This window comes from Dendrobates tinctorius, unplaced genomic scaffold (genome assembly GCF_039654945.1).
Source record: "Dendrobates tinctorius isolate UK_male_01 unplaced genomic scaffold, ASM3965494v1 ptg000003l, whole genome shotgun sequence".
Classification (NCBI taxonomy): domain Eukaryota; kingdom Metazoa; phylum Chordata; class Amphibia; order Anura; family Dendrobatidae; genus Dendrobates; species Dendrobates tinctorius.
In genome coordinates, this window is record NW_027361671.1 from 33308196 (window position 1) to 33380284 (window position 72089).

Here is a 72089-nt window from a genome sequence, read left to right on the forward strand (position 1 = left end):
GGATATGGTTCCAGACATTTTTTTTTGTGAATTGCAATTCCAACATCAACTATGAGCTTCAGAAAATTCAACTTGAACTCGATCCTCCGTGAATCGACCCGTTCATCTCTAGTGAAGATACATTGGTATGAGAGTAGTTTCCAATTTATTTATCTATGATGATAAACCATTTAAGCATGGCTATCACATTCTCCTGCAGCAACAAAAAATCCTACATAGTTTAAAGGGGTAGTCCAGCCCTGGAGGAATATTTCATATCATATAGAGGCTTCAGCTCTGCTTGCCAGTTCTAACGGTCATCACTTGAGTGAAATTTTGCAGCTTTCATACTTGAAGGCATGTGCTGACTAGATTCTTATCAGCTTAACTAAATTTTCTGCTAGATAAGTGCAGGAGAATGTAGTCAGCAAGTTACCATAAGTATTGGACATCTCATACTTAAGGTCTTGTGATGACCACTGGAATCAACAAGTGGAGCTGAATCCTAACAATATGTATACTACATATCTTTGAAGAAAGGCATCACTCTTAAGTTATGCAGGCAGTCGGGTAGGGTGCCACTTAATTAATCAAAATTTAGAATGATTCCGGAAATCTTTAGATAGTAAATATTTATTGGTATCATCCAAAATATAGAATATTGCAGAGCAATGGCCAGTGCCCCTGTATGATGTTCCCTTCTCCCTCCATGCAGGGACACCGGCTTATTCGCCTCCCCGGCCCCAAGGTGTAGTTCCCCAGCATGCTCCTGCCTCTTACTGATGAGCGTGCTTCAGTTCCCAGTGATGTTCCTAGTGTACAAGTGCACATGCTCCCCAGCTCTTAAAAGGGCAGAGCGTGCATATAGTAAATGCCCTCTGTTGCTGAGAGGCATTTAGTCTAATTACTACACCTGCAAGATGGCTTCCAGCCAATTGCTGGTAGTCATTCTGTATATGACTCCTCCTTTAGGGAGTTGACAAATAATGAGTTGAGTCATTAGGTAGTTGGTGTTCTACCAGTGCAGTTGTGAAGTCCCCTGGTCCTGGTGCGGCCAGTGTCCTGAGTTCACATTCCTGGTCCTGGTATGGCCAGTGTACTTAACCCGAATCCCTGGGCCCAGTGCAGCCAGTGTCCTGAACATTGTCCCTTCATTCTGGTGCTGATAGACTTGAATCCAAATTTCCCTGATCCTGATGTGGCCAGTGCCTGAATGTTGTCCCTTGGCACTAGTGCAGCCAGTGCTTGAACATTGTCCAGCAGTCTATGTGTGGTGAGTCCCTGATCCAGCACCCTAGACCGGTGTGTCTGAATATAGCCATAGTCTCTGTCAGTGAACCTGACCCCTGGGGTCAGCAGCTGCAGTACGGGGATCTGTCTATGAGTGAAACCTGGTAGCTACCTGCAGTCCAGTCTGTATCCATCATCAAGAACTCGAATGATCACCTAGTAGCCACTTAGCTATGCCCCATCCTGGGCAGGCCCAGTCCTGAGGCACAGTGAGTCCATAAAACCACTTGCGCCACAATTGGGCATAACAGATACTGTATAATGTACAAGAAGACCATACTCCTATACTCTGGATGATATCAATAAATATTCCTTTTCTGAAGATTGCCGGATTCATTCTATAATATATACATTACACAGTCCTTTCACAACAGGAAAAAGAAACTTGTGAAAAGTGTTGTTGCAAAACTGGGAAAAGGGTTAAGTATAAAATGAGTCTTAAAAAAACACCATTGATTTTTAAAGGGAATCTCAGTAGGATCAATTCTCGCAAGCCATCAATATGAGCATGCAGGTAGTTATAATAGGAATAATATGAATAAAATAATAACTTGATGTTTATTATTTGATATCTTATTATAGAGAAATACATTTTTCCTAATATGTAAATTAGCTGTTAAGATCTATGGGCAGCACATAGATCTCTCTTAGAATCTGCCTCCTAAGCATATTTTAAATGAAAGGGGTTATTACCAGCGTGAGTCTTGTAATGACTGACAGTCTGCTCTCATGATTTACATGGCTCACAGTGTTAGCTCTCCTTTCATTTAAAATAACCTCTGAATGCAAATTCACAGGGAGATCTATGTCCGGCACATAAATCTTAACAGCTCATTTACATATTAGGAAAAATGAGTTTTCTGAAATAAGACATTGGATCGCAGACATCAAGGTAACACTTTTATTCATTTTCCAATGACCTACATGACCATATAGACGACTGAGGAGGGTAGAACCTGCTGACAGATTTCCTTTAAAAGAAAATATTATTAGCAGAGAGAGAGTTAACTAATAGTTTTTTTTAATGATACACTACCTTTAAATCTCTGCTTATACTTAATTAGGAAATCTACAGTATACCCTAGTTAACAGCTCCATAAAAGCGATTGTTTTTACATTCACTCAGTATATCAGTGGTTAAAGGATGGCATTTATACAACAAAACATGTTTTTGTTTTTCCATTTTGATTAGTTTTGTTCCCTGACTGTAGTTCTCTCTTTATTATTTGGCTACAGTTTATGTTTTGCCAATTTACATAATGAAAGTTTATCTAATTACAAGTTCACATTTCATAAGATGTAAAAGTTGAAAAAGTAAAATTGTCTCCATAGCAGCAAAATCATTTTGAACGTTTTCTCTTTTGAACGATTTTTTTTCTTTAAAATGATTGAGAAGTAATAAAAAAAAGGCAAAAAAATAAAATACATTTTTTAAATAAAAATATCTAATTAGCAGAAATGATTGAACCTTTTTAGGTTCAGTTCGGATTGGTGAATGTCCCGATGATCACCGAACAGTTCGTTGAACATATCCGAACCACATTGAATTCAATGGGAGGCAGAACCAAAGCACAGACAACACCTTCAGGGGGGCCAAAAAGCTGCCAAAACAGCTGAAATTAGAGGGAGACACCAAGAAAAGTGGCATCAATTGATCCAGAGTACAAATAATATAATTGCGCAGCATGGATTTATGGTACAGGGTTTGAGACAAGGTTTGGACCAGCATTTCTAGATTAAACATTGATCAGTAACAGGTAGATCAGTGACAGGTGTAGGCCTGGTGTTCTGAAAATCCTGCCGAATTCAGCAAACACACAAAAAGGAGACCCAACTTGGAGTCCAAACATTTCCAAAAATTAAGGGCAGACACCAAGAAAAACAACATCAATTGACCCACAGTAGAAATTTGATAATGGCATGGCAACAGTTAGCCATGCATAAGGTATTAGGGTCTGGGTTAGCATTTAGAGTTTTAAATTAACATGAGGTGGGTGAGAGACTGCTGTAAACCTGCTGTAATGGGAGCCCTGATACCTCATGCAACAGCTCAAACTACTTTTCTGCTCAGACACACTCAGGTGTCACAAATATCAAATGGATAGCCCCCACGTGAAATGCGCATTGGGGCTGCGTGGTCTGAAGGCGCACGAAGACTTATATGGGTGTGACCTTTCGTTTTGAATTCTAGTATTGATTTATTAATATTGATGTTTTTACTTACTTGTAGCAACAACGGTTATTTGTTTGGATGATGTATTGATGAGCACAGGTTTGCTACAGTATTTATTTGTATACATCATACTAGTATAGTGCACTTTAGTAGGATAATTGTGGTCAAAATTTCCCGGTCTGCACGTTTTGTACGGCTCAGATTTTTTACTGTTTGTGTCCTTCAATCTTTGTCCATATAATATTTTATAACCATTTGATATTTTTTTATGGTATAATAAATAAAGTATTACTTTAATTGATTTTAAATGGGTTTTTGTACTCCCTTTCTCTCTGTGTATATAAATATCAGCTTTGTAGACTACTATTGATAGAAATATGTAAGGATGGTAACACAGATCGTTGACTGAAAGTAAGTGCAGGCCTGCCAGACTGGGAGCACTGCTGGTACAGGCAACACTCATGAAGGAGACCCAACTTGGAATCAACACTAAAGTGCCATCAATTTCCCCAGAGTAGAAATAGTATAATGGGTCTTTGATACCCATTCCACTACAGGCAATTCACCAGATGGAGACCCCACTTGAAGTCTCCACATTTCAAAAAAATATTGCCACACACCCCTAAAGTGGCATCAGTTTCTCCAGAGTAGAAATTGTATTATGGGGCTCTGACACTCCTCACACTACAGGCAACCCACGAGATGGAGACCAATTAGAGTCTCCACTTTTCAAAAAATTATTGCCACACACCACTAAAGTGGCATCAATTTCCTCAGAGTAGAAATAGTATAATGGGGCTCTGACACCCCTTCAAATTCATGCAACCCCCCAGATAGAGACCCAACTTGGAGTCTCCACATTTCAAAAAATTGTTTGTAACATCAGCAGCAGTAACAACAGCAGGCACAGAAGCCACAACAAAGGCGTCACAGACTGCAATAAAGGGAGATCAATGCAGAACACTAAAAACTACACAATTGCCTTGCGACTGGGGTGCAAAAGTCAATGGAGATCCATGACATGTTCATCTTGATGAAAGTTAGGTGATGTACACATTTAGGGGACTGCCAGGGGCCCTTATCTATCAGGACACCACCAGCAGTGCAGAAGACATGTTCTGAGAGAATGCTGGCTGCCGGGCATGACAAAACCTCCAAGGCATGACAGGTGTGCTCAGTCTACTCTTCCATTTTTGAAGACCAAAGTGCAAAAGAGTTTAAAACCCTCTGATGGCATTGATATTGACTTCGAGATACTCCTGCACCATGTTCTCCAGACATTCACAACATGTCAGACATATATTGCTGGTGCACAGGCTGGTCTAAAAAATGTGTGAAATGACTCAAAGAAATTGCTTCTGCCACTTACTTTGCTCCTGCTAATGTTTTTTTGCATTGACGACTCAATGTTCCTGGGGTTAGAAGTCTATAACTGCGATACACGCTGTGTGCCTCACTGTTGTCTTGGGAAAAACACCCTTATGATTGTCTACAAGTATGTTTCAATACTCTAGCGTGTGCTTCCTTTTTTAGGGGTGAAGGCATCAGGCAAAATTTACTCTTGTACCATGGATCTAACAGAGTGGCAACCCAGTAGTCAGCACTTTTTCTAGCCCTAAGAATATGAGCATCATGGTACAGATAGTTTAGCAAGAAGACCCTCATGTCTTGGGCGCATCCATGAGGTCCAAGTCCATGGTGTGTTGGCGTTGAGGTAACACTCAAGCTTGCTTCCTCCCTCCCCTCTTGCCAACCACGGACAACAGAGGGTGGATTATTGTCCTCTTCAACTCCTGACTGTTGCACGCCCATCACCTTTTTCTTCTTATCCTCCTCCATTTGTTTCTCTGCTCCTGCACCTTCACTTACAGTTTGCCTGTTACCATGAGCCCCCTTGTTCTCTATAATCCACCCTCCCATGGCACTCGCCTGTGCGATGACAGTCCAGAGCTTATTGATATTGTTATCCCTGCCACATCCTCTTCAGCTTCTGTAGAGGTGGGAGGGCCGGACTAGGGGGGTGATCCCTCGTTATGCCATGCAGAGACGTACAGAGACAATTGGAGGCAACATTCGGGTACAACAGGTCTAGGTTTATTCGCTTGCCGTCCGCCTGATGGCCTCTGAAGTACACCGCACTTCACTTCAATTCACTTCACTTTCCTGAGCCTCCGTTTCTAGGCCCGCTTTACACACCGTACCTTAGCACCAGGGACGTACATGCGCGTACCGTCCCTACTTCACTTGATGACGCTGCTGACAGGTCCGTCACTGTGGCCGCCTTAGGCCCGTACACCAACAGTAATTTTACTGGTCAGACGTCTTCTTCCACACGCTATGTTTCGCCTCTGTCCTGTCCTTTTTGCAGTACTTTCCTGTCAGGACCACCCCCCTGACGTTCTCTCTCCTCAGTCCCCCTGGTCTGGATTCACCTCACAGCACACAGACTGTAGCAGTCCTCCTGTCACTGGAGCTCCCCCTGGGGACTGGAACCTTCTGGAACCCTCCCTCAGTATTTATAGCTAACCCGGTTCCTTGAAACTGCTAACCCGGTTCCTTGCTAACCCGGTTCCTTGAAACTGTCACTCCGCCCCCCATGACCAACGGTTTCTAAAGCCCTAAGCTGATGTCAAGTCCTTTGCTCACACTTCTCCCTGCCATAAACCAGGGGAAGAGTCTTGAGGAGATCATTTGCATATTCCCAGTGCCTTCTGGGATAAGTGAAGAGTCTCCGCGAGCTCAACGATCACTGGGTTTTGGCCGTTGCAGCTGAAAAGAGGAAATCGGAAAACCAGGGGAAGAGTCTTGAGGAGATCATTTGCATATTCCCAGTGCCTTCTGGGATAAGTGAAGAGTCTCCGCGAGCTCAACGATCACTGGGTTTTGGCCATTGCAGCTGAAAAGAGGAAATCGGAAAACCGCGTGCCGAATTTTGGCTCATCTTTCATCGTTTTTAAGAAATCTCAATATGGAAGAGGCCAGGAGCCATTTGGTGAGCTGCATTTCATGCTACATGTTCACAGACTTACCAGTGGAAAAGCCAAACTTCACATGCCACAAATGCAAGCTTGTGTCCCTGTTGGAGGAAAAGTTGCAAAATCTCGAAGAGAGGTTAGCTACGTTGAAGATCATTAAGGAAGGTGAACAGTTCTTGGACAGAGCAGAATTATCTCTTCATGTTACAGAAAGAGAAGAAATTCGAAGTGCACCTGAAGAAACAGAGGAATGGAGACATGTCACCCAGAGAAGCAGGAGGATCAGGAGGCAGTCAGCACCCATACTTCTCAGGAACCAGTACCAGGCTCTCACGCAGAAAAACGATGAAGAAATACATCAGGATAAGACTTTGCCAACAAACAGCAACCTTGTACGCCTTCAGAGTCCTCCTGGATGGAGAAAGAAAAATGTTGTGAAGAAGAAACGGAGAGTGGTGGTCATGGGGAATTCCCTGTTGAGAGGAACAGAGGCCGCTATCTGCAGACCGGATATAACTTCAAGAGAAATGTGCTGTCTTCCAGGTGCAAGAATTAAAGATGTGTTTGACAGGATATCAGGACTCTTCAGACCTACAGATGAATACCCATTCCTGTTACTACATGTGGGGACAAATGACACCGCAAGAAATGACCTGGAAACCATCTGCAGAGACTTTGAAGACTTAGGCAAGAAAGTGAAAGAACTGGGAGCGCAGGTGGTCTTCTCTTCCATCCTCCCAGTGGATGGCCATGGAACAAGGAGGTGGAATAAGATTCTGCAGGTGAACAACTGGCTACGTCGATGGTGCCATCAGCAAAGATTTGGATTTCTGGATCACGGAGTGAATTACTTATACGATGGACTACTTGCTAGAGATGGGGTGCACCTTACGAAGACTGGAAAGCATGTATTTGGAAGTCGCCTTGCTACACTTGTAAGGAGAGCTTTAAACTAGAACAACATGGGAAGGGAAGCAAAAGACCAGAAAAAGCAATACACCTGACAAATGCTATTGAGCACTCTGCTATTAGAAGTGGAAAGGAAGAACAAAGACAAAAGAATCTAAATAATAAAAATATTGGAGAAAGAGAAACCTATCACAAACTAAAATGTTTCTATACTAATGCACAAAGCATGGGCAACAAACAAGGAGAATTGGAACTACTAACACAGGAAAAAAATATGATGTCATTGGAATCACTGAAACTTGGTGGGACGCTACACATGATTGGAATACAAGACTAGAAGGATACAACTTATTTGCAAGAAACAGACTTGATAAACGAGGAGGAGGTGTCGCATTGTATGTTAGAAACGCGTATATCTGCACAGAGATTGAAGCTTCAGAGACTGGGAGTTCTGTGGAAACTGTTTGGGTAAGAATACAAGGACAGAACAATGGAAAGGACACCATTGTAGGCATTTACTACAGGCCGCCTGTGCAATCTGAAGATATGGATGAACTCTTTATGCATCAAATGGCCAAGTTCTCCAAAAAATATGACATAGTTGTCATGGGAGATTTCAACTATCCAGACATTTGTTGGGAATCTCTCTCAGGCAAAACTAACAGGTCAAGGAAATTCTTATCCTCTCTTGCTGACAACTTTATCTTCCAAAAGGTAGGGGAGAAAACAAGGGGAACTGCTACCTTGGATCTAATCCTTATAAACAGGGAGGAAATGGTTGAGGAGGTAAAAGTGGCTGGGACCCTAGGAGGTAGCGACCATGCTATTTTAGAATTTTGGATAACTAGAGGCGGAAGACCTGTGAAGACTCAGACGTCAAGGTTAGATTTCAGAAAGGCAGATTTTAAGGGATTCAGAAAGAGAATTGGAGGGATCCAATGGCTGGATATCCTTAAAGACAAAAATGTCCAGGAAGGATGGGAAATCTTGAAAAATGAAATTCTCAAAGCACAGTTGTTAACAATTCCGAAAAGAGGGAAGAATAGGAAGCATTTAAGGAAACCAGTATGGATCAACACAGAACTTAAGCACATGCTAAAAAGGAAGAAAAAAATGTTTATAAAATGGAAAGAGGGAGGCATATCTAAAGAAGAATATAATGCTGTCTGCAGAACCTGCAGGGCACAAATCTGATTATCTAAAGCTGAAAATGAATTGAGGCTTGCAAGAGAAGTCAAAAGCAATAATAAAGGATTTTGGGGATATGAAAAAAAAAGTAAAAGAAAAGTCAAAGATGCTATATGATTTTTACAGGATGAAAATAATGAAATGGTAAGACAGGATGTTGAGAAGGCTGAACTTTTAAATTCCTATTTTGCATCTGTTTTCTCTCAGAAAGGAAATGTAACATCAACTGTTCTTCACTGTCCTATTAAGGGAATAGAAGAATCCAGGATATCTATAAACAGAAAGATAGTGAGGAAACACTTAGCTAACCTAAATGAATTCAAGTCTCCAGGTCCAGATGAATTACACCCCAGAGTACTGAAGGAGATAGCAGAAGAAATTTTTGAACCCCTCTCCATAATCTTTGAAAATTCTTGGAGAACAGGAGAAGTGCCAGAAGACTGGAGAAGAGCAAATGTTGTTCCTATCTTCAAAAAGGGGAAGAAGGTGGACCCAGGCAACTATAGGCCAGTGAGTCTGACTTCTATACCAGGAAAGATCTTTGAACAAATTATTAAACAACATGTATGTCAGTACCTGGATAAGAATGAAGTGATTAAACAGAGTCAGCATGGGTTTGTAACTAATAAGTCATGTCAGACTAACTTAATTTCCTTCTATGACGGAATCACTGATTGGGTGGATCAAGGAAATGCTGTGGATATAGTATATCTTGACTTCAGCAAAGCATTTGACAAAGTCTCTCATACAATCCTTATTGAAAAATGACTAAGTATGGAATGGACAAGGTAACTGTTAGATGGATTCAAAACTGGCTTAGTGATCGGACCCAAAGAGTGGTTGTAAATGGCTGCACATCCAGTTGGAAGAATGTCTCAAGTGGAGTACCACAGGGCTCTGTCCTGGGCCCTGTATTGTTCAACATCTTTATCAACGATTTAGATGAAGGAATTGAGGGTAAACTGATTAAATTTGCTGATGACACAAAGCTAGGAGGGATAGCTAATACTAGAGAAGAGAGCGAGAGGATTCAAAAAGATATAAATAAACTGGAGAAGTGGGCAGCAACTAACAGAATGGTTTTTAACAGGGAGAAATGCAAAGTACTACATCTGGGCAATAAAAATGAAAAAAGCATATACAGAATGGGAGGAATAGGGCTAAGCAACAGCACATGTGAAAAAGACTTGGGTATACTAATAGATCACAGACTGAATATGAGTCAACAGTGTGATGCAGCAGCAAAAAAGGCAAATGCAATTCTAGGATGTATTAACAGAAGCATACAGTCTAGATCACGTGAAGTCATTATTTCCCTCTACTCCTCTTTGGTCAGACCTCATCTGGAATATTGTGTCCAGTTTTGGGCACCACATTTTTAAAAAGACATCAACAAACTGGAGCAAGTTCAGAAAAGAGCGACCAGAATGGTGACCGGTCTGCAAACCCTGTCTTATGAGGAAAGGTTGCAGGATTTGGGAATGTTAAAGTTTGCAAAAGAGAAGACTGAGAGGAGACTTAATAGCTGTCTACAAATATCTAAAGGGCTGTCACATTGTAGAAGGATCAACTTTATTCTCATTTGCACAAGGAAAGACTAGAAGCAATGGGATGAAACTGAATGGGAGGAGAAACAGATTAGATATTAGAAAAAACTTTTTGACAGTTAGAGTGATCAATGAGTGGAACAGGCTGCCACGAGAAGTGGTGAGTTCTCCTTCAATGGAAGTCTTCAAACAGAGGCTGGACAGACATCTGACTGGGATGATTTAGCGAATCCTGCTTTGAGCAGGGGGTTGGACCAGATGGCCCAGGAGGTCCCTTCCAACTCTACGATTCTATGATTCTATCTAATGGTCAACCCAAGGTACTGCACGTCCACTACACTTTCCTAGCTGTTTTCCCACTGTAATACCTGACACCTACCCACACTGTGCAAACCTTTCCTTCTTTACTCTGACTAGTCCGTCCGTCCATCAGGTCACCTTCCCTACACTCTCCCTTCCTTTGTCCATTGTCATCCTCGACAATCGTCATCCCTGCCTTCGTCGTTCTGAAGCTACACCTACATTCTGTTGTCGGACCAGCTGTTGAGCCAAACCCACTATCTGCGGGGGGCCGAACCATACTGGGAGCTCTATGCTCTGAGCAGCCTACTGCTACTCACCAGCGTGCACGCCACATGACAACGTCTTTCAAATTGGGCTAGGTACACCCATATTCTCTCGATGGCGTGTACCTTCCCCTACTCTCCCCTACTGTCACCTTCCACTATTCGGTACGCCATGATCGAGGTCTCTTACCTTCCAGATCATTACCAGCGCCCGCCTTCCTCCTTCAGGGGTGTCCGTGGTGTTGGGGACCTGAACTAGGACGGCTGTCTCTCTCACGTCTTCCAACTCATTTTCCTTTCTTTCAATAACATGTCATGGTCGGCGTTCCCGGTCTCCCAGACCTCCTCAACTCTTAGATCCCTACCGGATCTCACACTTTCCTTTGGTCCCGCAGACCTTCCCTTACCCGGACCTGTTGCATTTTACTTTGGCATATTATACATTAAACAACTTTATAATAGCACAAGTACCCATTTTTATATTTTTTTTCATTTTCTTTTGCTTATAAAACCAACATATAACAGAAAAAAAACATTGCAAGTCTTCTTTCTCCTCCCCCTTCCTTGGACATATGCACTCCCTCGCTTCTTGACACCCCACTCTGTCAGGTTTTATGCAACCAACAACTTTAACTTCTTATAATTTACATATACATCAACTGTCACAACGGTGCAACGAAATTTCGAGAGTTCAAACCACTCCCAGACGGCTGGCAGCGAGGGGCCCCACAGCCGTGGAGCGCCCGGGGTATAGGGAGTGTCCTAGGAGTTCTTACTACGGGGGTTCACGGTCCTCTGGCTTAGCAACCACAGCTACCACGTAGTAGCCACGGGGGCAGTACTCCTTGTACTACGACACCCAGTCCCCTTCATGTAGAGCCCGGCCGTGACGAATACATGCCACATTAATATAAACCTTTTGTCCAGTCTCATCCCGGATAAAACCGTATCCTTTATCAATGTTGGTGTATACCAGCCGTCCCCGGGATCTTTCCACCGCCATGCCAGCCTCCCCCTTTGAGTGGAGCAGGCTCCATACCTCCTGCTCCCGAACTTTCTTTTGTTTGATCACCTCCGTGACCCAAACGGAGGGTGCCGTGCCAGTCCCAGAGTCCGGTGGGCGGGACTTCGCTGTAGAAGCGCGTGGGGCAGAGGCGGCTGATGAAATCTGCAGCCCAGCAGCCGCTGCGGCCGGGTGGCGGGTGAGGACAGCCGGGTCCTTGAGGGCTGGAGTAACAGGGCCTGTCAAACAGGCCGCAGCCGGTTCTAACACTGGCAATACCGCGGCCGCAGGATAGGCCGCATCCAAAACTTCTAACGGAGCCGAAGTAACGGCCGGTTCCAGCAAGGCAGCTCTTGACAAGGGGAGCGCAGCAGCGTCTTCGGCTGAATGCCGCACTGGTAGCTCCGGGCAGGGTATCTCAGGGACCTGAGCGGGGGCCTCGCTCAGTTCCGTATACGCCACGGGGCCCGTGGTGACTAGGCCTTCCGGTGCGCAGGGGGCCGCGTGCTGCAGCAGAATGGTGGGGGCCGCCTGCGGAGGCACTGATAGGGCCGGGGGTTCTCTCACCTTCCCCAGCGCTGCAGCCTCCGTCCCATCATCACGCGGTGGCCCCCGCAGCCTCCGTTCCTTGCTCCACTGTCCGGCGGGCCGTTCCTCCGGACTCGGGAGCTCCGCTGTGAAGTCCTCTGCTGGTATTTGTGGCGGCCGCTCTCAATGACTCCGCTCAGGCTCCGATCCCCAGCTCAGTATTCTGCGGTTCACCCATGGCTCTGAGGGCAATTTCTGCTCCATCTCTCGCCTCCATTGCCACTCCAGGCGGCCGATGCCCCGGCACCCGCAGCGTCTCATACCGTCCGTTGGGCAGCATTCGAATGGCGCCAGACAGCTACAGCCAAGCTTTTCTTCTGTGCCACTCCTCCTGCTGGGTGGGGCATTGGCAGACCTTTCCACCCATCTGCTAGGGTCCAGTACATGGGAGCGTCGGCCTCCGGGCACATACTGCTGTCCACGGGGGTACGTTGGAGGGGGTCCCAGTCCATTCAACACGACTGCAAACACCCGGACCTCTCCCCTGCGCTGTAGTAATGCCGCCATCTTGCGCAGCTCCTGATACCGCCCCGGATCTTCAGTCAGCACCACGGAGTCACCACAGTGCTCCCAATTTGTAATCCACAGGTAAGCCAATTGTAATCCACAGGTATTTATAATCCAAGCAGCACAGTCCAAGTCCTTTTCCATTCTTTAAGGCAGGCCTGCCGCAGAAGATGATGTATTAGCGGCGGCGATCCTGCCGACTACGCCAAATGTAGAGGCGGGAGGGCCGGACTAGGGGGTGATCCCTCGTTATACCGTGCAGAGACGTACAGAGACAATTGGAGGCAACATTCGGGTACAACAGGTCCAGGTTTATTCGCTTGCCGTCCGCCTGACGGCCTCTGAAGTACACCGCACTTCACTTCAATTCACTTCACTTTCCTGAGCCTCCGTTTCTAGGCCCGCTTTACACACCGTACCTTAGCACCAGGGACGTACATGCACGTACCGTCCCTACTTCACTTGATGACGCTGCTGACAGGTCCGTCACTGTGGCCGCCTTAGGCCCGTACACCAACAGTAATTTTACTGGTCAGACATCTTCTTCCACACGGTATGTTTCGCCTCTGTCTCATCCTTTTTGCGGTACTTTCCTGTCAGGACCACCCCCCTGACGTTCTCTCTCCTCAGTCCCCCTGGTCTGGATTCACCTCACAGCGCACAGACTGTAGCAGTCCTCCTGTCACTGGAGCTCCCCCTGGGGACTGGAACCTTCTGGAACCCTCCCTCAGTATTTATAGCTAACCCGGTTCCTTGAAACTGTCACTCTGCCCCCCATGACCAACGGTTTCTAAAGCCTTAAGCTGATGTCAAGTCCTTTGCTCACACTCCTCCCTGCCATCTAATGGTCAACCCAAGGTGCTGCACGTCCACTACACTTTCCTAGCTGTTTTCCCACTGTAATACCTGACACCTACCCACACTGTGCAAACCTTTCCTTCTTTACTCTGACTAGTCCGTCCGTCCGTCAGGTCACCTTCCCTACACTTCCACATCTTCCTCTGGGACAACCACCTCATCCCGCAGACTTTTCAAAGTGTGCTCCAACATGTAGATGGCCAGAATAGTGATTCTGATGACAGCATCATCAGTGTTAACTATCTTAGTAGCCATTTCAAAACTGCAGAAGGGTGCAGAAGTCCTGCATCTGTGCCCACTCCACAAATGTGATTTGCACCATGTCTTTACTAATTTGGACTGGGCTATGCAAAAGGACATGTTGTACCAGGGCTTGTTGCTTCTGTCACAGTAGCTTCAACATGTGCAGAGTGGAATTCCACTGAGTCAGCACATTGCATATATATGTACATATAACCTCTGTAGCGATGCAAGTTGATGACCAGCAGGGTGCCAACAGTAGAAATAAGCACACAGGGACCATACTTTCTGCAGTAGCACATCCAGGCAGAATAATGTCAGAGAAACTGTTGTACCACCAGGTTGATAATGTGAGCCATGCAAGGCACTAGTGTGAGGTTGCCCTGGCATACGGCCGCCAGCAGGCTTTCCCTGCTCCAGGTTCAGTGGAGACAGCCATTGCTCAAACTCGGCCTGGATATCTGTCCACAACTCTTGAGCTGTGTGATTGTAATCTCCAAGGCATATTAATTTAAACACTGTCTGATTACAGTAACCTCTGGCTGCATGATACAAAAGTGGGGGGATTCTCTCTGCACTCCTGAAAAACATGTCTCATTAAGGGAGAGGTTGAGGGCACAGCTGGAGGTTCTAGAGGAGATGGAGGATATAGAAGCAGTGGAGGAAGTGTTAGATTCAGAGTTTTGTCTCACAATGCTTGGAGATTCCAAGACTTATGGAGAAGCCCCATGCCCGCCTGCCCCCACATTCACCAGAGTCACTCAGTGCTCAGTCAGTGAGATGTAATGTCCCTGGCCATGTTTGCTTGCTCAGGTGTCATTGGTGAAATGCACACTGGCAGACATAGATTTTTTCAAGGAACAGGTGATGTTGCCTGAGACATGCTAGTGTACTGCAGGCACAACTTTCTTAGTGAAGTAATGGCGACTGAGCAACTGGTGCTGGAGAACTGCGAAGACCATCAGCTTGAAACAATCTGTATTCAACAGGTGGAAATGCATCATTTCCATGGCCATCAGATTGGAAATGGGGAATTTCAAACTCGTAGCTGTAGCATATGTAGAAGGAAACATTCTTTGCTGAGATAGTGTGTCTGGACCACACGATTAGCAGAAAGTATTTAGATTCTGAAATGTGGCTTGGTCTCTGGCCACACGATTAGCACAATCTATTTATATTATGAAATGTGGACTGGAATCTGGCCAATCCTATTAGCAAAAACAATTTAAATTCTGAAATGTGGCCTGTTCTCTGGCCCACAATATTACCACAAATGATTTAGATTATGAAATGTGGCCTGGTGTATGGTTCACATTATTAGCACAAAGGATTAAGATTCTGCATACTCAGTATGTGGAGATGTGTAGACACATAATCTTCCACAATGTTGCTGAAACAAACATGCTCGTGGATTTTATCCCTTTAGCTTGTGTTTTGTGTTTGGCTTCTCTTTCTGCTGAGCCACAAGAGACACACCTTTTATCTGGGTCTTTGAGTTCTGTTTTTTGGCTGCAGTCTGTCTAGTTTAACACAGGTGTTTTCAATGGTCCACCTATATCTTTTTTAGTTTCTTACCTATTAATCCGGAGTGAGTTGCTACCCAAGCATAGCCTAAACACTACCTCCTGTTAATATGGACTGTATCAGATGGTGGTGCTGGATGTTGCAACATGCTGAGTAAGGTTTTCCGCATTTCTGCCATGCAAACCCTCCCTTCCCGTTTGCCCCAGCTGCTTGGGGGACTTCTCTGCCTTGTGCTTCCTCTGAGCTGTTATGTGAGGATGCTGTCTGTAATGCATCTACCAATGTGCGCTTGTATTTCCGCATGATCCAATCATGCTCTAGTGACAGAAGTAAGGATGGTACATTTTGCTTATAATGGGGATCCAGCAGGGTTGCCACACAGTAATCAGCACTTGTAACAACCCAGGCAATTTGGTGGTCATTGTGCTGGCTCAGAAGCATGTCTTACCTCATGTGGGCCAGGCTGCCAGAGGCAATGACAAGCTGCCCTCGGTTTGAGGTGTATTGGCTGGGTCCTCTGTGTCGTCTGTATACTCCAGCTATACTCCAGTGATGCTCATGAGCTTCTTTCAGTGCCACCCTGCTGTGAACACAGTCATTCTTCATTCCCCTCCTCCAAAACTGTCCCATGGCTGGACATTTGTGTACCAGGCGGCTTTTGGTACAGAAACCCAATCTCCAAGATATGTGTGGATGCTTGGCCTGATAATGGTGTGAGTGTTCCCTCTTTCTCCTCCTATTCTCCAGGAGGCATAATAATAATAATAATCTTTATTTATATAGTGCCAACATATTCCGCAGAGCTTTACAGTTTAACAGTTTCAAACACAACAGTCATAAATAACAACGTTAACAATAAAACAATAATTAAAGCAAAATAAAACAACCCTGCTCGTGAGAGCTTACAATCTACAATGAGGTGGGGGAGATACAAAGTACAAGTGTGTATTTACAATGATAGGAAAGAGAAGTATGGCTGATTAGGGCGCTCAGACCAAGACAGACACTTGTTTTGGATTGAAAAGAAACTTTATTATGTCCTCACAAAGCTTTTCGGTGGTGAATCCGTCTTTATCAGGTCATGAAGGCGGATTCCCCGCTGAAAAGCTTTGTGAGGCCATAATGACCAAGTAAAGAAGTTTCTTTTGAGTCCAAAATAAGTGTCTGTCTTGGTCTGAGCGCCCTAATCAAGCCATACTTCTCTTTCCTTGCATTTTACACCCTTCTGGGTGAGCGGCTTGTTGCAGCACGGACCCAGCAGACTTCCAACCATCCTGCAAGACCTGAAAGACGGAGGACCTGTGGTGACATCTGGGTCGCCCTCCCAGGGCTGTGGGGTACTCGGTACCGGGCCGGTATCAGAGGGATGTGTCACAGCAGTGGTGACCCGGTCAGTGGCCCTGGGTGCCCAAGTAAAAGGGGAATTGCAATGGTGGAATGTAATGGATTAAATGAATAGTTTGTGACGCCACCTGTGGTGTTCGGCAAGTGAGATGTTAATCCGACGCTGCATGCAGATCCTCTTGGACTGGTGGTGTGTTGCAGCCAAGATGGTGAAGCTCCCCACAGGTGGAGCTGTAGTCCCAGGGCAGTATAGATGTAGGGGTAGAGGAGAGGCGCAGGCAGTGTAGAAGCTGGTACCCAGATGTAGCGGTACCAGGTGTGTTGGCGCAGAAATGAATGGAGGACACCAGGGCTTGTAGTTCCAAAGCTTTACTCACAGTCTGTAGCGCACACAGGTGCCTGCCTCCATGCTGTGTCCTCCGGGTCCGGGACTCAGTCAACCTCCAGGCAAGATAGGATGCTCCCTTCCAACACTCCGCCAACATGTGCCTTTCTGAACGTCTCCTCTATAGCACCTTTAAGTGTGAAGTATTCCTAGTACTGAGTTTCACTGGAGTTCCTCCTGACAAACATTCTTATGAACTTTCCTTGTACGGCAGACAGCTGTAGCCTGCTTCGGGGACTCCTTGCTCCTAAGTCCCGGCTCACTATCAATGTTGCTGTTGTGCCCCCAAGTCTGAGATGGGAGTAGTGCATTTACAGCCCACTACTCCACCGGTGTCTGCTGCACAACCATTAGTGTCCATACAACCTCGGGGACCGGGCCCCGGCCTTGCACTTAGAACTTCTTGGCAGGGTTCTCTCCTAACCCACGTCCTCTGTTCCCTTTTTCTCCTACATTCCGTACTAGTCTTTCCTTCTTATGGAAGATCAGGTTTTTGTTCAATGTCTTTCTCATTCTTTCCTTTCCCGTGCCAGCAGACCCAGGTCACTGAGATCTGCTGCAGCACCTCCTTCCTCCATCCCTCTCCCAGGGATCTTCTGTCCCTCACTCTCCACTGACTGACTGACTGACTGACTGTCTGAAATTCGAAACCTTCCCACTGTTTTATGTATTCTAACTCCACCCGCCTCCCAGCATGCCTCGTGTTCCAAGCAGGTAACCACCAAAGGTGCTCTGCTACACTCCAAGCAGGGAGCCGCAATGTGGCTTTGCTGAACTACTGTGTTGTGTGGGATGCGAGTGTGGGAGCGTGGTTAGGAGCCTCCAACTTACCTGGAAGGTGGGGTACCACACCTCAGGAGGAGGTGCAGTACCTCTGTGGCAACTGAACCCTCAGGGGCGCCACACATCAGCATCATGTGACGCCCCTTGTGACCGGCTAACCTCTGAACCTGGAAGCCAGGACAACGAATGGTGCACGATAAGCACAGCAGGCTCTGCAAACGTGGTTATGCCGGCAGCATAACCATGGCAGGTTAGTGTACTTTGTTCCAAACCTCCTCTAGCTGACCCCCGGGTATCACACCAGGAGCGCCCCCTGCTCTCTCCTATTTTGTTTCTATTTACAATGATAGTCCAGCCATCTTGAGGGAGTAGGGGATAGATAGAAATAGTGAATGGACTACACACACACACTTACACATAAAATGACTTTGATTAGGGAACGTGATAGGCTGCTCTGAGCAAATGTGGTTTGAGGGAGCACCTAAAACTGTGCAAGTTATGACTGGTCCTAATTTCTTGGGGTAGAGCATTCCAGAGGATTGGCGCAACGCGGGAGAAGTCTTGGAGTCGGGAGTGGGAGGTACGGAATAGTGCAGAGATTAGTCGAAAGTCGTTTGCACAGCGCAGCGATTGGCTAGGCCAACAGACAGAAATGAGGGAGGAGATGTAAGGGGGTGCTGCGCTGTGGAGAGCTTTGTGAGTGAATTGAATTGGATCCTATAATGAATGGGCAGCCAGTGTAATGACTGGCGAAGAGCAGACCTGTCCGAGTACTGATTAGCCAGATGGACAGCCCTGGAGTTAGGGGGCGGCCAATTAATAGAGTGTTATAGTAGTCCAGTAGGGAGTGGATCAGGGTGACAGTGAGGGGCTTTGTTGTCTCCACGGTGAGAAAAGGGCAGATCCTAGAGATGTTCTTTAGGTGTAAGCGGCAAGAGCGAGCAAGAGATTGTATATGAGATGTGAAGGAGAGATTGGTGTCAAACTTAACACCCAGACAGCGGGCCTGCTGCTGGGGTGTAATTATGGTGCCCCCCATGGAGAGGGAAGTGTCAGATTTAGGGAGGTTAGTAGATGGCAAGAACAGAAGAAGTTCAGTTATGGAAAGGTTGAGTTTCAGAGAGCGGACATGATGTAGACTGCGGACATTCACTTGCGTTCTGGAGTACAGCGGGGGTAAGGTCAGGGGGTGATGTGTATAGTTGTGTGTCATTAGCATAAAGATGGTACTGATACCCAAATCTGCTGATGATCTGTTCAATTGGGACCGTGTAGAGAGAGAAGAGAAGTGTGTCAAGGACTGAGCCTTGAGGTACCCCAACAGTGAGAGGAAAAGGAGTTGAAGTAGAGCCAGGTATCAAAACACTAAAGGAGCAGTAAAAAAGATAGGAAGAGAACCAGGAGAAAGCAGTGTCCTCAATGCCTAGTTATTGGAGCCTAGAGAGTAGGAGATGGTGGAAAACAGTTTTGAAAGCTGCAGAAAGGTCGAGAATAATGAGCAGAGAGTGGTTACCATTACATTTTGCTGTCAGAAGGTCATTGGTCACTTTGATGAGTGCAGTTTCTGCTGAATGTAGGGGGTGGATGCCTGACTGTGAAGGGTCTAGGAGGGAGGGAGTGAGTGGAGAGGTAATGGGTAAAGCGGGAGTAGACCAGGCACTCCCAGAGTTTAGAGAAGAAGGGGAGACTGGAGAATGGTCTGAAGTTGTTTGTGCAGGATAGGTTGAGAGCGGGCTTCTTTAATAATGGATTTATGATAGAGTATTTGAAGGAGGAGGGGAAAATGCCTGAGTAGAGGGAGAGATTAAAGATTGTAGTTAGGCGAGTTGTGATGACTGGTGAGAGAGACTGGAGATGTGAGGGAATGCGGTCAGTAGTGCATGTAGTCGGATGAGAAGAGAGGATCCTGAAGACTTCTTCTTCTGTGATGGGATCAAATGTGGAGAGTGAGCCAGGCGAAATGCAGGGAGGGATGGGAGTCATGACAACTGGTGGCTGGGAGCAGATTTCCTGATGGATATTATCTATTTTCTCTAGAAAATGGGAGGCCAGATTATCAGCACAAATGTCTGTGATAGGGGCTTGTGCTTTTGGCCTGAGGAGGGAGTGAAAAGTATCAAAAAGTTTCTTGGAGTTATTGGATAGTGAGGAGATCAGGGTGGTGAAGTAGGTCTGTTTGGCAAGGTGAAGGGCAGAGTTATAGTTTCTTAACAAATATTTGAAGTAGATGAAGTCTTCTGGTGCACGAGTTTTCCTCCATAAGCGTTTGTGATGTGAGCCAGGGTTGTTTTACTCTGTGCTTGGAGGTTCTGAGGGTGAAGGGAGCTATTTGGTCAAGGGTGCTTCTAAGAGTGTCATTGTATGATGTACAGCCAGCTCAGGACTGGAAAAAGAGGAGACTGGGAACAGTGATGAGTGTAGGGAGTCTGAAAGTGTATGAGGGTCAATGGTTTGTACATTTCTAAATGTGTGGTAGGTAGGAGTGTGCTGGGGTGGGCAAGGATTTTTGAGCATGAAGGAGAAAATATTGTTTTCAGAGAGGGGAGGCGGTGAGATATCTTGGTAGGAGATTAAACAGAGCCAGACAAGACCATGTCAAGGGTGTTAGCGTCTTTGTGTGTTTTGGACATTGAAAGCTGCAAGAGGCCGAGAGAAGTGGTTAGTGATGGAAGCTGGGATGCAGATGTGGAAGTGGGGCTGAAGTGGTATAGTAATGCTGATGATGGCATCCTCATCACTGCCTATGTTCATGAAGTACTCGAAGCAGAACAACATGGCACACATGTCCCACAAGGAGGCCGACTCAGTCGTGAATTGACATTGTTCTGCTGCTCACACAGTCTTTCCAGCATGTGCAAGGTGGAGTTCCACCTTGTGGGTATGTTACATATGAGGCAGTGAACAGTATAACAGAAGTGAAGCTGCAGCTTAGATAGATGAGCAGCATCAGGTGGAGAAGACCCGCCTTGAAAAGTAGTGGTGGCTGGGAACTATGTATGGCCCTTTAGAAATCACTTATCAGGCCATATGTAGAATATGGGATCCAGTGTTTGGGGATATACAGCTAAACGCTTCACTGGTATGTTGAGGACATACTCAGTGAAAACTGCTGGTGGTGGTGCTGTCATATCCTCTCTTTGTGGAGAGCCAGGTGGGACTGTTGTTTAGGAGGTATACGAAGAGGCCGAGACCACAGTGTTAGGCGTCGGATTCCTGTCGCTGCACAGCAGAAATCCCGAGCCTTGCATTCGACAGTCTCCCATTCCTCTCCGGCCGCAGAGGAGGCTGCTCAGCAGACTCGTCGATCCCGGCACTCTGCTCAGACCAGCTCTGTGGGTTTGGTTGCTGTTGCCACCTCTGGTCCAGCTATAGCAACGCATGCTGGTCAGCAGCGAGCTACTCCAGGGACTAAGTCCTCCTTTCGGTCCACTGAGCATGCCTGTGGGAATATCTCTCTTTGGAGATCAGAGGTCACATGCTCAGGTCCTTCTCCAGCTTGGATTGGACCATCAGGAAGGTCAGGAAGGTCTCGGAAGGACGCTGCTATAAAAGGTTCACATGGCTGCTCGGCCATGCGCTAATATAGACAAAGATTAGACCATGTGGAGTGAGTGTTGTATGCATGTATGAATGTCTCTGGTGAATAACTCATTAAGAAACCCCTACCCTTGATACGCATGTGTTGTGCAGCCTAGCCTGTTAAGCACCCTGGTCTAGGTGTAGGTAGAGGCAGAGTAAGAGACTGGAATTAGTGTCCACCGGTGGCTCTACACATGCCATGGTGCACGTGCTTGACACTCCACCATAATCAGCATCTATAGTGGTGTCCGCAGGTGCGACGCCACGTTCTCAGAGGGTCTAGAGGGACTCTGACCCCTTGTCCTTGGGGCAGAGTTATGTGACCGCGTTCTGTGCGCCCCCTTACCGAGCTCTGTGAGTTCTAACGGACTCCGGCATTTAAGTTCCGCGGTACTGCGGCTCTGTGACGTAACAGAGTCCACTCCTGTTCACACCGGGTGACGTTAACCCACGTTTGACCTTTTGTATACCGCTATATACATCCGTCATTACTAAGCAGCAGTTTGCCACCTCTGCATGGTGGACCCCGGGCTGCAACGCACCTTACTATCATTTTATTATTTGGTGCGTTCTGCCAGCCCTAGCACACAGCAGAAGAGGGAACATGAGGAGACTGATTTTTCCAGGTTTTTCAGGTGTATACTACACAGTGCAGCTTGTTCTTTGCGTTCAGATGCCTTGTCATACAGGTGGTGCTCAGGTTAAGAACATTTATGCTTTGCTTCAGTCTCCGACAGCACAGCATACGGACAACTCATGTATTATCAGGGAGATCCTTTGAGCTGGCTTTGCTGTGCATAGTTCATCTGCATGGTGGCCAGTAGCAGCCCACATATTGGCTAGGGGCCACCCGCAGTGCTTTTACACCCTGCTCCCTCTTTGGCTGTGCAAAAGGGACACAGTGACCAACACCTCTTTCTCTGAACTACCCAAGTCACTCAGATGGCCTTGAGTTCATGTGGGGTTTAGGATCGCATCATTACACCTTTCTAATCTATCATTACACCCTCTAGTCTATCTTTAACTATGCTGCCCTACTAATCCACTTTTGTCCTGACTTCTTACCACTCCTCTGCTTATCCCCTCTGCAAATCACTTCATTGTCTTTCAATTGTAAAAGTATCCACTTCAAGCTACTAACATTGACCTACAAAGCTGTCCATATTCTGTCTCCTCCATATATCTCTGAACTAATCTTCTTCCTCATCCTCTTCCTCCTGTGTCCACCTAATCCATCATTGCCTGAAACATTTTTTCAAGAAAGCATAGAAGTGGGATAGTAATGGTGATGATGGCATCATCAGCACTGGCCATGTTCATGGAGTACTCAAAGCAGTGCAACATGGGACACATGACCCACATGGAGGCCCACTCATTTTTCTTGAAGTGGTGTTATTCTGCAGAGCGACTCATCCATGCAGCTGAAACACCACTATCCTGTGTTGCTGCTCACACAGTCTCTCCAGATGCCACAGGTGCAAAATCTGCGCTTTCAGCAGGGGAGAGGGTGGGAACTGAAGGTACTCTCTGCCAACCAATCTAAAACCACCTCTACTTGTTCTGGCCTCACCATTTATCCAGCGGTACTCGGGCCTATAAAATTACATGGAACGTCTTGCACCAGAGAAAGGTGTTTCACTTGTGCACATAGCAGGCCTAGATTGACAATGGCCTCTCTCTCCTTGCATCAGCTACACCACAGCCACCACCAGCAACATGTCCACGTCTTCTACTTGATGCTCTCCTCATTGTTTTCACCAAAAAAAAATTAAGCGAATTATACAGCCTGAATACAGAGAGAGTTAATGGCCAGCAGATAATTACATTGCCTATTTTCAGAGTACCTCAAAAAAACAATAAGAAAAAACAAACAAAAAACTATGTTGGCTTCCTCCTCTTCCACTTGGATCTCCACTTCCTAATTTAAGATTAGAGTTTTATTCTAATTCTGTTATTTTAAATCAATTCTATGACGTGAGTCACTATAGTAAATATTAGTACCAGAAGTGGAGAAAAAGACTACAATGACAGATAATAAAAATATATACTACTTACTAAATAAGTAAAGGGAGGTCAAACAATCCTAGGTCAGGTCCAGGAAATGGCCCAGTTCAACAAGGGGAAGTCAGAGAAAATCCAATTCATGAGCCGAGGTCAGGAATGCCAGAGAGACAAAACAGTTTACAAGGAGCAGGCACAAGAGAAGTCAGGTCACAAACACAGGGTCTGAGTCTGGGATGAGAATCAAGTAAAGCTGGGTCAGGCACAGAGGGATCAAAATTACACAGGCTACAGCGAGTGTACGATTGACACTGGGTGGAGGAGCTAACCTGCTTAAGTAGAAGACTAATCAAGGAAAGTGAACACAGATGTTTGCAGCACAGACCCAGCACAACCAATACACAAATTAACATATCAGACAGGAACAGAGTGAAGATCGTGAGAAATTCCCTATCTACATTTGTTTGCAGGGCAATTGCACTTCTCTTACCTCCATTTAGCTTTCTTTTGCAGCCCCCTAGCCCTTACTATGACCATATTACAGCCATTTCAAAGCACCGAAGTTTCGGTCTCCATTGACTTCTATTGAGTTTCGTGTCAAGTTTGGATGAACATCCACGGGTCCACTCATCCCTATTCATTGCTCCATTGATGAATAGATTTCCTTTGTAATGTTTTTTTCAGCACTTAAGTATTTGCACCAGAAATTTCTAGAATAAAAATGTGTTGCTTTGCTGGGAAAATGCTACGTGCGCCTTTGCCATGTTTATGAAGCATTTTTTAGTGCGTTTTTGAATTGGCAAACTGTTTGAAATCAGCAAAAAAAAAAAGTATGTTATATATAATATTTCTGAAATTTCATTAATTTTACTGGCACAGTAAAACGCTATGTTTTTTGTTGCAAAAAAACACCCAGGAAAAAAGGAAACAAAAACGCAATGTGTGAATAAACCCATTAAACACACCAGTAGTTTTCCAGGATTTATCTTGGTGTTTTTTTAAGGTAGCCTATTAAAGCTTGCGTTGTCAAGTTCCAGCTTCCAGGACACACCGACGATCTGCAGAACAAAATGGACAGCAATGATTTTTGGAGTGTTGTATTCCCTTTACTGAATTACCCAGCAAGTTGGCATCCATACATATTAGGTCCTACATCGCAGCCCAGCTCATCCCCATACACTTGAATAGGCTGGGCTGAGATATCAAGGCAGTGAGTACTTACTGAAAAGGCTCAAGAACTTTATTATAATTCTAACGATGCACCACCAGGGCAAAATCACAGACTTCGACAGACTACTTTTCAGCTTTCACGTATCAAAGATCATAGATGATTTGGTGCTCGATGATTACATGACATTATTTGCAAAACCAACAATTTCCTAAAATATGACACATATGACTATGCTTTGAACATTTTCATCATCTTTATATCAATGGAGAGACTTTTATACAGATACTAAAAGGATTAATAATCTTTCAGGCAATTTTATTTGCTTATAAAAATAAAGTATGGCATCAATCACAAAATAAAGACTTTTTTTGAAATCTTTGTAGTACATGTCTTTGCAAAATTGTATGTGAAATGTAAGGAAAATTGCAGGAAAATTATTACTCTTGGGCATTATTCTACTGTTTTTGCCGCCTGAGGAAAAATATGATCGGTCACTCTCTTTATCAGTTATTTCAAAGGAAGTTGCACTAAATATGTTCTAAATATTTCACTAAACTCTCTTTAGCCAGTTTTGAACTTAAACATGTTCCTCATCATAGAGACAGACTGTTTGTGCTTTGGGGCGGCCTGTGGGCCGGTCTCTCTGGCCTAGAGTCCTGCACCATAGCACAAGAATCTCATTAACTGAAAACTTCTAACACTATATTACACAAGAACTACAAGACATATTTCTTCACCCCAGGTGTCATCTTAATCTGTGTAAAAGCACCAACCTGACAGTGTCTAGTTTACTTAGCAAAACCCTGCTGGCAGGTTTGCTTTAAAGAATAACTAAATTTTTATATTATTTAAATATTTTTCTCCAGCATGGAAAGCTATGAAACTATGCATATTACTAAGGTAGTGGATATGTGTTCATAGCTTTAAAAAAAAACCATGTAAGTGACTAGCAAACCTCTGCTTTTCTGCAGTCTATTTGGCTGCCTTCAGCTGCATTTAGAAAAGAACACACTAATTTGGAATACAGATAATGGCGTTGAAAAGGTCAAGACCTGTTTCCTCCTTTGAGTGTTGCACTTAGACGAGAGTCACGCTGCAATATAACGCAGACGAGGATTGCAACACAATGTTTGGACTGACCAGCAGCTGACCAAACAAAAGCGTGAGAGCATGTATTTCTTTGTAGCTGTCACACTCAGGTTGGGAGTGCCAATGGCCAGTCCAAGCACTGCGTTGCGATCTTCATCCGAGTTATATAACTGTGTGATTCTCCAGTTATCAGAACAGCAGTTTATCATCAGAGTAAGTGAGACAAATGCACTGTGCTGACTTTTTACTGCCAGCATCTGTATTCCAGATCAGTATGCTCTGATATTACAGCAGCTAAAGGCAGGAAAATAGACTTGTGAAAAGCAAAGTGTCACTTAGTGACAAGGGATTGGGGGAACCTACTAGATCCCTTGAACTAGGGGCACCTGAGGCTATCTTTGTCTCAAACCTTGATATCCTCCTATCTTACCCTTATCTGTTCACTCCCCCACCCAGGGGTGTGTGAGACTAAAGTGTATAGGCAAAGAGTAAGCAGACAGACTGGGGTAAACACAGTGATAAAAGAAAACTACAATCATACAAATACACTCACAAAACAACAGAGTGGGAAATGGGAGGAACATGAATGAAGAAACCAAATGGGAGATGATAAGGATAAACACACAAACCAGCTCCATGCAGCAATCTCCTCATACACTCACTTTCAACTCCAAACTAGGTAGTGGTAACTATCACTGGCAAAATCAGAAGCGATGAGGAGGATTCTTATGCCTGCTGGGAGTGACAAACTCCGAATAGCTGATACAACCCAAGACCGAGAACTCCAGGAGTCCAACTAAGCAGTTTAACCATTGCAGCACCAGAGCAAAGAAAACCAGGCTAATTGTAAAGCCGCTCTCACTACCGCAGATTTATGTGTCACCAGATGCTGCGATCATCTGACAACATTCGGTCGCGGTATCTTTGTGACACAGAGGTTTGGAAGCCACTTGCATTCTTTCTAGATTTCAATGGAGTACTGTAATGGAAAGTATGTGGGCCTTCAGCAGACCCCGGCTCCCATACAAACCTATCAGCATACCATAATCTCATCATTGATGGGCAAATGGGGGCATGGAACAGTATGCCCCCAGCACATGAGCCATAAACAGATAGATAGTGGCATTTAAGGCATTATTATTAGCGTGCAGAGTTCAAAACAATCACTGCTCTTAAAGGCAGATGATAGCTGAATAACACAGCCATCATATGTCGGAAAAGATGCGGGCTCAGCTCCTGAGCTTGGATAAAAGACAGGAACCAGATGTAGGTACATAATATGTTCAGAATGGAATAAAATGTAGCATTCAAAAAGTGTGGATTTTTTTAGACATTTTCTTCATTAGCTTTTAAAATGGAACATGTCTTTTGGATTTCTCATTCTAATCCACCACCACGCTATTGACATCTTTCATAGTTTTCCAGAAATACTTACATGTAAACTTTCTGAAAAGGAATAGTAATATGAATATGTAAAAATATAGTTAGAATCAGGTGCATCCATTATGCTAGTAGTCTTCTTGGATTCTTGTCTATTTACAGGAACGGTCCGCTCACATCAATACTAGATATTTATTTTGAATGTTGAATGCATCAGATTATAACTTTGTTCTCTACATTATTTCACAAAGTTTGTATACCAGCATGCCTGCAAGGCTTTAACGCGTTAGTGACAGAGACAATTTCGACCTTAACCCCTTCACCCCCAAGGGTGGTTTGCACGTTCATGACCGGGCCAATTTTTACAATTCTGACCACTGTACCTTTATGAGGTCATAACTCTCGAACGCTTCCATGGATCCCGGTTATTCTGACATTGTTTTCTCGTGACATATTGTACTTCATGATAGTGGTAAAATTTCATTCAAATAACTTGCGTTTATTTGTGAGAAAAACGGAAATTTGGCGAAAATTTTGAAAATTTCGCAATTTTCCAACTTTGAATTTTTATGCCCTTAAATCACAGAGATACGGCACACAAAAAACTTGATAACTAACATTTCCCACATGTTTACTTTACATCAGCACAATTTTGGAACCAAAATTTTTTTTTGTTAGGAAGTTATAAGGGTTAAAAGTTGACCAGCGATTTCTCATTTTTACAACACCATTTTATTTTTAGGACCACATCACATTTGAAGCCACTTTGAGGGGTCTATATGATAGAAAATACCCAAAAGTGACACCATTCTAAAAACTGCACCCCTTAAGGTGCTCAAAACCACATTCAAGAAGTTTATTAACCCTTTAGGTGCGTCACAGGAATTTTTTTGAATATTTAAAAAAAAATGAACATCTAACTTTTTTTCATAAAAAAAATACTTCAGGTTCAATTTTTTTTATTTTACCAAGGGTAACAGGAGAAATTGAACTGCAAAAGTTATTGTGCAATTTGTCCTGAGTACGCAGATACCTGATATGTGGGGGGGAACGACTGTTTCGGCGCATGGCAGAGCTCAGAATGGAAGGAGCGCCGTTTGACTTCTTCAATGCAAAATTGGCTGGAATTCAGATTGGACGCCATGTCACGTTTGGAGAGTCCCTGATGTACCTAAACAGTGGAAACCCCCTACAAGTGACCCCATTTTAGAAACTAGACCCCCCAAGGAACTTATCTAGATATGTGGTGAGAACTTTGAACCCACAAGGGCTTTACAGAAGTTTATAATGTACAGCGGTACAATTAAAAAATCATATTTTTTCCACAAAAATGATCTTTTCACCCCAATTTTTATTTTCCCAAGGGTAGCAGGACCCTAAAAGTTATTGTGCAATTTGTCCTGAGTACGCTGATACCCAACATGTGGGGGTAAACCACTATTTGGGCGCATGGCAGAGCTCGGAAGGGAAGCAGCGCCATTTGACGTTTTTGGCTGGAATTGAGATCGGACACCATGTCGCGTTTGGAAAACCCCTGATGTACCAAAACAGTGGAAACCCCCCACAAATGACACCATTTTGGAAAATAGACCCCCTAAGGAACTTATCTAGATGTGTGGTGAGGACTTTGAACCCCCATGGGCTTCACAGAAGTTTATAACATAAAGCCATACAATTAAAAAATCATATTTTTTCAACAAAAATGATCTTTTCACCCTCAATTCTTATTTTTCCAAGGGTAACAGGACCCTAAAAGTTATTGTGCAATTTGTCCTGAGTACGCTGATACCCCACATGTGGGGGTAAACCACTATTTGGGCGCATGGCAGAGCTTGGAAGGGAAGCAGCGCCATTTGACGTTTTTGGCTGGAATTGAGATTGGACACCATGTCGCGTTTGGAAAACCCCTGATGTACCAAAACAGTGGAAACCCCCCACAAATGACACCATTTTGGAAACTAGACCCCCTAAGGAACTTATCTAGATGTGTGGTGAGAACTTTGAACCCCCATGGGCTTCACAGAAGTTTATAACATAAAGCCATACAATTAAAAAATCATATTTTTTCCACAAAAATGATCTTTTCACCCTCAATTCTTATTTTTCCAAGGGTAACAGGACCCTAAAAGTTATTGTGCAATTTGTCCTGAGTACGCTGATACCCCACATGTGGGGGTAAACCACTATTTGGGCGCATGGCAGAGCTCGGAAGGGAAGCAGCGCCATTTGACGTTTTTGGCTGGAATTGAGATCGGACACCATGTCGCGTTTGGAAAACTCCTGATGTACCAAAACAGTGGAACCCCCCCACAAATGACACCATTTTGGAAACTAGACCCCCTAAGGAACTTATCTAGATGTGTGGTGAGCACTTTGACCCCCCCCGTGCGTCACAGAAGTTTACAACGCCCGGGCGTGAAAATAAAAAATTCGTATTTTTTCCACAAACATGATCTTTTAGTCACCATTTTTTTATTTTCCCAAGGGTACCAGGAGAAATTGGACCCCAAAAGTTGTCCAATTTGTCCTGAGTATGCTGATACCCCATATGTGGGAGAAAACTACTGTATGGGCACACGTCGGGGCTCGGAAGGGAAGTAGTGACGTTTTGGAATGCAGACTTTGATGGAATGGTCTGCGGGTGTCATGTTGCCTTTGGAGAGCCCCTAATGTACCTAAACAGTGGAAACCCCCCACAAATGACACCATTTTGTAAACTAGACCCCCCAAGGAACTTATCTAGATGTGTGGTGAGCACTTTGACCCCCCCAGTGCTTCACAGAAGTTTACAACGCCCGGGCGTGAAAATAAAAAATTCGTATTTTTTCCACAAACATGATCTTTTAGTCACCATTTTTTTATTTTCCCAAGGGTACCAGGAGAAATTGGACCCCAAAAGTTGTCCAATTTGTCCTGAGTATGCTGATACCCCATATGTGGGAGAAAACTACTGTATGGGCACACGTCGGGGCTCGGAAGGGAAGTAGTGACGTTTTGGAATGCAGACTTTGATGGAATGGTCTGCGGGTGTCATGTTGCCTTTGGAGAGCCCCTAATGTACCTAAACAGTGGAAACCCCCCACAAATGACACCATTTTGTAAACTAGACCCCCCAAGGAACTTATCTAGATGTGTGGTGAGCACTTTGACCCCCCCAGTGCTTCACAGAAGTTTACAACGCCCGGGCGTGAAAATAAAAAATTCGTATTTTTTCCACAAACATGATCTTTTAGTCACCATTTTTTTATTTTCCCAAGGGTACCAGGAGAAATTGGACCCCAAAAGTTGTTGTCCAATTTGTCCTGAGTACGCTGACACCCCATATGTGGGAGAAAACTACTGTATGGGCACACGTCGGGGCTCAGAAGGGAAGTAGTGACGTTTTGGAATGCAGACTTTGATGGAATGGTCTGCGGGTGTCATGTTGCCTTTGGAGAGCCCCTAATGTACCTAAACAGTGGAAACCCCCCACAAATGACACCATTTTGTAAACTAGACCCCCCAAGGAACTTATCTAGATGTGTGGTGAGCACTTTGACCCCAGTGCTTCAGAGAAGTTTACAACGCCCGGGCGTGAAAATAAAAAATTCGTATTTTTTCCACAAACATGATCTTTTAGTCACCATTTTTTTATTTTCCCAAGGGTACCAGGAGAAATTGGACCCCAAAAGTTGTTGTCCAATTTGTCCTGAGTACGCTGACACCCCATATGTGGGAGAAAACTACTGTATGGGCACACATCGGGGCTCGGAAGGGAAGTAGTGACGTTTTGGAATGCAGACTTTGATGGAATGGTCTGCGGGTGTCATGTTGCCTTTGGAGAGCCCTTAATGTACCTAAACAGTGGAAATCCCCCACAAATGACACCATTTTGTAAACTAGACCCCCCAAGGAACTTATCTAGATGTGTGGTGAGCACTTTGACCCCCCCAGTGCTTCACAGAAGTTTACAACGCCCGGGCGTGAAAATAAAAAATTCGTATTTTTTCCACAAACATGATCTTTTAGTCACCATTTTTTTATTTTCCCAAGGGTACCAGGAGAAATTGGACCCCAAAAGTTGTTGTCCAATTTGTCCTGAGTACGCTGACACCCCATATGTGGGAGAAAACTACTGTATGGACACACGTCGGGGCTCGGAAGGGAAGCAGTGACGTTTTGGAATGCAGACTTTGATGGAATGGTCTGCGGGTGTCATGTGCGTTTGGAGAGCCCCTGATGTACCTAAACTATTGAAACTCCCCACAAGTGACCCCATTTTGGACACTAGACCCCCCACGGAACTTATCTAGATGTGTGGTGAGCACTTTGAACCCCCAAGTGCTTCACAGAAGTTTATAACACTCGGATGTGAAAATAAAAAAATCATTTTTTTCCACAAAAATGATATTTTTGCCCCCAATTTTTTATTTTCCTAAGGGTAACAGGAGAAATTGGACCCCAAAAATTGTTTTGCAATTTGTCCTGAGTAGGCTGCTACCCTACATGTGGGGGTAAAACACTGTTTGGGCGCATAGCAGAGCTTGGAAGGGAAGGAGCACCATTTGACTTTTTCAACTCAGAATTGGCTGGAATTGAGATCAGACGCCATGTTGCATTTGGAGAGCCCCTGATGTGCCCAAACAGTGGAAACCCCCAATTCTAACTCCAACCCGAACCCCAACACGCCCCTAACCCTAGCCCTAGCCCTAGCCCTAACCCTAGCCCTAACCCTAGCCCTAACCCTAGCCCTAACCCTAACCCTAGCCCTAACCCTACCCCAATCCTACCCCAACACACCCCTAGCCCTAACCCTAGCCCTAACCCTAATGGAAAAATGGAAATAAATACATTTTTTTTATTTTATTATTTTTCCCTAACTAAGGGGGTGATAATGGGGGGTTTGATTTACTATTTATGGCGGTTTTTATGTTTGGCGGCTGTCGCACGCTAAAAGACGCTTTTTATTGTAAAAATAGTTTTTGCATCACCACATATTGAGAGCTATAATTTTTCCTTATTTTGACCCACCGAGTCATGTGAGGTCTTATTTTTTGCGGGACAAGTTGACGTTTTTATTGGTACCATTTTCGGGCACGTGAAATTTTTTGATCGCTTTTTATTCCGATTTTTGGGACGCAGAATGAACAAAAACCAGCGTTTCATGAATTTCTTTTGGGGGGGGTGCGTTTACACCGTTCCGCGTGCGGTAAAATTGATAAAGCGGTTTTATTCTTCGGGTCAGTACGGTTACAGCGATACCTCATTTAGGTCGTTTTTTTATGTTTTTGTCGGTTTTATGCAATGAAAACTATTTTATATAAAAAATAATTATTTTTGCATCGCTTTATTCTGCGAGTTATAACTTTTTTATTTTTTCGCTGATGATGCTGTGTGGCGGCTTGTTTTTTGCGGGACAAGATGACGTTTTCAGCGGTACCATGGATATTTATATGCGTCTTTTTGATCGCGCGTTATTGCACTTTTTGTTTGGCGGTATGATAATAAATCATTATTTTTTGCTTCGTTTTTTATTTTTATTTTTTAAGGGGTTCGCTAAAGGGGTTAACTAATGGGACAGGTTTATAGGGCAGGTCGTTACGGACGCGGCGATACCTAATATGTGTACTTTTATTGTTTTTTTTTTTTATTATTTTCAAAAAATGAATTTATTGGGTAATATTTTTTTTTTTTTTTTACTAATTTATTTGGCGATTTTTTTAAATTTATTTTTACACTTTTTTTTAATTTTTTTTTTACTTTATTACATAGTCCCAGGTGGGACATCACTGTCCTGTGACAGATCGCTGATCTGTCACATCACAGATCACTGTGACAGATCAGCAATCTGTCACAGGCAGTGCACAAGGCTTCCTCATGCCTGCGCTTTGCAGGCACTGAGGAAGCCAGCTTCCCCAGGCCCCCGAAGGCCCCCGTCGCCATCTTGGATTCGGGGGCCTGGAGGAAAGGAGCCCCCCGCAGCAGCGCTGCACATTGCGCTGCCGTGGGGGGCTCAGGGAAGCACGGAGGGAGCCCCCTCCCTGCCGATGCTTCCCTTTAACCCCCGGTACACCGCGATCATGTTTGATCGCGGTGTGCAAGGGGTTAACGTGTCGGGGGCGGTCCGTGACCGCCCCTGACACGTAGTGCCGGGTGTCAGCTGTGATAATCAGCTGACACCCGGCCGCGATCAGCGGCGCTCACCACGTGGGCGCCGCTGATCGCGGTAGACGTACTATCCCGTCCCCGGTCATACGGGCCCGGGTACCGTGGACGGGATAGTACGTCTCATGTCAGGAAGGGGTTAATGACCAGGCCAAATGTTAGAAATCTGAACAGTGTAACTTTAAGTGGTAATAACTCTAGAATTCTTCACCGTATCCCAGTGTTCTGTACTTTGTGAAAGTGGTAAATTTAAGTTGATGTATTTTGTGTTTATTTGTGAAAATATCAGAATTTGGTTAAAATTTTTAAAAATTAGCAATTTTCAAACATTCAATTTGTATATCCTTACCCCCTTTACCACCCAAGGTGTTTTGAACATTAAAGACCAGGCCAATTTTTACAATTCTAACCACTGTCAATTTATGAGGTAATAACTCTGGAACACTACAATGTATCCCACTGATTCTGAGACTTGTGTTTATTTGTAAAAAAAAAATGGAAACTTGGCAATTTTCAAACTTTGAATTTTTATGCCCTTAAATGACAGAGATATATTACACAAAACAGTTAATGAAAAGATATTTATACATGAAAAAAACAACTTTTTGAAACAACTTTTTTGTTTTAAATGTTAAAATTGGCCAGAGATATCTCCTTTTTCCAACAAGAGTTAGGCTAGTTTCACACTAGCGTATGGCCGAGGTGCGGAGGGCTGCAGACTTCCTCTGTGAAGCTCCGCCCATGGCCGCACCTTCTCCAGTCAGCTCCACCTACCTCGGCATGTGGCGTGCGTACCCTATCTTTAGCATTGGGTACGCAGACCATGCCGATGTATGCTGATGCCTCCGCATGTGTTGTTTTGACGGTGCGGCGACCTGTGCCAAACGCAAAGCTAAAATGGTAGTCTATGGGCGCCGGAATGCTCCAGATCCGGAAAAAGATGGATCCGGTTTTTACATCTGAGCATGTTCAGATCCCTTTGCCCAGCCCCCAGATAACATATATAAACAACGCCAGTGAGGCACTCATCCATCCAATGCCATGCAGCCAGCCAGCCACAGAAGAGCCAGCCACAGAGGAGCCAGCCACAGAGGAGCCAGCCACAGAGGAGCCAGCCACATAGCAGCCAGCCACAGAGGATCCAGCCACAGAGAAGCCATCCGCAGAGCAGACAGCGACAGAGCAGGGCCAGCAACAGAGCGTGTCCAGCCACAGGGCATCTAGCAGCCGCAGAGCAGCCAGCAGCTGCAGAGCATCCAGCAGCCACAGAACCAGGCCAGCCAGCCAGACATGTCTTCTTCTTCTGGGAGCCCTCCCTCACGTCATCAGCGCTTAGAGGTAATTTTTTTTTATTTATGTCTTTATGAATCCATCTCAGATATGCCATCTCAGAGCACGTCGTCCCTTTTACTGCACCGGCTATTTGGCACAATACCAGTGCTCCAATTTTTGTCCCCCATATTCGTGCCCACTGGTAAAATTGCCCCCTAGGAAATGTTATTGCCCTGTGCAAGTTCCCTAGAAAATGGTGACCAGATTTTACCACTAGAAAGTAATGATGCCCTGTGTATTCTTTTGGTGGTCACATAAGTGCTCTTATAACATAAGAGCTTAAATGCTCTTCTGTATATATATGTGTGTATATATATATATATATATATATATATATATATATATATATAAAATAAAAAAATTCATTTCTATAGCGCTGACATATTCCGCAGCACTTTACATTTCAGAGGGGATTTGTACAGACAATAGACATTACAGCATAACAATAATCACATAGATTATAACAAATACGAAGAGGAATGAGGGCCCTGCTCGCAAGCTTACAGTCTATGAGGAAAGAGGGAGACACGAAAGGTGGGTGGTAACAATTGCCCTGATTGTTTGGACCAGCCATAATGTTAAGTGTGTAACAGTACAGACACAGAGGGCTAATGGATGCATAAAGCATGTATATATAAATATATTAATCAATAATTTTTGTATAACAGGAAGCTTCAGCAGCAGAAGAGGTGCTTCCAGAAGAAGACTGAAGTGGTGGAGAGATACCCGGAGTGGGCTCGCAATTGGCAAGTTTCTTGCATGCATCGTAGAAAAACATCATCACACTACACACAGCACATAAAAAAGTGATTATTACAGACATCACAATGCACACAAGACATAAGCCTACATCCAAGCACATAATTTTTGTTTGTTTTTATTTTATAGTCTTCAGATTCTGGTGTCCGATCCAGAGGTCCTCAAACCGGCTCCCAGAGTTGAGCGGACGGGTGGTCAACATGGGGTAAGCACCTTTATTTGTTGTTTTAAAATATATTTTTTGTCCCTACTATATGTTGTTGTTTGGAGTCTAATGTATTTTTTTTTTTTCTTTTTTAACAGGCTTCATAGTGTGCTCCTGACTCGAACGGTGAGGAGGAGGTCGGGTTAGATATTGACCTCCTCAGCGATCTGTTCTGAGAGCGGGAGCCACTGAGGAATATGAGGGACCGCAGCCACTCCGATCTCATTGTGACCCGTCAGCTCTGGGAGGAAGTATGCCGGTAACTTTTGCCCAACTGGCGGGACCTCGATGTTCGGGCCCAGAATAAAGCGTGTAAGTATACACAGTTCAGTTATGTTGCTGGATGTAAAGTGTTGTATACTAACTAATTTCTGCTTTCATTTTTCAGGCGAGAGAATTGTCAATCGGTGGCGGTCAATCAGGGATCACTTCAAGAAGGAGTTATACAACGAGATGTGGGCCCCAAGTGGATCTGGAGGACGCAGGAGCAAGTTCAAATATGCCAACGCCCTGTCTTTCCTCCGGTCAACGATGGTGAGCAGAAGGTAAATATTACCCACCCCATGAAAAATGTTTACATGTCTAACTCTTTTTTTTGCTTTCAGCCAGGGCCACGCAATAATAATTATCTTTTTTCTCTTTATTCCACAGCACCATCTGCAGCACTCAGGAGCCTGCACAGTTGAACCCTTCTGGGGCGATCCCTGAGGAATCCGCCACCGAGGAACACTTCGACAGTCCCGGACCATCCGCACATTCTCAGCCTTCCCTCACATCTGATCCCTTGGTCCCACCCCCTTGCGCTGGAGCATCATGGCCACCTGCATTGCATGAATCTGCTGGTGAGGATATAGCTTTTCCTTTACCCCACCCCTCTGCTGCTGCCACCTCTAGTACACCTGTGGGTTCTGGGCGGCAATGCCAGAGGGGTCAGGAAAAGAGCCTTGCGCCTGAGTTCTTACATCTAAATGCATCCTTCCAGAACTTTCTGAAACTGTTGTCTGACCACACTTCTGGTTAGGATGCATTCAGATACAAGTAAAGCTCCAAACCACACATTTTTCCAGTCTGTACTTGAGCGCATTGATAAGCTATCTCCTGACAAGCAGATTCATGTAATGCAATCGTGCCAGTCTGCTCTAGCGCACATTACTTCCTCCCACACCTGCCCCCCTCCAGCCACTGTCTCTCCTCCCCCTCCTATGCAATACCAGCAACCTGCCCCATACCAGCAGCCTCCCCTGTGCCAGCAGCCTACCCCATACCAGCAGCCTTCCCCGTACCAACATACCGCCCTGTACCTGTTCCCAACCACATCACCCGTGCCTCCACTCCCTGCCCACTACCACCATTCTCATTCAACACGCATCATGCCCAAAACACAACCCTCTTCTCCACCCTCCAACTCTTATGCCTCCCAATCCTTCCACTCCACCCCTCAAACCTTTCAAATTCCCAATACTACTCCCGGTTTCATGTCCACCCATTCCATTTCTTTCTCCACCCCTTCACCTGTTCCTATTGATCCTTCACCACCACCATCACTTTCCTCTCTCCACACTCCCAATGTCGAAGTGTCCCAATCTGACAGCCCCTCCAGCATTATTTCCACCCCCCATTATGTACATTTGTATTTTTTTCTTTTTAATAATTTGTTAATAAAAAAGCAGTTTGTTTAAATATTTGGTGTTTTATTTGGTTATAAGGTTTCTTAGTTAAAAAGTGGTTTTGAAAACAAGGTTAAATACTGTGGTTCAAGAAGTTAAAATACTTTGGGTAAGACACAACCAGGTACACAACTTGGGTAAAGAAGGTAAAATCCTTTGGGTAAAGAAGGTAAAATACTTTGGGTAAAGAAGGTAAAATACTATGAGTAAGACACAACCAGGTACACAACTTGGGTAAAGAAGGTAAAATTCTTTGGGTACAGAAGGAAAAATAATTTGGGTAAGACATAACCAGGTACGCAACTTGGGTAAAGACGGTAAAATACTTTGAGTAAAGAATGTAAAATACTATGAGTAAGACACAACCAGGTACACAACTTGGGTAAAGAAGGTAAAATTCTTTGGGTAGAGAAGGTAAAATATTTTGGGTAAGACATAATCAGGTACACAACTTGGGTAAAGACGGTAAAATACTTTGGGTAAAGAAGGTAAAATACTTTCGGTTACAAGGTACAAGAGAGATTTTTCAAACTCTCTCATCCTGCCAGTCTACTCTTCTTTGCGGTGAAATAAAGTATTCAGCAAATTTGTCCCTCATTCGGGAAACTGACACAGAACTTCTATATGTAATGTTGTGATAATCATGCAAGGTTGTTTCTTCAGGGTGGTCATCAATGGAAATCTGTTCCTTGCATATAACAAAATTGTGCAGAACTATACAAGCTTTCACCACCTTGTCCACAGTTTCAGTCTTCAAGTTGATAGCGGTCAATAGAACTCGCCATTTGGCTATCAGAATCCCAAAAGCGCACTCCACCATTCTTTGTGCTCGTGTGAGGTGGTAATTAAAAATTCTTTTAGTTGGCGTCAATCTACTACTTGAGTATGGTTTCAGCAGGTGTTCCGATAGTTGGAAGGCTTCATCCCCAACACAAACAAATGGCATTGGTGGCCCAGAGGTTTCAGGCAGCGGTCTTGGGGGTGGAAATTGGAAGGTGTTTCCATAGAGATGACGCCCCATTGCAGACAATTTGAAAACTTGGAAATCATTGGAGCGGCCATAGGCCCCAATATCAACCTCTATAAACTTGTATTCAGCATCAGTGATGGCCATGAGCACAATGGAGAAATATTTTTTATAGTTAAAATATTCTGATCCAGATCAAGCAGGTTTGACGATGCGGATATGTTTCCCGTCCACTACAAACTGACAGATTTGTTGGAATTTATCTGCAATTTCCAGCCAACTCTCCATTGTGGGATGTGGTATAAACTCGTCATGTAAAGAGTCCCTCAATGCACGGCAATTCCAGAGACGGTGGAAATCTGAAGTCTGAACTGGAAATGGAGTGATGAAAGGGATTCTCCAGTTGCAAGGAATCTGTGACAAAAAAGGGAAAAATGAGTACATAATAAAAAATAACATTACACTTATAAGTCAGCTTAACAGTTGGAGATACAATTAGGCTTAGGCGCGACGCCGGATCCTGCCTGTCAGCAAAAAACTGATGTGTGAAAGTAGCCTGGGTAAGCTTATTGACTCGAGTATAAACCTGGTATGCATTGTCTCATCATCCCTGACCTGCTATGCGTGGCTCCCCCCGTCCTGTCTTGGCATTTGGCTCCCCGTCCTGTCCTGATATGTGGCTCCTCCATTTTGTCCTGGTATGTGGCTCCCCGTTTTGTCCTGGTATGTGACTCCCCTCTCCTGTCCTGGAATGTGGCTCCCCCGTCCTGTCCTGCTATGTGTGGCTCCCCCATCCTTTCCTGGTATGTGTGGCTCCCCCGTCCTGTCCTGGTATGTGTGGCTCCCCCTGTTGTATGAATGGCTCCCTCGGTCCCATCCTTGTATGCATGGCTCACCCCCCATCCAATTGTTGTATGTATGACTCACCCTCCCTCCGTCCTACTCACCCTCCTCACGCCATCACTGCATCTCTGTCCCTGCAACTCTGTCCCAGCACCGGCAGCTCTTCTGTGCTGAGCGGCCATGTGGTACCGCTCATTAAGGTAATGAATATGTGCTCCACGCCTATGGGAGTGGAGACACGTGCATATTCATTACCTTAATGAGCAGTACCACGTGACCATTCAGCACAGGAGAGCTGCCAGCACCGGGATGGAGAGATGCAGTGACGGCGTGAGAAGGGTGAGTATGATGTCTTCTGAAAGCTGGCGGCTGCAGTTGCACCTGTCACTGTGCCACAGCCGCCGGCTCCTCTGCCGCTGCTCCACGGCTCCCCCTCCCCGGTCCAAACCTCGTGAAGAAGGCGGATTAGGCCGCCGAAACGCGTAGTCCCATTTGCGCTTATTTCTGCCATGCACTCTGGTTTTTGATCCTTGTGGGTCGTTTTTTACCTTGTTGAAGAAATAAAGAAAAGCATCATTTTACTCCAACCCTGGTTTGCTGAGTTCTTGCTGGATTTCCTTTTTGTTCTCCTATTGAAGGATATGGTGAATATTTTAACCCACAATCTACATCACAAAATTTTCTAAGATTGAGCCTTCATAGCGAAAAACCTGGAGTTTTTCTTCTAAAATTTTACTTTAGCCTCAAAGTTTTAATTCACTCAAATGGTAATAGGAGAGAATGGACAGGATCATTTGTTATACAATTTTTACCAAACATGGCAGTACCCTATATGTGGTTGCACATTATTGTTTGAGTATATAGTAGAGATTGGTTGGGAAGGAGTGCTACTTGCTTTTGGCTTTTAGAACACAGATTCCATTTGAATAGTTTGTGGGCTATAATAGCAGAGCCCCTAAAATTGCAGATTAGCAGAAACCCCCACAAATGACTTTATATTGGAAACATCATTACTTAAGGAATTTATCTTGGGATGTAGTGAGTATTTTGAAGTCACATAGGCCTCACAGAATTTTATAACATTGGGTTGCTGAAATAGTAGCAATTTAACGATAAAAGTACACAATTTTCATTAGCTGCATCTTTGTCAGTTACACAACAGTTAAGAGATGAAACTGAACTCCAAAATGTATTGCACAATTTTTGGCAAAAGCGATGATGCCCTATATGCCCTCTTAAACTGATTGGCTACACATCAGGGCTGAGCAGGAATGACTGCTGTTTGGCTTTTGGAGCCCAGATTTTTCAAGAGAAGTTTATGGGCAACATTTGCAGAGCCCCTAAAGTTCCAAAACAAGAGAAAAAAGTGACCACTTTGTAGAAATAGCACCTCTAAATGAATTGATCTAAGACTGCAATGACTATTTTGTATATTCACTCCATAATTTCTTCTCGAGAAATGCAAATATGCAATTTTATTTCCCATACATTGTGCACAGTTTGTGCTTCTGGCAATACACACCCAGTAAAGTGTGGTACTATTATAAAAAACTCTGCACACAGTACAAATCCTAACAAAAATTACAAGCAGGGTCATCCATACACTCTTCAAGACACCAACAGTAGAACATCATTCAAATATTGCGAACAAAGCATAGTTGTGGTACTTCTACACTCATCCATCCAGTTATCCATAGACCCTTGAAGGCAACAAATTTCGGGCCTTTTTCAAATACTGAATACTAAAAACACTTTATGTGCTGCTGTCATCTGGTGGTGTGGAAAATCCGGGGCTAATCCAGGCTTTGCTAATTTTGATCAGAGTGAGCCTGTCAGCACTTTCTGTTGACCGGCAAAAGAGCCTGCCTGTGATGACTTCCCCCAGTGGCACTAAAAACCCTCTCAGACAAGATGCTTGCAGCAGAGCAGCACAACACCTACAAGGCATAAAGGCTTTGAGACTCAATAGCTGAAGGTCGCAAGGTCACAGGGGAATTATGGAGTACACTGGTTTTCTAAAGCCATGTATTGCTTGACCATCTTTAAAAACTTTTCCCTTCTTGTCAAAAATACCCAGTCATCAGGGCCTGGATGCTGGGAGGGTTTCAAGAAATTGGCCCAGGCCTCTGCTCTACCTGGTGTGGGTCTCCCTCACCTCTGCTCCTTGATTGGGCAATGAAGCTTGCCCACTGCTACTAGCGTTGTCTGATTGGAATTTTTTCAACATATTTTCCATAATTGCCTTCTGGTATAGCACCATTTTAGTAAACCTCTCCGCCTCCAGAAAAAAAAGATGCAAAGTTCTCCTTTTATTGTGGGTCTACTGTAGTAGGGTGAACAACTAGCACTCTTTTTTGGCCAAGATGAATGTAATGCTATGATCACTGGAAAGGAAGTGGTACATAAAGTCTGCCAAATTTGTACACATGTAGCAGGCCAATTTTGTTTTTTTTCTTTCCAACCAATGAAATGTCACACAAAGTAGATTCTACAGTATATATGCGCCAATAGTAATTTTTTAGATCAAAAATATTTTGTGAACTACACCAGGCCACACATTTTTTAAAAATGTTAAAACACCATAATTTTACACAAACCACGTTAAGTTAAATGTATGATTAATTGAATCCAGAAATGTTTTTCAATGCTTTTTGGGAGTGCTCTATACCACCATACTCTAACAAGAACTGCATTACAGTGTAAGAATGAATCAATGAATCCATAAAAAGTTTTAGAAAGGTATTTTCAAGTTTTATTTAGCACTGTAAAGTAACATGAACTGTGATACAGTGTATGAATGAATCATGGAATCCATAAAAAGTTTTGGAACATTTTTTTCAAGTTTTATATACCACTGTAATGTAACAAGAACCGCGTTACAGTGTATTGATGAAACATTGAATAAAAAGTTTTAGAAGGGTTTTTCAAGTTTTATATACCACTGTAATGTTGCAAGAACTGTGTTACAGTGTATGGATGAATTATTGAATCCATAAAAAGGTTTGGAAGAGCTTTATCAAGTTTTATATACCACCCTAATATAAAGTGATAAAGTGAATGGATGAATCATTGAATCCATAAAAATTGTTTGCAGGGTTTTTTGAAGTTTTATATACCACCAAAATGTAACAGAAAGCACATAATACCCTATGGATGAGTAATTGAATCCAAATTTTTCCATGCTTTTTGAAGTGTTATATAACACAGAAATGCACCACAAATCACGTACTACTATATAGGTGACAAGATAGTGCATTTTTTTTTCACCCACCCAAAAAAATCTGCTCACTTGCAGCAGATGTATATTTTGCAACAGACTGTGAAGCCCTGCCTAGAGCCTTTATTCTTCCACTTTCCCTGCAACTGTCCCTAAGCTAAATGTAGAATGTATCTGATACAAACAGCAAAGCACTTGAGTAGCCCTAAGAAGGACTGTTAGTATGATGGTTCATAATGAGCGCCAGTATCAATGGTAGAGGACTCATTCATTTAACTGTGCACACATAGCCCTGGAAAACCACTCTCTCCCTCCAATACGAACTGTCCCTAAGCTGTGCACTCGCGTCAGTGTGCCGAGCGTGGCAGTGCCTGTCCTTTTATAACCTCTAGTGAGGTAATAAGGCCACCCAATTACAGTAATGCCACTACAAAGATGGCTATTGCATTACAATGACTGGCAAGCAATCCCTGCATGTTTATTGGCAGGGTAACAGGCACCAAATATGCAGGGTAGGAATTCGAGCATTACATCCGAGGACCAGTCAATGCTCGACGAGTGCCGAGCACCCAGATACTTGAGTGATATCCAAGTATCACCGAGTACACTCGCTCATTCCTAATGGAAACCTATTCTTGTGTAATCGTTGCTGGAATTTAACACAATATCTATGTTTTTGTTTCTCCACCTACTTATTGACGACTGACCGTATGTTTTAATGAGATTGATACCTGGTGAGATTCCTGGCCGTGGACCCAAAATTAATTTTTTTTGGTCACTAAGCCACTTAGTTATCACTTTTTCCTTGAGATATCATGCTCAGTTATATTAAAAAAACATTGTTCCTCATAAAACTGCTACTGGATCGTTGAGAGAAGTTGCTCCTGGTGGACCTTTAGATACCATTCTTTATTTATGGCAGTGTTCTTAGGCAAAATTGTGAGTGAGCCTACTCCCTTGGATGAAAATTAACCCAAAAATGCAGTGAAGCCTGATACCTTTGTTTTTGTTGCACTTTTGCACTTACTCATTGATTTCTATGGTTGAAAAAACGCTGCAAAAAATGCTGAAAGTGACATGCTACATTTTTCAGAATCACAGCAGTTTTGATTTCAGTCAGGAAAAAAAAATTTTGTGTGCATGAGATTTCTGAAATCTCAAAGCTTTTACTGGTACTAGCAAAATACAGCTTTAAATTTGCATTAAAATAACACAGCAATCCAAGAAGTATCATTTCTCCTTGGATAGAGTTCTAGTCCTCTTCCTCTCTGAAGAGACAATTTGCATAATTAGCATATTTCCCAGAGGAGCATTGGGGCTTTAAGTCTCCTCACCTAGACATGCTTAGCATGTCATTCTCCGCAAGGAGAAATGATACGTCTTGGATATCGGTCAGACGCCTCTCTCACAGCCAAACCAGATCTTCTCCCACTTTGCACTGATGAGGGGCAGTACCCTGAAACACAGTGTCTGCAAATGGAGATTCTGGCTTGGCTTTTATCCTAAGTCATGTAACTAGGCTCGTTAAAGGGTCAACATTGACTTTTAGGATTGCTACCTCCAATAGGTGGCACTAGAGTTCTAGTCCTCTTCCTCTCTGAAGAGACAATTTGCATAATTAATAACACAGCAAAAACGCAACTTGTGAACATAGCCTTAATGTGCCTGTAAAAAGCCAAAAAGTGCAACATTTGTAATGAAAACCAATTGCAAAAATTTTTTTTAACCCAAAATACATGCATTTAAGTAAACAAATAGTCTCCAAGGGTAGTCTCATCCCCTGTAATGGTGTCAGCAATACTAAGAAATACAGGCAGATACTTATCCATCATAAAATACTATCAATCAAGAACCTGATTGGTTCAAAACTTATTCTGCAGCACCACAAGCCTTTATTCACAGAAGATCAATGGTTAGTGCTCCAAGATTTGTAGACCAACCTCCATGCCCAGACCTTGCGCAAACTGAAGAGAGAACTGCAATATAGGGTGCACAGCTACCTGATAGACAGTTGGGAGAGATAGCTAGGAACTGCTTAGAGGCAGACATGAGAGCATTCCAGAGGAGACTGCAAGAACCCAGAGAGCAAAGACTGGAGCGAGACCACTGAGAGGAACATTCTCCTAAACAGCAGCATCTAGAGAGCCAATAAGACAGGGTAGGAATTGCCTGGACTGTTCTAATTGATATGTGGCTGATAATAAGAACTGCTATGATTGATAGTTTATAGCTTGCTTTGATTATGATTTAAATAATTTATATCTATATATCTAGCTTTAATGCATATGTTTTGTATGGCCAGCATTAGTTATGCTTTTAAATGAGACAAGATATAGGATTAGCTAATTCTGAGAAATTGCTTAAGTCGTGTGATACTACAAAACTATCATATCATCTCATTTAGTCATAATGGATAGAATCCTGTTCCATAGATTTCACAAGTCTTGTAAAATCTAAACAGTAGGAAACGGTATTGTCTGAAGGTAACTTGATTTAAGGCTTAGAATCACCACAAACCACCAAAAAGGCAGAAATTATTTCTAAGTAATTTTCCTCTTTTCATTCCATCAAATCTTCTTTGGGTATAGATGTCAAACTTCATTTTTGTTGGCAGCGGATTAGTCAGGATACTCTCGAAGCGTGTGACAACAGAGCTTCTTTATTCAGGAACAATCAGAAATAATATGCTTAATAGATCAGCAATAAATCATTTGTGTGTCTCTATGTGTGCAGCATCTACAGCAGGCTACTTCTCTCATACACAAACACAGGAAAAACAGGAAATACTGTCACATGCTCTCCCTGTGTGAGCCTCTGGGAGCTTTTTTTTAACTTTATAAATAGCATACAAATCTAGCAACTGAACACTCATAGACAGGAATGGAGTTGCTGCACCAAACATATTCCAACACCCCCACTCAACAACTACTTATCATGTTAGTCCCATTGCAATTCTGAAGTCCACAAACTTGGCTCTTTATAATGGCTTTGTCATGCCAGCAGCTATCATCTTGTCAGACTCGCAATAAACAAACTTGACTACACCGTGTTCCACTAAGTGACATACAGTGGGGAAAAAAAGTATTTAGTCAGTCAGCAATAGTGCAAGTTCCACCACTTAAAAAGATGAGAGGTGTCTGTAATTTACATCATAGGTAGACCTCAACTATGGGAGACAAACTGAGAAAAAAAAATCCAGAAAATCACATTGTCTGTTTTTTTTTCATTTTATTTGCATATTATGGTGGAAAATAAGTATTTGGTCAGAAACAAAATTTAATCTCAATACTTTGTGATATATCCTTTGTTGGCAATTACAGAGGTCAAACGTTTTCTGTAAGTCTTCACAAGGTTGCCACACACTGTTGTTGGTATGTTGGCCCATTCCTCCATGCAGATCTCCTCTAGAGCAGTGATGTTTTTGGCTTTTCGCTTGGCAACACGGACTTTCAACTCCCTCCAAAGGTTTTCTATAGGGTTGAGATCTGGAGACTGGCTAGGCCACTCCAGGACCTTGAAATGCTTCTTACGAAGCCACTCCTTCATTGCCCTGGCGGTGTGCTTTGGATCATTGTCATGTTGAAAGACCCAGCCACGTTTCATCTTCAATGCCCTTGCTGATGGAAGGAGGTTTGCACTCAAAATCTCACGATACATGGCCCCATTCATTCTTTCATGTACCCGGATCAGTCGTCCTGGCCCCTTTGCAGAGAAACAGCCCCAAAGCATGATGTTTCCACCACCATGCTTTACAGTAGGTATGGTGTTTGATGGATGCAACTCAGTATTCTTTTTCCTCCAAACACGACAAGTTGTGTTTCTACCAAACAGTTCCAGTTTGGTTTCATCAGACCATAGGACATTCTCCCAAAACTCCTCTGGATCATCCAAATGCTCTCTAGCAAACTTCAGACGGGCCCGGACATGTACAGGCTTAAGCAGTGGGACACGTCTGGCACTGCAGGATCTGAGTCCATGGTGGCGTAGTGTGTTACTTATGGTAGGCCTTGTTACATTGGTCCCAGCTCTCTGCAGTTCATTCACTAGGTCCCCCCGCGTGGTTCTGGGATTTTTGCTCACCGTTCTTGTGATCATTCTGACCCCACAGGGTGGGATTTTGCGTGGAGCACCAGATCGAGGGAGATTATCAGTGGTCTTGTATGTCTTCCATTTTCTAATTATTGCTCCCACAGTTGATTTCTTCACTCCAAGCTGGTTGGCTATTGCAGATTCAGTCTTCACAGCCTGGTGCAGGGCTACAATTTTGTTTCTGGTGTCCTTTGACAGCTCTTTGGTCTTCACCATAGTGCAGTTTGGAGTCAGACTGTTTGAGGGTGTGCACAGGTGTCTTTTTATACTGATAACAAGTTTAAACAGGTGCCATTACTACAGGTAATGAGTGGAGGAAAGAGGAGACTCTTAAAGAAGAAGTTACAGGTCTGTGAGAGCCAGAAATCTTGATTGCTTGTTTCTGACCAAATACTTATTTTCCACCATAATATGCAAATAAAATGAAAAAAAAACAGACAATGTGATTTTCTGGATTTTTTTTTCTCAGTTTGTCTCCCATAGTTGAGGTCTACCTATGATGTAAATTACAGACGCCTCTCATCTTTTTAAGTGGTGGAACTTGCACTATTGCTGACTGACTAAATACTTTTTTTCCCCACTGTAAGTGGTGATGTTTTACATCAATGTGCACTAATCTTTTCACTGCTGGCAAGATTAAGACATCCTTGGTTGTCCTCATAGATAACTGTTGGTTAAGCTAATGTCTTGACAAAATCTTGCAAAAGTTGTTTCAACCAAATTACTTCTTGACCAAGAAATTGAATTTTCTCCTAACTTAAACAAGTAACCACTTGTTGATTTCTGATCACTTGAATCTCCAGCCCAAAATGCATCCACATAACCTCTGAGAGTGAGATCTCTGTATGCAGATATCTTAAGATTTAGCCTTTAAGTTTCTTTAAGATATTGAATAATTATCTTAATTGCATTCCAGTCTCTTTGGCATGACTTGCCTACACATCGGCAGAGAATTCCGACTGTGGCTGTGATATCTGGACGAGTTGTGGTTGCTATGTACCGAAGCGCCCCCACTGCTTGTCTGCAACTCTCATTGCTGGGTAGCAGATCTTCTTCTCCTTCCAACTTTAAGTAGGATGGATCCATTGGTGTTGATGCACCTTTGGCTTCTGACATTCCAAACTGGTTTAGGATTGCAGAAATTTTAGAACTTTGGTTGAGAAGAAAACTCCCATCTTCCTCTCTCTGGATTTGGATTCCCAAATAATATGTCACATTTCCAAGGTCCTTAGTCTCAAAGTGCTGGTTGAGGATTTCACCTAGCTTTGCAATTTCGCTTTCGTCTTGATGAGACATGATTACATAGTCTACATATAGGAGAATATACATCCACTCCTTTGCTACATTTTTCATATACAAACATGGATCAGCTTGAGAGCTTTTAAATCCTTCATCCATCAAAACTTTGTTCATTTTCAAGTTCTAAGCTCTTGCTAACTGCTTAAGTCCATAGAGACATTTTTGCATTTTACAAACAGTGTGCTCTTCACCTTTTTAATATATCCCTCGGGTTGGCCCATGTACAACTCTTCTTCAATGTCTCCATGTTGGAAGGCTGTTTAGATGTCAAAATGTCTCATTGTCTTCTGTTGAACTGCAGGCATGGACATTAAAGTTCTGAATGTGGTTTGCTTTGCAACTGGATAAAATGTAGAATCATAATCTTCACCATACTTTTGCGAGTACCCTTTTGCGGCCAATCTTGCCTTAAACCGGTGAACTTTACCTTCTGAGTCGTATTTATTTTTGAAGACCCACTTTCATCCGATAGCTCTTTTTTCTTGTGGTAACTCAGTAAGCTCCCATGTCTGGAGTTGGTGAAAGGACTCCATCTCCTCATTAGCGGCATTTATCCAATTCTGCTTCTTGTGAAAAGGCAGTTTTTGCATCTCTTGCCATGACTGTGGCTCTGGTTCAGGAAGTGTTCTGACCGTATAAGATAGGTGTCTAGCTGGGATACCTTTGTTTGGCCTTTCTGATGTCCTGACTGGAGGTTGACTTGGTTCTTCTGTGTCTTCCTTGGTGGCTACAGAGCTTATCCACACTTCAGTGTTTCCCTTTTCAGCGTCTGGGTTTAGTGTTTGAGATTCTTGTTCTTGCTTCTTAAGTTGAATAAGTGGTGTAACTTCATGGAATTTGAGTGATACAGAGTTTTCATCAATCACTACATCTCTGCTGATTGTTACTGTGTTGTTCTCTGGCTGCAGGATTCTGTATCCCTTTTGAGTTTCGCTATACCCACCAGGACTCCTTGTTTTGCATGTGATTCGCACTTGAAATGTTGTTCTTTGGGAACATACATAAATGTTTTGCTTCCAAATATCCTGAGGTGCTTCAGGTTAGCCTTCTCGCAGTTCCATAGCTCATATAATAGAGTTTTATTTGTCGCTTTACCTGGCACTTTGTTTTGAAGATAGCAAGCTGTCATGATGGCTTCTCCCCAATAATTTGTAGTTAGATTCGCATCAAACAACATACATCTTCCACTTACACAGAGAGTAACGTTCTTTCTTTCTGCAATGCTATTTTGTTCTGGGTTGTATGGAATGGTAGTCTGGAACACGATTTCATTCTTTTTCAAAATGGTGTGCACCTTACCACTTGTATATTTGGTTCCATTATCTACACACAGGGTTTTTGGCATTCTACAGCAAGATATTCTTCAAGTTTCTGTAAGGGTCGGCCAGGACTATAGTCATGGGCAGAAACACTAAAGCATCAGTGTCCCGGCCTTCCCTCACAGGAAATTGCAATTCACTATTCGTCATACCTGCATCTCCAGGTTTGGGTACCCCTTGGCGCTTCCCAAGCGGCGAAGGCCCCTCTCTGAGGCGACTCCTAGTAACTGAGACACAGTACATGGTAAATTTAACCGTTTCTATACTGATAACTTCACACAATATATCCACAGTTGGCACATCATAGATAAAACATTCATCTTTACTTGCTTCCTCAGCTCTCCCTACTTTGCTGATGCTTCTTTATGGCACATGCCTGGACCAGACTGTCTTAGACTTCTTCCCAGCTTCCTCCTGGCCTAACCTCGCCATGATGACAATTCCTTGTGCCTGTTTCGCCCCAGACTTGAAATTATCCACCACCCGGTTTGGTTGCCTCTGGATAAGCATCCATCATCTGTACCGCTTCCTGCAAAGCTCAAGCATCCTTCTTTTCCTCACTCCATCCGACTCCCACCCTAAAAGCGTCCGCCCAGGCTATGAGTCGCCACATCTTCTCTACTGTCTTGGCCCACTAAAATGATGTCCAACAGCCATGGATAACTTAGGCTGTTGCTGCTCAATGTTGCATGGCTGCAGAGCCGTTCTGGGCCTATATCCCATGTGGACACTTTGGGCACCCTGGCCCCATCTGAACTCTCTTCCCTTCTACTCTAACCTTAACTTCCAGCAGCCCCTCCTACACTTAACCCCATTCTACTTAGAGTTCTATATACTAAAGTGCCCCCTCTAGTGTCCAATTGGAGCACTGCACTTTCCCTATACTATAAATGGTAAACCTTGAAATGCAGTAGTCATTATCAAAACTATGTGCAAATACAAGCAACAATACAATAAAACATAAAGAAAAGACAATGGTAATACCCAGGAAAGGGGTAGCAGTACCATTTCACATGTGTAGTAATACATGTAAACAAGTAGCAGTTCCATTTAGCAAAGGATAATAAATACAACGTTTAACATCTTACTTATCCCCTTTACATTTCTGTGGAACTTCATCCTTACTGTGAAGCAGGTAGATGAGTGTATATCTGGCGTAGTCATCAATAAATATAAGAAAATATCTCTTCTTGCTAGAAGTTTGAACACTCATTGGACCGCATGCATCTGCATGTATCAGATCCAGTGGCTGTGGGTCTAGTGGTGCTTATTTTAGGAAAGGATTTTCTGGACATTTTCCCTTTAAGGCAGCTGTGAGACCTTTGAAGGGGCTCCCGGGGTGGACCCTCTGGACTGTGGCAATGAACCTCCCGCGAGCTGACCTGGTGTACCATCCCCTATACAGGGAGCGTTAGGGGAAGATCCAAGGGAGACTATCACCACAGTAGCTGGTAACCAGGGGAGAGGCCCAGGAGTAGCCGCGGGGGGTCGGAGAGGCTGGCGGAGAACCGACAGGACTGGAACACGGAGGACGAACAGGACTGGGATGACGGAGGCAGAACAGCAACATGGAGGAGACAGCAAGGCGGAGGCACGGGCTGGAGGACAAGGCTTGAGACACAGGAACGAGACTGGACAGGGCCACAGGCAGGCAGGCACTAGGAGAGAGGAACACGGAGAGTAAAAAACAGGCACAGGCAAAGGAACTTCTGGCACGCGAATGCGCGGCAGGACGTGGGGCCAGGATTAATCAGGCACAGCCAGGAGGAAGGGGCGGCCTGATAAGGGGAGAGGTTGAAGGACTTCCGGGTCAGGGTGCAGCGTGAGCAGGGAGACAAGAGCGGCCGCCCTGGGCAGAACGGAGTGCGCTGCTGGGCACAGCGCGGGCGCGCACCTGTCGGGAAGCCGGGACAGGAGCAGGAGGCAGAGCGGGAGCACGCAGGGACGCCGGGTGAGTGTGCCACGGCGAGGCAGGCGGTGGCTGCGGCGGTGCAAGGAGTGGCGTGGGCTGCGTGACAGCAGCTAGTGCACTTCATCATTTGACTACACTGGTTAATTTCAATACCATTTATAAGTTGAGCTAGCTTCCTTACTGCTTCTGGGTCTCTGTGCCCAAGACGTCTGTACCATACATGGATACAATTCTTAAGTAGATCTTGTCTAGCACTGTACACTGTATCTTTGCATTTTAGCTGATAAAGTTCATCTTGGATTTTTCCTTCTGCAAGAGTGCGACCCTTCTTTAAGATGATGCAGCTGTTATCTTTAAAAGTAACTACATTCCTCTTTTGCTTAAGCTTCTTTACTGACAGAAGATTGCTTTCAAGGCTGGGAACATAGAGAACATCCTTTATTGGGATCTTTCAGCTTTGTGCTGAGGAAACTCGACAGTGGAGGTAGCAATCTCCTACTCGTTCTGAAGTCATATAGTGACCATTAGCTAAGATGACCTTTTCAGAATTGCTGTAAATTATAAAGAGAAAAGCTACAGACTTAGACCAGGATCACCTGAATGGACAAATATAATTTTATTGGATACACAATAGACAAAATCAATTAAAAACAATTAAAAGTCAAAAAATGACAATAACCATACCCTATTTAGCCCACAATAAAGCTAAATAACTCCCACAAGAGTCAATGTTGCACATAAACCTTATAGAGTAGCCAAAATCCTGTAGGACAATATAACATTAAGTACAATAAGGGAGGGAAAGAAAGGGGTACTTCCCAAAAAAATACACCATTAAAGTACCGCAAATAGCATAAATGCAAAAAATCACTTAAATAGACAAAATACCCATCCCACCAGGAAAGAATCTGAATGCAATCAAATGAGGATATCTATTGTTGGCGGAGCTTGTGGAGATCTCTACAAGCTCCCCCAACAATAGATATCCTCATTTGATTGCATTCAGCTTCTTTCCTGGTGGGATGGGTATTTTGTCTATTTAACTCCTTACTGCCATGTGACGTACTATCCCGTCAATGTGTCCTGGGACTTAATTCCCAGGGATGGGATAGTATGTCACAGCGATCAGCGGCGCCCACGTGGTGAGCGCCGCTGATCGTGGCCGGGTGTCAGCTGATTATCGCAGCTGACACCCGGCACAATGTGTCAGGGGCGGTCACGGACCGCCCCCAACACGGTAACCCCTTGCACACTGCAATCAAACATGATCGCGGTGTACCGGGGGTTAAAGGGAAGCATCGGCAGGGAGGGGACTCCCTCCATGCTTCCCTGAGCCCCCCCCAGCAGCGCAATGTGCAGCACTGCTGCGGGGGGCTCCATTCCTGCAGGTCCCCGAATCCAAGATGGCGACTGGGACCTTTGGGGGCCTGCAGGCACTCTGGACTCCTCGTCGTCCCCATCTTCCATCTCTCTGCACTTGGACTGTTTAGGCAGAGGGCGTACAGACGTGATGTCATCACGCTCTTTGACCAGAATGTCACTGTCAGGAAAATTGTTTGGTTTCCGGGGGCAGTATGGTTGCAAAGCCGAACCTTAAAGGAATGTCCAGAAGGGCACCACCAGGAGTGGAGCCTGCGGCTTAATTGGACTCAACACGGGCAACCTCAACCATGCCATCCACAAAAAAGCTGCACAGATTGCAAGCTTAAATCCATTAACGAACGAGACTCAGGCATGCCCCCGCGGTCCGCGTCCAGCTTACTAGAGGGACACGCGAGGCTCTGGCACGCGAGATCGGCCAATAACAGGTCTGTCATACCCTTACATGCCCGGGGCTGCACACGTGCTACAATGAAAGGACCAGCGTGTATCGCTTACAGGTGCGGATAACACGCTGAACCCCGTTAGTGATGGGGATCTGGGATTACAATTCTTCCCCGCGAACAAGCATTTCCCAGTAAGTGCAGGTCAACCGTATTTCCGGAATTAGGCCTAAATGGCATTCCAGAAAGAATGTGAAAAAATTAAGTGCTGTAGCTTGCATAACAGCTGGGCTCCTCTGCTGAGTAGCACACAGTTCTTACATAAACAGGCGGCATAGCTTGGTTCACGGGTGGCCAACTCTGCTGAGTAGCATACACAGTTACTAGGCCCAAAGTATTAAGTGGTGTAAATGCAGTCGAAAACTGGTTCTTTCATAAACAGGCGGCATAGCTCGGTTCACGGGTGGGCTCCTCTTCTGAGTAGCAGACATTTACTAGGCCCAAAAGGATTTTCAGGACAATATGCGGTAAAAAATTATTAGAAACACACACAGTGTAGCTCCTTCACAGGTGTACTACACTGCTGGCTACCAGACACCGCTACTATGCCCTAAAACTGTCTATTATCATTGAAAACCATTATGTGAAAAAAAGATACGCTTTTGTTTAACGAAACGTTCTCGAGCGGAAACTCGAACAGCCAAATGTTAATCAAAGTGTTGTAGTTCGACGAACGGATCTATCACCGCCCAAAACAGCTAGAATTTGAACTTGGCCAACAGTTCCAGTCAAACACCACTCATCTGTAATCAGGAGGCAGACTCAGATGGTCTCAGGCACAGTATGGATTCGACAAGATTGCAGAAAGCTGAGAAAGGGTACAGTATCACTGGATAACAGGTATATATAGCATAGTTTAAACATTTAAAATCTCTGTGTTTATTTACGGAGTCTGACAAAGACCCTCACAGCCTCAGTATGGATTAGACAACAATCTAAAAAGTAGAAAAAATGAAATATTTTTGAAGCGTACACCAGTATACACTGTTGAGGTATTTTTAAATCTTCATATATATTTCTGTCTCAGCAAGACAGTCCAGACTCTCCGCAAGAGGAAAAGAGATGGATATAAGTACAGACGGAAAGTCAAGTGATTGCAGAAATTTTGGAATTACTAATCAGGGAAAAACTCCCGGGAGAATTCTCAGAGGCGATGCTGACCCTCAATTACTTTGTGTGTGGAGACAGCGAAAACAGTTCTTTGTGAAGAAAGGGTTGCTGTATCACAGTACCGTTGATCCCATCACCGTTACTCATCTCCATCAAATTTTCATCACAGGGAGAGATGTAGACATGGTCCTCACTGCCTATCATGATCTGTCAGGTAACTTTGGAGTGCAAAAGACAGAAGCCACAGGCTGTAGGCGATTCTATTGGATTGGCATGAGAGGGCACATTTAAAAATGTGGGCAGGAATGTCACACGTCTGTGAGTAGGAAAACTGTGAAAGCTGATGATAAACTACCACTACATCTCATTGTGAGTCGACGTCCATAAGAAATGTAAGCCATTGATCATCTGAAGCTAGAGCCCGGCCAGCAGGACAGGGCATAGCTACGTCTTAACCATCATCTGTCAGTTCACCAAATTTGTAGTGGCAGTCCCAGGGAAGGATTTGATAGCCCAGACTACACAGCGGAAAAGCAGGGAGAGGTAAATATTGCAAATGCTGGGGCCCTGCCCAAGCAAGGGGGGCCCACTTGTGGGCATCGGTACTGGCACTGGGCCCCTCATAGTATGCCGGTGTGACTGACGGCGGGTGTGCACCCCCACTGTCAGAGACACTTGATTGCACTATGAGGGACCCTGTGCCAGTGCTGACGCCCAAGGGTCGGCCCACCCACCTGTCCAAGGCAATGGCACTCACATGGTTGCGTGCGCTAGGTGGTGACCCCAGCCATGGGGGGGGAGGCAGCCCAGTTAGGGAGGTTTAAAAAATGGCATATGTTGATGTTGGACATTCAGCAGCTGCAAATGGAGGAATTGGAGTAGTCCGAGGAAGAGGAGGACAAAAGCAAGCCATTTTTCTGGCAACCTATGTGTCATCAGGGGAAGGTGGGACAAAGTCCTTTGAAACCCATGCATGGCTCATTTTAATGAAGGTTAGATCATCAAAATTTTGGGTCGACAGACGGGTCGTTTTTTCTGTCAGGATTGAGCCAGCAGCACTGAAGACTCTTTCCAATAGCACACTAGCAGCAGGGCAAGCGAGCTCCTGTAAGGCATATTGTGCCAGTTCAGGCCAGGCATCTAGTTTAGAGGCCCAATAGTCAAAGAGTAATGACCTGTGAGGGAGAACATCGATATAGGACGAGAAGTAGTCTGTAACCATACTTGACAACTGCTGTCTCCTGTCACTTTCAATCGATGCTGTATTACCAGTCGTGTAAGAGGGACTTGAAAAATCAGTCCACAACATGGTCATGAAACCCCTGTCTCCAACGCCACTTCTGATGTGTGCACCATGAGCACCTCTTCCATGTTGCCCCCTACGGCTCGTTGGAGAACCATCACCGCTGCGGTGTGCTGGGAATGCCTCAAGCAAACGGTTTACCAGAGTTGCTTGTTTGTTAGCCAATATTAGGTCAAGGTTCTCCTGTGACATGATGTTTTGGAATTTGCCTTTATAGTGTGGATCCAGGATGCTGGCCAACCAGTAGTCATCATCATTCATCATTTTGGCAATGCGGGGGTCCCTTTTTAGGATCTGCAAGGCATAATCTGACATGTGGGCCAATGTTCCAGGTGTCAATGATGCACTGCGAGTGCTGTGTGGAGGAGCACTTTCTGGCAAATCCACGCACAAACCCTGTACCAGACCTTGCCACGCCAACATTTTCTCTTGCCCCACAAGAAGCATCCTCCTCCCCTAAATAATCATCCCCATCATCCTCCTCCTCCTCCTCTTCCTCTTCTTCCTCCACCTCGTCCAGGAGAGGTCCCGGAACAGACAATGGCTGACTGTTATCAAGGCTTCCCTCCTACTCTTCCTCTTCCTCCTCAGCTGCAGACGCCTGCTCCTTAATGTGCGTCAAAGTTTGCATGAGCAGACGCATAAGTGGGTTGCTCATGCTTATGATGGCATCGTCTGCGTTTACCAGTCGCATGCATTCCTCAAAACACTGAAGGACTTTACAGAGGTCTTTCAGCTTCGACTACTGCACACCCGACAACTCCATGTCTGCCCTCAAAGTGCATGGCCGTGTATCCTCCCACAAATGCATAACAGCCTGCCTCTGTTCGCACAGCCGCTCAACCATGTGCAGGGTGGAGTTCCACCTTCTTGCAACATCGATAATTAGACGGTGCTTGGGAAGTTGGAGCAATCGCTGCAGCTTCTGCATACGACTGGAGTGTACGGGCAACCAGCGGATGTGCGAGCACAGTCTTCGGACCTTCTGGAGCAGGCCTGTTAACTCCGGATAATTATTGAGGAAGCACTGCACCACCAGGTTCAAGGTGTGAGCCAGGCAAGGTATGTGTCTGAGTTTTGAAAGGGCTATGGCTGCCACAAAATTCCGGCCGTTATCACAAACTACCTTGCCTGCTTCAAGATGTAGACTGCCCAGCCATGACTCAGTTTGTCGCTACAAGTAGTTGGCCAGTACCTCCGTGGTGTGTCTGTCGCCCAAACACATCATCTTCAACACAGCCTGCTGACGCTTACCACTAGCTGTTCGATAGTGGGACACCTTGTGTGCAACACTGGCAGCTGCGGATGGAGTGCCCGTGTGACTGCGCTCTGTGGACGAGCTTTTGCTTCTGGAGGAGGAGGAGGGTCGAACGCCTACACCCAACTGTTTCCTATACCGTGAGCTAGGCAGCACTGTCCCACCGCTGCTGTCCCCTGTGGACCCTGCATCCACCACATTAACCCAGTGCGCAGTGATGGACATGTAACGGCCCTGGCCATGCCTACTGGACCATGCATCTGTTGTGAGGTGCACCTTTCTACTCACTGATTGCTTGAGTGCATGGACAATGCAGTCTTTCACATGAAGGTGGAGGGCTGGGATGGCTTTGCGAGAAAAGAAGTGCCGACTGGGTAGGTCATAGCGTGGTACTGTGTAGGCCATGAGTTCGCGGAAAACTTCGCTTTCAACCCACCGGTAGGGCATCATCTCTAGCGAGATTAGTTTGGCAATGTGGGCGTTCAAACCCAGTGTACGCGGATGAGAGGATGAGTACTTTCTTATCATACTCATAGTCTCCGGTAGGGTGAGCTGGACTTGAGAGCTGCAAATGGTGGAACTAGCGGTGGACATGGTGGACTGAGACAGGGTTGATGATGGTGATGGAGTAGGTGTTCTTTCTGATGGCCTAGATTCAGTCTTTCGTAGCAATAACATTTTGATTCCATGACTGCTTTGGCCTTGCGACGACACCTCAACATTTGCTGCTGGTGGTGTGCTAACCGGTCGGCTTACAGTGGGGGAAGCGATGTAGCGTTGCTGACTACCTTCATTGGGAGCAGTTGCACATGTGGTACGTGAGGTTTGGTAGTCCATCCACGCTTGCAAGTGCATGGTGGCTAAATGTCTAAGCATGCAACTGGTATTCAAATTTCTCAGATTTTTCCCTCAGCTAAAGATCTTTGCGCACTTCTTACAGATAACCTTTGCCTGATCATTAGAATTTTGTTCAAAAAAGTGCCACACTGTACTCTTCCTACTATGGAAGACATTTTGAAGCCTTGCACGCTGTGCGAATTTGACCGTCTGGCTTAGCTGTCCTGCAACTCTTTTAGTCTTTGTAACCCGTTTTTGGACTGCTCCGGGCCTGCTAGATATCAGCTGTTGCGATGTCAATGCCTGCTGCGGATGCTCCTCCTCCTCTTCTGAGCTATTGGCAGCGGCACCCTCTTCCCCCAATGGATGCCAATCTGGGTCAACAACTGGTTCATCCATCACCTACTCTTCAATGTCATGTGCACCTTCCTCTGTGTCACCATGTAAGGTGGTATAGTATGCGGGAAGGGGCACCTGAGTTTCATCAGGGTCAGATTCTGGCTCAGTACACTGCGAAGACAATGTAGTGCTCTGAGTGAATGTACTAGCAGATAAATCTAGCAGTGGCTGCGCATCAGTGCACTCCATGTCAGATTCTTCTTGGACTGGGTAATTCATGATTTGACTTGATAACCCAGGCATGGCATGTGAAAAGAGCTCCATGGAGTAATCTCTAGTGTGGTCTGCCACATCCTTTACTTTTGGTAGGGGTGAAGGACACAAGGAAAGGTGTGGTTCCTGACCATGAGACTCCAATGACGACTCAGTGCTTTTATTTTTTGAAAGTTCAGAAGAGGAGGCGATGTAAGCCAAAACTTGTTCCTGAAGCTCCGGCTTTAAACCAGTTTACCTACTCCCAGAAAAGGGAGCCTTTGAGGCCTTGTGGAGCCAGACAATGATGCAGGCTCAACACCTCCTGCATTAGGTGCTATTGTGCTTTTGCCACTACCAGCAGATCCACCACCAACACCATCATTACCAGCTGGCAACCCCCGCCCACTTCCACGGCCTCTTCCAACACACTTCCTCATTTTTGGGAAAATGTACCCAAAATGCCACCAGCAATATGGTACTGTAAAACAAGGTACAAGGTGTATATAGTATTGGGGAGAATTTGAATCTCCCTACAGACTTGAGGACACTGAACTAATATCTCAGGCCCAGTGTAGATTACACCTCAATATAACAGGCTGAAATTGGATGGTGTATAAAATGTCTATATAGGACTGGGGAGAATTTGAATCACCCTACAGACTTGAGGACACTGAACTATTATCTCAGGCCCAGTGTAGATTACACCTCAATATAACAGGCTGAAGTTGGATGGTGTAAAAAATGTCTATATAGGACTGGGGAGAATTTGAATCTCCCTACAGACTTGAGGACACTGAACTATTATCTCAGGCCCAGTGTAGATTACACCTCAATATAACAGGCTGAAATTGGATGGTGTAAAAAATGTCTATATAGGACTGGGGAGAATTTGAATCTCCCTACAGACTTGAGGACACTGAACTATTATCTCAGGCCCAGTGTAGATTACACCTCAATATAGCAGGCTGAAATTGGATGGTGTATAAAATGTCTATATAGGACTGGGGAGAATTTGAATCTCCCTACAGACTTGAGGACACTGAACTTATAATCCAGGCCCAGTGTAGATTACACCTTAATATAACAGGCTGAAATTGGATGGTGTATAAAATGTCTATATAGGACTGGGGAGAATTTGAATCTCCCTACAGACTTGAGGACACTGAACTAATATCTCAGGCCCAGTGTAGATTACACCTCAATATAACAGGCTGAAATTGGATGGTGTAAAAAATGTCTATATAGGACTGGGGAGAATTTGAATCTCCCTACAGACTTGAGGACACTGAACTATTATCTCAGGCCCAGTGTAGATTACACCTCAATATAACAGGCTGAAATTGGATGGTGCATAAATATCTATATAGGACTGGGGAGAATTTGAATCTCCCTACAGACTTGAGGACACTGAACTATTATCTCAGGCCCAGTGTAGATTACACCTCAATATAACAGGCTGAAATTGGATGGTGTATAAAATGTCAATATAGGACTGGGGAGAATTTGAATCTCCCTACAGACTTGAGGACACTGAACTATTATCTCAGGCCCAGTGTAGATTACACTTCAATATAACAGGCTGAAATTGGATGGTGTATAAAATGTCTAAATAGGACTGGGGAGAATTTTAATCTCCCTAGAGATTTTAGCAAGCTGACAATGATGCTCTCAGTCCCAAGTAAGGCAGCAGGCAGCCTAATAAGCATGACTGCTGCACACAAAAGTGTGGAAAAATGAACGCTTGGTAACTAGGCAAAAAAGAGGATGAAAAGTATTTTTGCTTTTAAAAAAGCAGTTTGCACAGCAGTGTGAAAACAGCAATGCAGCTATCAGGGAGCCTTATAAGGCAGCCTAATAACCAACAGAGCTGACGCACCAAAATATAGCCTCCCCTTGCACTGCACACTAACTGGTGTGTTGTACAGGCAAAATCGCTGGCAGCAGAAGCAGTTTTTTGTTCTTCTTCCCTGCCTACAGAATCAGCAGCAGCAGCTCTCCTTATTCTGACATCAGCAGAAGTAAGATGGCGGTCGGCGTGCACGCCCTTTTATAGCCCCTGTGACGCCACACAAAGAAAGCCAATCACTTGCATGCCCTTCTCAAAGATGTTGGTGACCGCTGCCTATGTCATCGCGTTGCCCACAGTGTGCATCCTTCATCATTGGCTGAAAAAGGGTGCTGGAAGCATCTTTTGAAACGCGACTTTGGCGCTCTGGTCGCTGACATTGTGGCCTACCTCACGCTATGGTTGGGTTTCGTTTCATGAAACCCGACTTTTGCGAAAGTCGGTGACTTTTGAAATTGACTGACCCATTTCGCTCAACTCTAGTTTTTAATTGATTTTGTCTGTTGTGTATCCAATAAAATTATATTTGTCCATTCAGGTGATCCTGGTCTAAGTCTGTAGCTTTTTTCTTTATAATTTACAGTTTGTTGTTTTACAGACTTTTTGTGTATCCCTGTGTGTGGTGCACTCTAGTTCTCTATTTTTAGCTTTTCTGAATTGCTTTCATTAAGGTCAGTGAAGAAATCCTTGTTATTTGTCATATGGCTGCTTTCACCAGAATCTATACACCATATATGCTTTTCAGATGAGCCTGTACTGGCATTAAATGCAGCTTATTAAATGCAAGACATGCAGAATCTTCCTTTACGGTTGTTTTAACCCTTTGTTGACTGTTCTGCTGTTTAAGCTGACTCATTCTTGCTTTGAAAATTCTGCAGTCTGCTTTAAGGTGGCTGGGCTTTTTACAGACAAAAGATTCACGAGTTTCTCTTTGGTTGCTCTTATATTTAGGGAAATCCTGTGTCTTTAATGCTGTTTCTGCTTTGGATTCATTATTGCTGCTTACATGCTGCCTTTTTGTTCTTGAATTCATCCACAAGTTTCCCTTTAACATACTCTAGTGTCAGCTCATCATCTGGCCGTGCATCTACTGCAGTCACGAGTGTGTCATAACTCTCTGGAAGACCACTTAATAGAAGTGCAGCAACATGAAAATCTTTAATTTCTTCTCCAATACCCCTGAGACACTCCACAATCTCTATGGTGTTTCTTATGTAGTCCTGCATATTCTGTCCATCACTTAGCTCAGACTGATGCAGCTTTCTCATGAGATATAGCTTATTGCTGAGATTTGATTTTTCATGCAATCTCTGTAACTCATCCCACATCTCCTTTGCAGCTGTTCACTTGCATATATGTACAATCTGATTATCATCTACACTGAGGGAGATTGTGCTTTGTGCTTTCTGATCCTTCTCTAGCCAATCATCTGGTAATGAATGAGGCACTTGTTCCTGAGTATTTTTCCACGTATCTTCTTTTATGAGCAGCATCTTCACCTTGAATTTCCAGGACTGGTAGTTCTGGATAGTGGGGTTTGGCACTGAGAACTTGACAGGATTGCTGCTAGTGGACATGGTTTCTGTTTATCTGTGCTGCTTTTGCTTTGGGCTTCTGCTGCTATGTTACTCTGGGGTTCTGTTTAACTCTGGGCCCATAACCTCTTTGCAATGGATTATTCAGGATACTCCAAGTACGTGAAAACAGACCTTCTTTATTCAGGATCAAACAGGAACAATATGCTTAATAGATCAGGAATAAATCATTTATGTGTCGTCATTTGTGCAGCATCTACAGCAGGCTGCTTCTCTCACACACAGACACAGGAATAACAGGAAATACAGTCACATGCTCTCCCTGTGTGAGCCTCTGGGACCTTTTTTTTACTTTATAAACAGCATACAAATCTAGCAACTGAACACTCAAAGACAGGTATGGAGTTGTTGCACCAAACATATTCCAACAGTCTTGTATTACAAAACAACGGAGTGCACCATCAGGACGACAGACTAATACAGAGGGATCCAACCACAGTATGTCTTAAGTTCAATAGATACAAAAACATAAAGGGCAAAGAAGACATACACAAACCGCAGGGATCACCATAGAGACAATCACAAATTTATTTCATTGAACAGACAAAGCACAAAAAATTGTAAAAACAATTTAAACATACACTGGTTATGCACTATAACCCATATACATGGGAACAATAACAAACCCTATGAAATATCCCCTAATTATACATAAATGACATGTGCAGCACGTCCACAAAATATACATGTGTAATACAAAACAGCCTTACGAAAAGGTGCAGGAGGGATACCTAATTGCAGATAATATCCATACACATAATGAACACAAAAAAATATATCAAATGCATGTATAATACAAAGCAGTCAAATATAGTTTTGCGATTTGTGTATATATTCCAACAGTCTTCTACTTAATAAAAGCCTGCGCCTCTATCAGCAAGGTGGACAAGCATTGTACGCTAATAGTGATGAGTGGGTATGCTCGTTGCTCGGGTTTTCTCGAGCATGCTCGGGTGATCTCCAAGTATTTGGAAGTGCTTGGAGATTTAGTTTTCTGAGCAACGAGCATACTCGCTCATCGCTATATGCTAACTGATAATGTGGTATATGTACATGTCTCCAACCGTTTAATGCTTTGATTTGGACAAAACTGGCAAATGTGCAAGACTTCTTGCGTCTTCTCCAAAGCTCTCCCTAGGAAGGGTTTTCACGACAGAGCTAAGAAAAAACCTTGTGTCTGTGATATATGTATGTCTGCTGAGCCTGACAATGTGTCACTGTATAATAATCCATATTTAACTTCTACAGTAAAGTTGTGTTATATCTTCCATCTGATTGCTTCCTGCGTTCATCCACTACACTGACTGAACATCCATTACACATACCTAAAATTATAATAATGTATTCCTGCATCTATGTGCCAAATTACTATTTTAGAGCTAAAAAGATAAAAAAAACCACATAACTACCACAGATACATTGCCCAACCAAACCTAACACTGTCAATTAGTTATCAATTAGAATTGACAACTAAATATTAATAACGCTCTGTCTGTATTAATGAAATTACCATATCCTGCTGCTGGAATCTGCAGTTAGAGCACGCATCAGAGACAATCCCAATCTTTCCCTTTTCTTTCTATCTATATAAATAAGGTTACCATTTCACTGAACTGTAAAGACAAGAAAGGTCAGGTTTGTAAGGAAACCAATCAAAAAAGTCAGTGACCTGTAACATTTCTGAGGTGGTTGAGTTTGACATACATCTCGTTTATCTACTGTATTAATCTTCGGAAGGTCTGGCTCCAGTAAAGTTTAGCAAATAAACCAATAATTCAGCTAATCCACATTTAGATATTTTTACAAAAGATTTTTGTTGAAAGCTTTTTGTCACATTCAATCCAAATGATGTACCTGATATATAAGATGTAATTACGTGAAAGCATCTTCTACAGTAATTTTAAATATTGGCTTTTATAATATAAACTAGATGGAGGCCTGATGCTATCGCATTGGGAGGGTGGTAATGTCACGATGGGGGCAGGCTTTGCAGCATTGAGACTCTCTCTCCCCCCATGTGCTCACCCACCTATCCACTCTTTCTTTCCCCATGTGCTGACTTCTCCCGTCTGTGCTCTCTTCTTTGACTTGTCTACTCCATGTGCTATCCCCCTTGCCTGCTGTCTCTCTCCTTCCTGTGCTGTGTTCTCCCTCTTCATGTGCTGTCCAGTTTGAGCTGCCTCCCACCTATGCTGTCTCTCTCACCCCTGTGCGATTTCTCTCTCCCCGATCTGCTGTCTTCTCCTGTCAAGTCATCGACATTGTTCATGAAGTAGCTTGCGTTGGGAAAATGCCTTCTTAGTTAACCTCATATACTTTGAAGTTGTAGACTCGGCGGTTTGGTGTGCTGGTTCCAATGGGTCATCTTGTGAGCATGGTATTGCTGTTAAGACAGCAGATTTCTGCTTGCGGTGCTGTTGTTGCCTAATGGCAACCTGTGATAATCTAATGACTTTTGCATCAGGGGACTCATGTGCTTGACATCTATGCTTATATGCATTGTTTTTGTCCCAGCGATGCTGTTGCACTCTCATTTGCCTGTTGTTGTCTTTGACGTTGCGACTTTGCTGCTTTCCTTTCATTGTCATTGGCGTGCTTTTTAGGAGGAGCAATGTTGTCGTTGATATTTGCTTTTAAAAGGGGTTTTCCCACAAACGAAAGTTAATTTTAACCCCTTCATGACCAAGCCTATTTTGACCTTAATGACAAGGCCATTTTTTGCAATTCTGACCAGTGTCCCTTTATGAGGTAATAACTCAGGAACGCTTCAACGGATCCTAGCGATTCTTAGTTTGTTTTTTTGTGAGGCCTCTTTCACACATCAGGTTTTCGCCGTCAGGCGCGATCCGGCGCTTTTGACAGAAACCGGATCCGGCGAAATGCAATGCCACACCCAACATGCCACCCAAGAACAACCATGCGCAGCAGGAGAAGGCAGGAGACCACTGCAGCACCATCAGCACCACCACCACCCCAAATGGAGCAGCAAATGGAACATGCTGAGGAGGGGAGGCCAGCAGCAGATTAGAGACGGTAATTATCAAATCCCCCATTCCTCCAAACTAGGGCTATTGAATATCAAGATATTCATTGGCCCTTTGTTTCTCTTTATTCAACAGCCGCCCAATAGATGCAGCAGCAGCAGCAGCAATGGCAGCAGCTGGAACACCACCCACAGGCATGGAGTGTGGCCACCAGGAAGACAGCACATCATCTTCTGGGAGCCCTCCCTCGCATCGTCAGCGTTTGACGGTAAGTTTTTATTTCCAAAATCCATCATCTCTGTAATATATGTCTATTCATTGCCTTTTATTTCAAAACAGGATTCACATGATGAAGAGGAGCTCCCAGAAGAAGAAGGAAGGGGTGGACAGACACTTGGAGTGGGCTCACAATTGGTAATTTTTGTGCATCAAACGCAGAAACACAACATCACACTACACACAACACATAGAAAACAATGTTCTGCAGACCACACACAGCAAACAAATGCCTACATCCAAACACATACATTTTTTGTTTTCTTCTCTAGTCTTCCCAATCTGGTGCTCGGCCAAGAGGTCCTCGCAGTGCCTCCCAGGGTCGTCGGCGACAGCAACGCGGCGGTCACCAGCGTGTAAGTATAAATATTTTTGCTTTGTTTTTTTGCACTTTTTATTTCATTTCTTTTGTGGAGGCTAATTATGTTATTTTTGTCTTTTTCTTTAACAGCCTTCACAGCGTGCTCCCGACTCTGACGGTGAGGATGGAGGACTCGATGTGGACCACGTCATCGATCTCGTCAGAGAAAGGGAGCCGCTCTGGAATATGGCTGACCGCCGCCACGCTGACCTTATCGTTACCCGACGACTCTGGGAGGAAATCTGTTCGCTCCTTGTGGGCCGCTGGGAGGACCTCGATGTTCGGGCCCAGATTAAAGAGCGTAAGTATATACAGTACCGGTTGCTTGATGTAAACCAGTGTTTCCCGAACTCCAGTCCTCGTGGTCCCCACGGATCATGTGTTCAGGATTTCTATTTACTATGGAAATCCTGAAAACATGACCCCTGGGGACCATGAGGACTGGAGTTTGTGAAACACTGATGTTGTATACTAACCACTCCTTTCTCGTTTCAGGGAACAGAATTGTGAATCGGTGGCGGTCTGTGAGGGATCGTTTCAAGAAGGAGTTCAATAAAGAGATGCGGGCCCCGAGTGGATCTGGAGAACGCAGGAGCAAGTACAAGTATGCACAAGCCCTGTCGTTCCTCCAGGAAACAATGGTCACTAGAAGGTAAATATTACACACCACATGTGAAAAAAAATGTTAGATGTAACTTTTTTTTTTCAGCCAGGGCCATACAATGTCAGTATTTTAATTGTTTTTTTTTCTCTTTATTCCACAGCACGGTGAGCAGCACTCGGGAGCCTGCACGATTGGACCCTTCTGAGGCGATCCCTGAGGAGACCGGCACCGAGGGACACTTCGACCGCCCCGGTACATCTGCACCTTCCCAGCCTTCCCACACATTCGACCCATCTGTCCCATCCACCAGCACAGGAGCATCGTGGCCGCCTACATTACATGAAGCTGCTGGTGAGGAGATCGCTTTCCCTTTACCCCACCCTTCTGCCCCTGCCACCTCTAGTACACCTGCCGGTACTGGGCGGCAGCGGCAGAGGGGTCAGGAAAAAAGTTATGCGCCAGAGTTCTTGCATCTGAATGCATCTTTCCAGAACTGTCTAAAAGTCTTGTCAGAGCAAATCTCCGCAGGCTTTCAGCAGATCAACTCCAGCATTCTGGAGGTGAAGACACTTCTGCAAACCATGCATTCAGAAGCAAGATCTTCGCCAAACCACACCTTTTTCAGGTCTGTTGTGGAGCGCATGGCAACACTATCTCCTACCCAGCAGATGCATGTAATGCATTCGTGCCACGGTGCTCTACAGCAGGTTACCTCCCAACCTCCACCTCCCACCACTGTAGTTCCTCCACCTGCACCCCCTCCAGCCACTTTTCATCCTCCCCCTCCTATTACATCTGCACCCCCTCCAGCCACTTTCCATCCTCCCCCTCCTATTACATCTGCACCCCCTCCAGCCACTTTCCATCCTCCCCCTCCTATTACATACCAGCAACCTCACCAGTACCAGCAACCTTCCCAGTACCAGCAACCTCCCCAGTACCAGACATCTCCCCACTTCCAGCAACCTGCCCTGTACCAAACTCCTTCCCCGTAACAAACTCCTTCCCCGTACCAAACTCCTTCCCCATACAACTTTCCATCAACATCATCTGCTCCTACAGTCCCTGCCCAACCCTCCACTCCACCGCCCACCACCTCTTCTGCCTCCCACATGTCCACCCATTCTGTAGCTTTTTCCACACCATCACCTCTAACTGTTCCTTCCCCACCACGATCCCAGTCCTCTCTCCACACTCCCATTGTCGAAGTGTCCCGCAGCCCCTCCAGCAGTATTTCCACCCCACACTACACCGAGTTATAATGTTTTTTTTGTAATAAAAATGCCCATTTGGTTGGTTTCAAACCTTTATTAAAAAAGTTTTTTTAACTTTAAAAACAGTTTACACAAAAAAAATATTTTAAATAAAAGTTAAATTATTGTTTACACTGGTTGTCTGTCATTTCTTTCTGCGCCGAAATATGTTTAAAAAAAAGGTTAAATACAGGGTATTTAAAAGGTAAAAAGGTATTCAAAACCAGGTATATAACTGTGGGTAAATTTTAGCTTTTTGCCACAGTTGTGTTCCTGGTTGTGTTTGAAGCAAAGTATTTCACCTGAAAAGTTGTGTTTATTGTTGGTGATTTCCTAACAATGTACACAACTTTTGTTAAAAGGTGAAATACTTTGCATAAAACACAACCAGGTACACACCTGTGGCCTAAAGCTAAAAATAGTAAGACCATGACAAGATAGCCAACTTTGGTTGGCAAAGGTATATACTGTTGGTCCAGAAGGTACACAAGTTTGGTTAGGGCACAAATCTTTCACACTCTGTCATCCTGCCAGTGTACTCTGCCTTGAGGTGACATAAAGTATAGTGCAAAATTGTCCCTCATTACTGAAACCGTCACAGAACTTCTAGTGGTAATATTTCCAATGACAACATCCATCTTCGCCAGTAACTTGCTCTTCTCTCCAACCTGCACTTTCTCCTCTACAACCTGTCAAAGAAGGGCTGTAGGAACATGCTATATATAGTTTTCCAGTAGCCAATCCCGTTCGGAAGGCCACAAGGGTCAATATTAAAAACCAGATCCGGCGTAATCCGTCGAAAAACGGATAGAAAAACGGATGAACCGGATGAGACGGATCTGGTTTTGTCTGTCAAGAACAAGACGGATCCGGCAGAAAACCGGATCCGGCACATCAGGTTTTACAAAACATTTGCCGGTTCCAGCATTCCGGCACGACGCCGGATCGCGCCTGACGCCGAAAACCTGATGTGTGAAAGTAGCCTGACATATTGGGCTTCATGTTAGTGGTAAATTTAGGTCGATAATTTTTGCATTTATTTGTGTAAAAATCAGAAATTTGGCAAAAATTTAGAAAATTTTGCAATTTTTAAATTTTGAATATTTATTCTGTTAAACCAGAGAGTTATGTGACACAAAATAGTTACTAAATAACATTTCCCACATGTCTACTTTACATCAGCACAATTTTGGAAACAAAATATTTTTTTGTTAGGAAGTTATAAGGGTTAAAAGTTGACCAGCGATTTCTCATTTTTACAACAAAATTTACAAAACCTTTTTTTTTTAGGGACCATCTCACATTTGAAGTCACTTTGAGGGGTCTATATGGCAGAAAATACCCAAAAGTGACACCATTCTAAAAACTGCACCCCTCAAGCTACTCAAAACTACATACAAGAAGATTATTAACCCTTCAGGTGTTTCACAGGAACTAAAGGAACGCAGAAAGAAAAAATGGACATTTTAATTTTTCCAACATAAATTTTCTTTTAGCATCAATTTTTTCAATTTCACATGGGCAACAGCACAAAATGGATCGTAAAATTTGTTGGGCAATTTCTCCTGAGTACACCAATACCTCATATGTGGTCATAAACCACTGTTTGGGCGCACGGCAGGACTCAGAAGGGAAGGAGCGCCATTTGACTTTTTGAATGGAAAATATGCTGGAATATTTAGCGGTTGCCATGTCGCGTTTGGAGAGCCCCTGTGTTCCTAGACATTGGAGCTCCCCCACAAGTGACCCCATTTTGGAAACTAGACCCCCCAAGGAACTTATCTAAATGCATAATGATCACTTTGAACCCCCAGGTGCTTCACAAATTGATCAATAAAAAAAAAGTACTTTTTTTTCACAAAAATTTTCTTTTAGCCTCAGTTTTTTCATTTTCACATGGGCAACAGGATAAAATTTGTTGGGCAATTTCTCCTGTGTACATCGATACCTCATATGTGGTCATAAACTACTGTTTGTGCATATGGCAGGGTCCGGAAGGGAAGGAGCACCATTTGACTTTTTGAATGGAAAATTAGCTCCAATCATTATCGGACACCATGTCACGTTTGGAGAGCCCCTGTGCACCTAAACAATGGAGCTCCCCCACAAGTGACCCCATTTTGGAAACTAGACCCCTTATGGAACTTATCTAGGTGTGTAGTGAGCACTTTGAACCCCCAAGTGCTTCACAAAATTTTATAACACAGAGCAGTGAAAATAAAACTATTTTTTTTCCTCAAAAATGATTTTTTAGCACGCTATTTTTAATTTTCACAAGGCTAACAGGAGAAATTGGACCACAAAAGTTGTTGTCCAGTTTGTCCTGAGTACGCTGGTACCCAATATGTGGGGGGGAACCACTGTTTGGGCACACGGCAGGGCTCAGAAGGGAAGGAGCGCCATTTGACTTTTTGAAATGCAAATTACTTCTAATCGTTAGCGGACACCATGTCGTGTTTGGAGAGCCCCTGTGTACCTAAACATTGGAGCTCCCCCACAAATGACCCCATTTTGGAAACTAGACCCCCTAAGGAACTTATCTAGATGCATAGTGAGCACTTTGAACCCCCAAGTGCTTCACAAAAGTTTATAATGCAGAGCCGTGAAAATAAAAAATATTTTTTTTCCTCAAAAAATTATTTTTTAGTGCGCAATTTTTTATTTTCACAAGGGTACCAGGATAAATTGGACCCCAACAGTTGTTGTCCAGTTTGTCCAGAGTACGCTGGTACCCCATATGTGGGTGGGGACCACTGTTTGGGTACACATCGGGGCTCGGAAGGGAAGTAGTGACATTAAGAAATGCTGACTTTGATGGAATGGTCTGCGGGCATCATGTTACATTTGCAGAGCCCCTGATGTACCTAAACTGTGGAACCCCCCACAAGTGACCCCATTTTGGAAACTAGACCCCCCAAGGAACTTATATAGATGTGTGGTGAGCACCTTGAACCCTCAAGTGCTTCACAGAAGTTTATAACGCAGAGCCGTGAAAATAAAAAATATTTTTTTGCTCAAAAAAAATGATTTTTAGCCAGCAATTTTTTTTTCACAAGGGTACCAGGATAAATTGGACCCCAAAAGTTGTCCAGTTTGTCCTAAGTACGCTGGTACCCCATATATGGGGGGAACCATTGCTTGGGCACACGTAAGGGCTCATAATGGAAGTAGTGATGTTTTGAAATGCAGACTTTGATGGAATGGTCTGCGGTCGTTGTTACGTTTGCAGAGCCCCTGATGTGCCTAAACAATAGAAACCCCCCACAAGTGACCCCATTTTGGAAACTAGACCCCCCAAGGAACTTATCTAGATGCCTGGTGAGCACTTTGAACCCCCAAGTGCTTCACAGAAGTTTATAGCGCAGAGACGTGAAAATTAAAAAAAAAAAATTTCTCCACAAAAATAATATTTTAGCCCCCTATTTTTTATTTTCCCAAGGGTACCAGGAGAAATTAGACCCCCAAAGTTGTTGTGCAATTTTTCCTGAGTATGCTGATACCCCATATGTTGGGGTAAACCACTATTGGGCACACATCGGGGCTTGGAAGGGAGGGAGCACCGTTTGACTTTTTGAACGCAAAATTGGCTGGAATCAATGGTTGCACCATGTCGCGTTTGGAGACCCCCGTGATGTGCCTAAACAGTGGAAACCCCTCAATTCTAACTTTAACCCTAACCCCAACACATCCCTAACCACAGCCCTAACCCCAACACATCCCTAACCCCAACCCTAACCATGACCCTAACCCCAACACACCCCTAACCCTAATCCCAACCCTAACCATAACCCTAACCACAAGCCTAACCCTAATTCCAACCCTAACCCTAATTCCAACCCTAACCCTAATTCTAACTCTAATTCCAACCCTAACCCTAATTCCACCCTAACCCTAATTCCACCCTAACCCTAACTCTAATTCCAACCCTAACCCTAATTCAAACCCTAACCCTAACCCCATTTCCAACCCTATCCCTAACCCTATTTCCAATCCTAACCCTAACCCTCTTTCCAACCCTAATCCTAACCCTCTTTCCTCTTTCCAACCCTAACCCTCTTTCCAACCCTAACCCTAATGGAAAAATAAAAATAAAAATAATTTCTTTATTTTATTAGTTGTTCCTGCCTATGGGGGTGATAATCGGGGGGTTTATTCACTTTTCATTCTATTTTGATCACTGTGAGAGTTTATCACAGTGATCAAAATGAATGAAAGGAAATTGCAGCAGGCTGGCGCACTGCGCATGCGCCTGCCATTTTCCAATATTGGGGCGCCCATGGTCCGGGACTGCGGGACACCGGGAGCCATAGCGGCACTCGGTGAGTACCGGGGGGTGGGATGGGGGGCGATCGGAAGGTGGGGGGAGCGGAGGGAAGGCGGGGGGCAGATGATGACAGCGGTGGCACATCGCCGCTGTCATTCAATGGCGGGGGGCAGATCACCCCCGTTAACCGTGGGGGGTCAGATCGGTGTCACCAGCCATGTCCAATGCTACAGCAGCGTCGGACATGGCTGGATTGTAATATTTCATCAGTTTTCATTGATGAAATCTTACTATCGCTCTGATAGGCTGTTTCACTTTTAACAGCCAATCATAGCGATCGTAGCCATGTGGGGGCGAAGCCATTTGCCCCGTGGTGAAGTACAAAGCCCCCTGTATCTGCGGGTCGGGTGACCTTTCTGTGACCTAGGTCACTCGACCCACAGGGGGGCTTTGAAGTCATGACACAGGGTATGCGTCATTGGTCGGAATGGCACCGACTTTCATGACGCATACGCTGTATCACTGGTCGTGAAGGGGTTAAAAATTGTCTGTGTCTGACCATGTAGAGAACATACCACAGCTCCTGGGTAGGGGAGGAAGAAAAAGACAATGCTGACATTACAGCAGGGGATCACAGAGGATTCATTTTATGAGGTAAAATATTTCACAGACTGTTTTTAAACAATATTTTACCTCACAAAATGTATCCTCTGCAATCTCCTGCTGTAATGTCAGTATTGTCTTTTGCTTCCTCCCCTGCCCAGGAGCTGAGGTATGTTCTGTACACGGTCAGACACAGGGGTAAGAGAGACATAGCACAGGGGGAGACAGCTCAAATGGGACAGCACATGAGGGGAGAACACAACACAGGAAGGAAAGAGACAGCAGACAAGGGGGATAGCACATGGGGTAGACAAGTCAAAGAAGAGAGCACAGATGGGAGAAGTCAGCAAATGGGGAAAAAGAGAGTGGATATGTGGGTGAGCACATGGGGGAGAGATTCTTAACACTCAAAAACCCTGGCATCATGACATTACCGCCCTCCCGATGCAATAGCATCGGGCCTCCATCTAGTTATGTATACGCTATAATTGTCTGATAGATGTTAGTCCCAGGAGTAAAGCTATATCATTGTCCAACCTGCTTAGA